The sequence below is a fragment of the Papaver somniferum genome, chromosome 3 (assembly GCF_003573695.1).
Source record: "Papaver somniferum cultivar HN1 chromosome 3, ASM357369v1, whole genome shotgun sequence".
In the NCBI taxonomy this organism is placed as follows: Eukaryota; Viridiplantae; Streptophyta; class Magnoliopsida; order Ranunculales; family Papaveraceae; genus Papaver; species Papaver somniferum.
The window spans coordinates 132,749,535-132,821,623 of record NC_039360.1 but is presented as its reverse complement, the minus strand read 5'-3'; the positions used below and the strand labels follow the sequence as shown (position 1 = coordinate 132,821,623).

The 72,089-nt window shown below is 36.6% G+C and overlaps 2 protein-coding genes and 1 long non-coding RNA gene across 3 annotated transcripts; all 3 read left to right on the top strand.

The window, feature by feature from the left end:
- Positions 1-8,923: 8,923 nt before the first annotated feature.
- On the top strand, positions 8,924-9,570 carry LOC113359999. The gene is made up of 2 exons (XM_026603553.1): positions 8,924-9,107; positions 9,212-9,570. The coding sequence occupies exons 1-2, from the start codon at positions 8,924-8,926 to the stop codon at positions 9,568-9,570; spliced, it is 543 nt and encodes a 180-aa protein (XP_026459338.1).
- A 40,375-nt stretch (positions 9,571-49,945) lies between these two features.
- On the top strand, positions 49,946-52,237 carry LOC113361645. Its single transcript, XR_003365245.1, has 3 exons — positions 49,946-50,115; positions 50,235-50,905; positions 51,908-52,237. It is a non-coding gene; the product is annotated as an uncharacterized LOC113361645 (long non-coding RNA).
- A 2,756-nt stretch (positions 52,238-54,993) lies between these two features.
- LOC113357415 (probable protein phosphatase 2C 5) lies at positions 54,994-58,948 on the top strand. The gene is made up of 8 exons (XM_026600794.1): positions 54,994-55,361; positions 55,474-55,759; positions 55,889-56,060; positions 56,139-56,356; positions 56,515-56,622; positions 56,733-56,858; positions 56,944-57,179; positions 58,377-58,948. Exons 2-8 carry the CDS (start codon positions 55,538-55,540, stop codon positions 58,600-58,602), a joined length of 1,308 nt encoding a protein of 435 aa, XP_026456579.1. The 5' UTR covers positions 54,994-55,361; positions 55,474-55,537; the 3' UTR covers positions 58,603-58,948.
- The last annotated feature ends 13,141 nt before the right edge of the window (positions 58,949-72,089 follow it).

The window sequence follows — 72,089 nt, the reverse complement described above, 5'->3', positions numbered from 1 at the left end:
AATCTGATTCCTAACATAACAAATGAACAATCGGGTTATTTAAGTTCTCATGTAATCTGATTCTAACAACAAAAAAAACATACATAATCGATGGGCAATTCTTTGAACAAGAATCGGTTTACTCGAGATACATATAAAGTCCGATTATGGCTAAGCAGTTATAAATTAAAGTCTACACAAACGGTTTTTGTGGGCACATATATAATTTGATTCTAACGTAAAAAGGTTACAGAAAAAACGGTTATCCCTACCGTAACGGAATCGGGTTATGTGGTTATTAACATCTACCGATTCCGGTTCAAATTTCTCGAACCAGAAAATATATACAACAAAATCGTTGTTTGTGACCAAGAACATTAACCGTTTCTAAACAAAATCGGTTTATAGCAACATTAACATAATCCGATTCTGTGAAACCCGAAAAATTATGATTTCAAAATTTTCGATTTCTAAGCGATTGCATGTTACTAAAACCTAGTTTAGAGGATTGGGTTGATAGAAAAGTACCTGATTCGACCTATTTCCTCCTCTTGTGCGATCAAAGATGCTTCATTTTCCTCAACCGTTTTCTTCTTTTTGTTTCGAATCGCTTCAACAATTCCAGGATTATCATCACTAGCAAATTTCCTGTTAGTATGATGCTTCACTCTTGTTTGTTTCGGCATTTTATAGAAGAAAAAAAATGATTAATCGTTTTTGGATCGTCGATAATCGACGAGTTTTGGTTTCAAAAAAACAGGGAGAAGAAGAATTGGTTTATAGAAGAGATGAAAATGAATCTGATTTTAGTTTTAGATTTTAGTATTAAGAGGTGATGGGGGTAAATTATACTATTAAGATTTTTCAGAGGGTAAATTGGTAGTTTCAACAAATTTAGACATCCTTCATCTGTTTGGTATATGAAGTAATCCATAGGCCCCAAATAATCACAATAGGCCCCAAATTAGCCAGGTTATTAGAAAGAAAAAATTAAAGATTGTACTATTTCCATACATTTTATTGAAAAACAAAAGATTTATATAGGAGATATCATTTGTACGATACCGATACAAACAAATCTACACTCTCAATTCTCACAATCTAAAACTTCTACTTGTTAACTAAGAATTTTGGAATTCTTCGTGGTTATACGAACAATTCCTTAAATTTTTAAGTTTTCAAAACTATTCAATCTTTTAGCTTTTGGCAATTTTATGCTTCAGAAGAGTCTTATTCTCTATGAATGGATCTTCATCTCAACCCTAACCCAAACTACTCATCTACGGATATGGATATGATCAATAAATTTGCAAATCTACTTATCCAAGATAACCCATCCAAAACCATCCGTATTGATTCACACTTACCAAAACTGTCTGGTTCTCATGATAATTTCCCCAAGAACATTCCAAATTTCTTGGGTCGTAGAATTATTACACAAAACATGGAAAACATTCAGTCAGAAATTCTTTGTTTCTGAATTCACTGAAGAAACCTTCCTTGTCGGGTTCGAATCTCATGTTGAATCTGAATTTATCGTGGAATCTTCTCCATGGGTAGTTCGTGATGATTTGTTGGCATTGGAAAGATGTCTACGAAACAAACTCCCTCATGAATATCTTTTTGATAATGTGGAATTCTGGGCACAACTTCAGGGTCTTCTTGTAAAATACTTTAATAAAATCTTCATTCAACAACTTTTAGCGTTTATGGGTAGCCATAGAACTATTACATCCAAAGAATCAAGAAACTGGGGGAAGTTTGCTAGAGTTCGGCTTCCTGTGAATATTAAGAAACCTCTACGGGATTCAATATCATTCCCTATATCTGCAAACCAAGATATTACGGCTGAAATACATTATAAAAGACTACCAAGGTTTTGTTACTTCTGTGGTATTCTCGGTCATTTAATGAAAATTTGTCCTAAATGAAAAAGCGGGGGTGCAACAACCTCACTCAATATTACGATTAGCAATCTGTATGGACAAACTCCAATATGCTTTCAATAGAATCAACTAGACTCAATCTTAATAAAGTATATCAAAGAGTTATATCTCTCTTTCTGGATTCAATTCTTTCTCAAGCAAATAGAAATCTGCGAGTCTAATTGAATACAAGAGAAAACACTTGAACGGTACCAAAGACCAATGTTCAAGGATCAATCAATTTCCAATCAACAACCAAAGGTTGGATTTCACAATTGATCGATACAACGCAGAACCTGTGATATTTCAATTATATAACAAAATATAATACGGAATAAAAATAACACAAAAACCAGAATTTTGTTAAAGAGGAAACCGCAATTGCAGAAAAACCCCGGGACCTAGTCCAGATTGAACACCACACTGTATTAAGACGCTACAGACACTAGCCTACTACAAACTAACTTCGGTCTGGATTGTAGTTTGACCCCAATCAATCTCACACTGATTCAAGGTACAGTTGCGCTCCTTGCGTCTCTGATACCAGCAGGATACTACGCACTTGATTCACTTAGCTAATCTCATCCACAACTAAGAGTTGCTACGACCCAAAGTCGAAGACTTTAATAAACAAATCTGTATCACACAGAAAAGTCTACAGGAATAGATAAATCTGTCTCCCACAGAAATACCTACGAGTTTTGTTCCATCTTTTGATAAATCAAGGTGAACAGGAACCAATTGATAACCCTGACTTATATTCCCGAAGAACAACCTAGTATTATCAATCACCTTACAATAATCTTAATCGACGCGGCGAAAGAAGATATTGTGGAATCACAAACGATGAGACGAAGATGTTTGTGACTACTTTTATATCTTTCCTATCGGAGATATAAATCTCAAGACAATCGTTACGATTTTACTCAAAACGATAGAATCAGCAAGATCAGATCACACAACTACAAGAAAGTAGTATCGGTCTGGCTTCACAATCCCAATGAAGTCTTTAAGTCGTTAACCTGGTTTTCAAGAAGAAACCTAAGGTTAAAGGAGAATGGACTCTAGCTAATACAACTAGTATCACACGGAAGGTGTGGGGATTAGGTTTCCCAGTTCCTAGAGTTCTCCCTTATATAGTCTTTCAAATCAGGGTTTGGAATCAATGTTAGCTTAGTAACAAAGCATTCAATATTCACCATTAGATGAAAACCTGATTGGATTCAAGCTAATATCTTTCAACCGTTGGATCGAAAACTTAGCTTGTTATACACAAATGAAATGAACGATTTTAGGTTTATGTAACCGTACCCAAACATGTACATTTGTTGGTTCAACAATAATTAACCAAATGGTTAGCCATATGAGCACTTTCATATCAACCATATTCTTCTGCACTATAACTAGTTCAAATGACTCAAATGAACTAGTTAAAGTGTTGTTCAATTGCAAGGAAATCTTATGTAACTACATAAGATATAATCGAAGCAAAAACGATTTGATTCACTCGAATCAGTTCATGAACTTTATAGCCACGGTTTGCATTTTGCATTCCTTAGTTAACATAAATAATTTCACAAACAATCGTCTTTAGATATAACCAACTTAAGTTCGCAGACTTAGTTCGCGGACTTAAGTTCTCGGAAGGAGTTCTCAAACTCCAGCAGATTTTCTCGGGGTCGAGAACTTCCGCCAGTTCGCGGACTGGATTCGCGGACTGAGTTTACAATTCTTGTTTCGGTTCTCTTGATCAACAAAGTTCGCAAACTTCGGTTCAAGAAAAAAGGGACTTATACATATATGTGTTGCCACACAATGCTTATATCCAACATCGGTTATATAATCTAAACTCTCATTTCAATTATTGAAACATTCTTAGAGGACGTTATTATATAGTTGTTATTCACAAACTATTTTTCGTAAAAGTAAGCAATTTTCAAAGTGATTGAAACGCATCATGACTTTCGTCACTAGGTAAAGATGAACTTGGTGATGCAGTTTTTACAAGTGGTAAGTAGAAGGTTAGATTCTCGGATTTTTGAAAAGGTGGGTTTTAAGATTATAAGACAAAATACTCAAAAAATAATTAATTTATGTTAACCAAGGAGAGATAAGTCCAGAGCTTTGGATTCCACTACTAACGATGGTTGTAAAATTAACAATTTATTATCTCAAACAATTACTCATAAAATACTCAAAACCATATTGAACCCAACCTCAGGTTTTGGAAGATGAAACGTTTAAAATTAATTATGCGACTCTCATCGTTACATAAAAATATAATCTCCTTCACTTATAAAAGATCGGTAGAAACTACCCAAACAATTAAAATGAAGCATTCATAGAAGAGAGATTATCAGTCATGAATAACACAAATAATTGAGTAATTATTGTCTAAGAAATAAAAATATTAATAGTACATATCAAAAATAGCTTCCTCCAAAACCCTAGAAAATAATTTAACTACTCATGTGAAGAAAATTGGGAGAAATCTCATTAATCATTGTATTAAAAATAATAGAAAGTGCTTACAAGGATTTTCAGTGCTAAAGACCTCCAGTAACCAAAGCAGTACAGTTACCAAAAGTTTATTACAAGTGGAACTGTATACGACAAATATTTCTTGTTGTTGAATATGGACTGCTTTCTGCGACTGTCTCTGAGGGTATATTGTGCTTCGTTCTTCCTCTTCAATGGGAGCAGCAGAGAGGTTTGGTAACTCTCGATTCTCTGCTCCTTAGTCTCCCCTAACTCTCCATCCCCTTCTACAGATCCCCTACAACCTTTATATACTCGACATACTCCCGAAATCCTTCGTAATAACTTCAAAAATTCTTCTTTCCTCACACAGAGAAATACGACAATAATCTCCCCTGCACGCTTCTGTCGGTGTCCAATTCTTTCCAAACAAGCTTCTACACGTCTCAGCATGTTTCTTACACAACATGGATTTAGTTAAACTCTTCACAATACACGCATCTTCCATAAATCAGGGCAGCAAATCCCGAGTATATCTTTTTCATTGTTTCTTCGTGTGTAATCCAAGTTTTTCGATTCCAACTTATATACCAGCCCTGTTTTGACTTAACAGGCCTAAAGCACGCCAAACTCGAGACTGAATCACTCTCAATCCTGCCCAAGTTTCTTACAGAACTTCCCGGAGCCAAATAAACCCGAGAATGATGTTTTCTCAGATGGTGATTATCCAACCCATTCTAAACGAATTTGATACCGTTACCAGCCCTGTCTGGCCATTACGAACAAACCCAATTAATTTGAACGATCGAGTCTCCTTCTAACAACTCCAAATCTTGAACCCTAACTTTTCCGGTGACTGCAACAATTTGTTGTTGATTATCCATCCAAAGTTAACTAATTCCGAAGCTCATATCATTCTTGTCTTGATGAATCAATCCTTCCCCATGAATTCCAGCAATTTAATCTTCGTAAAACACCTTCAACAATTGAACCCTAAATCTGCTTGTGGAAGCCAATTTTTCCCGTCAAAAACGATTTTCAAAAGGTTGAAGATGAGGTCCCCCCTTATCCAACAGCGGTGTCCCTTTAGAAATTAGGGTGCCCCTTAGCAATTAGGATGTCCCTTAGCAAATTTCTGGGGTTACTTTAGCAAATTCCTTGGGTGTTTTTAACAAGTTTCCTGGGGAGTTTTTAACACATTCTGAGGGTGCCTCCGACGCATTTCTGGGGTGCCTTTAGTACATATCTCCGGAAGTTTAAATGCCAGTTTTAGAGGCAATTTCTTCACAAAAGCTTATTTCTCCAAAAACACCTACAAAAACATAAAATAATCAAATAAGTACAAAATCGGGTACTAATAATGTATAAAAGTGAGACAAATCAGACACATAAATGTGTCTATCACTTGGCCAAAGAAAAATCTTACCAACACATATTTCGAGAAATAGATAGGCGAGATAAACTCGGCTCGAAATAGCAAATGTGTATAATCAAAGTCTCTATAGCAAAACGACTTTTGTCTCAAAATAGGAGATAGAATAGATAGACTTTTGAGTGATAGATAAGTTCAAGTCTCCACATACCTTTTAGTCGATGAAGTTCCACCAGTTCCTTGAATAGTTCTTCGTCTTGTATGATGATTGCCATGGAGTTCTTGAGATCAACTACACTTTCTATCCTAGTCCGAGATTTATCTATAGTAGACTAGAAATCAAGACTTATAGTTTGGATCACTAACATTGACAAACATGCTTGAGATAGCAACGCATGCGAGTTCGACCGAGCAATGCTCTAACACTAAAGTTCATCAATACAAGGACAAAATTCATAGCCAGTTTCCTCCTGAAGTACATCAAAAATCTTATGATCTAATTGTTCCAAAATATCAGAAGACAATTAATGCTAGTTCAAAGAGTCATTGTACTGATATGGATGAATCTGAATATTCAATCTGTGAACATGAAGATTTCTTTGATTTCCGTGAATACTGGGGAAATAAATTCAACAGAGGTTTCAAATACGATGATGAGTCATCAAGCCACATCATCTTTTGGTCTAAATGGTTCGACGTCAGTGGCCAATCCATTCACAGTCAGTTCTGTTAACTTGCAGAGATGGTTATCTTCTGATAATTTTTATCTAGGAAAAACTGCTTCTTCAGTTAACCATCCAAATTTCCCTGAGGGTAATTCTATTCAATTGTCAGATAATGGTTTACCAATAATTGCTAAAAGTGGTGGTTATAATACTCAAATAACTGCTACAATTCCATCTCTACAACGCTTGAACTCTGAGTTTGCGAAAGGTAAATCCGTGGCTTAAAATAATCAAAATTCTGCTACTCATTTAAGTATAACAGAGTACAATCTTTACAAGTATCAGAATCATTCCAGTTTGTTACAAAGAAATCAAAAACTTCTCCAACGTCAGTGTCCAATAAATCTGTCAATGAGAATCTTCATCAACTTCTATCCAGGGCAAACAACAAATCACAGGATAGTAACTGTGGACGGATTTTATGGAATCCCAGACAATCAAGCACGACTACTAGGAGGCGTGAATGGAAATCGATGGCTAGAAGCTCTGGCTCTACCATTGTTTCTTCCACCAAATATCCAAGAGGCACTAAACGAATGCATAATGGATTATGTATCAATACTGGAAATGCACAATCAGAGATGGTTTCAAGAATCGAGGAGGATTCAGATGATGAGTGGGAGGTGGCGGCTAGCCCTAATAGGCCGCACGGTCCATGTTAGTCTTTGCTTGGAATTATTGGGGGTTAGGGAATGACCCAACAGTTCAAACTCTCAAATATTTCCTGAGAAGCTCAAAACCCAACATTGTATTTTTTTCAGAAACAAAATTATCAGAATCATCTTCTATTTCTCTACTTCATAGACTTGGTTACTAAAAGCATTGTACTGTTCCATTAATAGGTCGTAGTGGTGGTTCATTACTTCTGAGGCAACATGATATCGAAGCTGAAGTTATTTCTTTTTCTAAGAACTTAATTCATCTTCAAATACAACCTACATGACCTTACCCTTTGTGAAATATCTTTTGTGTTTATGGTCCTCCGAATAGAGTGGATAGAGCTCAATTTTGGCAGAGCTTGTCTATTTATTCGCAACATGTAACAGGTCCGAAATGTTACATAGGTGATTTTAATGCTTTGTCTTCTACTAGGGAAAAACATGGAGGGGATCAGTCTTTAAACAATACAATCTCTCAGTTCAATGGTTTTATACACTCAAACCATCTAATGGATCTAGGATATTCTGGACCAGCTTACACTTGGAGCAATGGCAGGCAATTTCAAGATCTTATCAGGCAAATATTAGATAGGGTTATAGCTTCTCCAGATTGGTGTTTTCTTTTTGAAAACTATGGTGTTGTGCATATGCCAAGGATATCTAGTGATCATTCTCCGATACTTCTGAATATCTCCAGAATTGTGCAAAGAAAACCTCCATCATACAGATTTGAGGCTTATTGGTGTTCACATCCAGATTTCCTTAAAGTTGTTTTGGAATCTTGGAATATTAATCTTTCGGATGACCTTTTACACAGGCTTAACTCTTTAGGTACCTATCTGAAGAGTTGGATCAAGGAAAAAATTGGTTGTATAAAGAATAATCTAAGAACGTTAAAAAAAGAGTTTACTACATCTTTAGAATTTATCCCCTACAAGGTTAACTTTGAAAAGGGAAAAACGTGTTTCGGATCAACTGAACGAGTATATTCTTATGGATGCTACTTATTGGGAGCAGAGAATGAAGCAAGTATGATTCAAAACTGGAGATAAGAATACTAAACAATTCCATCTGTCGTGCAACAGAGACGTAAGAAGAATAATATCACTAGTATTCTTAGTTCTTCTCATAATTGCCTCACAAATCCTACTGATATAGTAGATGAATTAGTTTCTTTCTTCAAACATCTTTTTCAAGAGGATATAACCATCAGTGCTCCATCTAATCTTCAAGACTCTTCATTTAGTTTGGATACGTCTACAAGTACTTCAATCTCGAATGTACCGTCTAATGAAGAGATTTGGAATGTTTTTCGTATAATGAATTCTCATGGTTCTCCGGGTCCAGACAGCTATCCAACAGTGTTCTACAAGAAATATTGGTCAATTGTAGGTGAAGATACAACAAAATATATTTAGCAGATCTTTACCACTGGAGTCATCCCAAGTAAGTTAAATCATACTCACATCATCCTTATCCCTAAAGTCAAAAATCCAACAACAACAGTGGATTTTCGACCCATATCTTTGTGCAATGTGTTGTATAAATTTGTAGCCAAAATCTTGGCAACAAGACTGAGTCCTTTCTTGGGTTTATTTATATCTTGGTCACAAAATGCATTTGTTAAGAATAGACAAATAACAGATAATGTTGTTATAACCAAGGAAATATTCCATTCCATTTAACAAATCTAAATCTAAACAAGGTTTTTTTCCTCTTAAATTGGATATGTCTAAGGCTTATGACAGGGTTTCTTGGTCTTTTCTGAGTTTTATGTTGCACCAAATGGGAATTCACGATCATTCTCATACTTTGATTATGCATTATGTTACTTCTTCAACTTTCTCTATTCTCTTAAATGAAGCTCCATATGGGAACTTTCAAAGTGGTAGGGGTTTACGTCAAGGATGTCCTATGTCCCCTGCTTTGTTCATTATTTGTTCACAAGGTTTATCTCTCTTAATGGAAAGTTTGAAACTACAAGTCTCTACAGTGGGTATCAATTAAATACTTCTGCTACAATCATTAGCCATTTAACGTTGCTGATGATTTGTTCTTTTTTTGGAAACTCAGAGGAAAATGTGCATCAACTTAAATGTATTTTAGATACATACTCATCTTTCTCTGGACAAGCTATTAACTTTTTGAAGTCTTCGATTCACTTTAACAGAGGTTGTATTGCTTATTACAGAGGGAAAACTATCCAAACCTTAGGGGTCAAGGAAATGCAAAAAGACGAGAAGTACTTGGGAACATATCCATTGATATCAGATAGAAATATTGATACTTTTGAGCCTTTGAATTCGAATTTTAATACAAAACTTGTAGGTTGGGGAAGTTTCTTTGTAAATCAAGTTGGTAGAACGGTTTTATCAAAAAGTGTTCTTTCAACAATTCCAGTTTATTCAATGAGTAGCCGCATTCTTCCCTAAGGTGTTACTAATCAAATGTCTAAAAACCAAAGGGCTTTTTGGTGGGGACATGAAGTTCATACAAGAAAACAACATTTCTTCAGATGGGAAAAAGCAATGAAAGCTAAGGAAGATGGTGGTTTAGGCATAACAAACATGGAACTGGTTAATCTATCCCTAGTGGTAAAATTGGTTGGGTACATTATTTATATGTCCTTACTTTTGAATTCCAATAAATACATCCTTATACAACAATAAATATGTCCATACTTTTTAATAACCTTATCCATTTAAAATTAGATTACCTTAATACCCTCACCCATATAATATTTTTCTTTATTTCAAAATGGAACAAATTTCTTCCTCTACCACTTCACCACCACCATTAGCACCACCACCACCAACATTCAACTACCATTCCACCACCACCGTTCAATAACCACCACCTACCAACCGCCACCACCACTAATATTCCACCACCACTCCTTCACCACCACCATTACACTACCAACAGTCCACCACCACCACTAGTCCGTCACCGCCACCACCACTAGTCCGCCGCCTCCGCCACCACCAACGCCGTCAGCGCCGCCGCCGCCGCCGCCACCACTGGTTAAGATATTTTTGTATCAACAACAGTAGTTGATCCAAATAAAACATAACCAACAATAGAAGTTGATCCAATTTAGGGGATCAACAACGATAGTTGATCAAAAAAAAAAAAGGATCAACAGTAGAAGTTGATCCATGTAAATAGAGTGAACTTGGCGTGAGTCGAACACGCATCATCTGACATGGAGTCAGTCATGCTACCATTGCACCACAAGTTCAACATTGAAAGGAATTTACATGATTTAAACTACAAAACATGATTTAAACTACAAGCATAATTATACTTATCCAAGAAAATATTGTCAAAAATAGGAGTTGAAAGGATCAACAACAATAGTTGATCCCACAAAAAATTGGGTCAACAACAGGAGTTGATCCCATATATGGATCAACAACCATAGTTGATCCCTTAAAAAATTGGGCCAACAACAGGAGTTGATCCCATAAAATGGTTCAACAACAACAATTAATCCCATAAAAACATAAACACCATTCAAAGCAACATTTATCACTGCCCTAACATCCACCACCACTGCCGCAAAACACAAACAACCACCACTACAACTATACCTTCCACCACCATCAAAAACATCCAACACAAATACAAGTATAATACTTTCATTACCACCAACCTAAAAAAAGACGTCAACATCAGTAGTTAATCCCATTTAGGGGATCAACAACAGTAATTGATCCAATACAAATTGGGTCAACAATAGGAGTTGATCCAATAAACGGGATCAACAACAGTAGTTGATCCAATAAAAACTGAAGTAAGTAGGTTACTGAAAAGATAATTGCTATACCTAGAACACCATCAACATATTGAACTCGATCTCAAACACAGATTCAAACCTCCATTAAAATAGCACCAATAGTTCCCATCACCAACTGTGACCCAAATCAAACAGAAACTTCATCTTCTTTGCTAATCTAACTTGATCTCAATCTTAATTTCATTTTAGGAACTCTAATTTCACATTCCGTTCTTCAATCTCTCAGTTTAGATTTCACAACAGCAGAACATATTAACCTTAATAGATCTGTTGGTAGCGGTTGCGGAGGTAACGTAGGTGATGGTGCTGGTTTTGGTGGAGGAACTCTAAATGATGATGATTCTTTGATAATCTAACTCAGTCACAATCTTAATTTCATCTTAGGAACCCTAATTTCACCTTTCGTTCTTCAATCTCTCAGTTTAAATTTAACATCAGCAGAACATATTGACCTTAATAGATCTATTGATAGCGGTGGCGGAGGTAACAGAGGTGGTGGTGCTGGTTGTGGTGGAGGCGATCAAGATGGTGGTGGTGATGGCAACGATGAAGATGGTGGTGGCGACGGAGATGAAGATGGTGATGGCGACGAGATGAAGATGAAGATGATGTGTTCGTGTTTTGCTGAGAAGTAAAGAAGGAAGGGTGTGGAATTGAGTATATAATACATAAAAGGTTAAAAATGGAAACCATAAAAATAACTTTTTTTGATAAAATTTCAATTATGCCACTAGGACAGTTATAAAGTTTGTTAGGGATATTTGTGAAGTCCCATCAAAAGGAGGGACAATAGTTCAATTTCCACAAATTGGTTTGGAGATTCTTGACAAATCAACATTCCTCATGGGCTAGATTATTTCATACAAAGTATCTGCGTAATACTTCCTCAAAAAAAATATACATTATGCACTCGGGTGCATCTATGCCAAAACCTATATTTCTATCAGAACATACGTTATGCACTCGGGTGCATTTTGTGTATTTCTTGGTTAAATCTAGGTTTATCCTAGAAATCACCTGCAAAAATATTATACGCAACCAAAAACAATAATTCATGATCTCAACCAATAAATCCACCACCATTAACATCACATTCACTGTCAAAACACCCCTAAAATTACTAGTTGCAATGCATTTAAATGAGTTTTAGGATATCAATAATGTGCATAAACAAACTGTATAGTTGTGGTTCTTATACATTCAGTTGTTGTAGCACTAGCAATGGGAATCTCAAATTAAATCTATGCAGTCCGATTTACAACCTCGACATTACTAATTTTTCACGAATCCTGTCTTTGCTGTTATAGGCATTCAATTTTACTACTACTTGTTCCCCAATCACAGTAGCTCATAATCACTTCCCTTAATTTCATCTCCTCGCTGTCACCACCACCACCTTCCTCCTCCACCATTACCAAACAACAAACTCCGTTATTATTATTTTTTTTGAATTAAATCGGTATGAATTAAAATCAAAAATTGTTCCCGAAATCAATTCATTCCAATTTCAATTTTAATCCGTTCCGATTTAGTTTTTTTTTCAATTTCAAGATCAGAAACATCATTGATCTGATATAGACTTAGAAAAAAAAAACTCAACTTTACCCAATAGGCATCATAACAAAAAAGAAAGTTTAAAAAATCAAACAAAACAAACCCATACATCACCTTTATAGGTTAATTTAACTTGTACTCTGATCCTTTAGTGATATTTCGCCATTGATAGATTCATAGATGAGGAAAGTAAAAACAACTGTTGGACGTAATGAAACTGTAGAAGAATAAGGATTGTTCGGCGAAGAGACGATACACATGGTATTTTAGTAAATGGGATAAATAAGTTATAAAAGATGGTTGAAATATCCAATATGGATAAAATAAAAGTATCTTGGATATTAGACAACGGAAATGATAGGTGTCAGCAACACACATAAAATGGTGGGACCAAAAACCAACCACCTATAGTTCTTCAGTGGGCTCCAGGGGTGTGTGTACCGGTATTTTTCGGGAGGAAATCCTCGGTACGTGTAACATCATCCTATTAGACAATTGTCAATACTTTACATGTCGTATGGACCCAAATTTAAGGGTTAATTAACCAAAAAAACTGGTTGGCGAATGTGCAACCTTTTTTGCTACTACATAACTGGAGCATAATTTTGAGCTTCTGCTAAATTAAGTTCACGAAGCTGTGTTCATAGCACAGACTGATGCATTGAAGTGCTAGCCAAGTCCTTCAAACTTAACTGAAGTTCGTAGCTTCCATGGATTCGCGCCATTTTATAGGCATTTTATCAGAGACCTTAGTACTATAATGGCTCCCATTATAAATTGTATGAAAGTTGGTTGTTTCTTATGGACTAAAGAGGCCCAAAAAAACTTCCAAGACATAAAGGAAATGCCCATGAAAACTACAATATTGTCATTGCCGAACTTCACAAAGCTTTTCGAAGCACACATTGATGCTTCTAAAATTGGAATAAAAGTTATACTCGGTCAACAAGGAAGGCACGTGGCATATTTCAGCGACAATTTGGATGGCACAAAGCTAAGGTACATCACATACGAGATTGATTTCTATGTGGTGGTTCAGACTCTCAAACACTGGCGGCACACTACCGTATCCACAGTGAGTTTGTTCTTTATACTGACCATGATGTGTCGAAACATATTAGACAACAAGACTTAGTACGGACAGCAATTCTAAGTGGTCCAACTACTTACAAGAGTTTACTTTCATACTCAATCGTAAGTCGATAGTCCAAAATCGAGTCGCAGATGCTTTAAGTCGGCATATGTCGCTTCTTACAACCGTCGGTGCTCATGTACTCGACTTTGAGGCCTTAAGGGAATCATTAGTTGAGGACTCGCAAGTTTGTCAAATTATTACGGCGGTGTAATCTAGGGAGCGTATTGATTTTATTCTCCGTGGTGGTTTCTATTTAAAGGGAATCGTTTGTGTATTCCAGATGGTAGTTTGCGTTATAAGATCGTCAAGGAACTGCATAATAAAGGGAATTTTGGTCGGGATAAGACATTACTTCTTGTCGCAAGCTCCTATTTCTGGACAGATAAGCAAAGAATTTGATAGGTTTATTTGTTGTTGTCATATTTGTCAAGTTTCCAAGGGAGTTGCGACCAATGCAGGTTTGTACATGCCATTACCAGTCCCTAAAACACCTTGGACTAGTATTAGCATGTACTTTGTCTTGGTTTACCTAGAACTCAGAGAGGGATGAACTCAATATTTGTCGTGGTGGATAGGTTACATCGATTGCCATCTTCTATCGTGTCAGATAGGGATACACGGTTCTTGAGTCATTTTGGCAAAGCTTTTGGAAGATGTTGAAGACTACTCGGAACTTCAATACACCGTAACACCCACATACTAATGGGCATACAAAAGTTGTTAATCAATCATTAGGTAATCTCCTGTGAAGTCTGGTGAACTTTCGAGTCTTTTTTAGCATCGATGTTTTATTCTCAAGTGTTTGGAGTTTTAGATTTCTTTGTATCTTAGATATGGTTTATCTTCTTGTCTTTTACTTAACTTTCGAGTTTTAGGGTTCTATTTAAGTTTTTATTAAATGTTATTAGAGGGAAATTGATTAATAAGAAGAAAATTAGAAAACTCACAGAAATTTTATTTTAGTTTTTGTTTCAATCCTTTAACCCTGTATCAGGTTCTCGTCAAACATAATATTCCTGCCGTTTCAAAATAATAGGCAGGTTTTTGTGTGTAAACCTACCTATTATTTTGAAAATGTTGGAGTAACAATTAGAGAAGGAGAAGAACTTCTTATTGATAAAGAGGCATACTATATTACATACAAATAATGTTCTTTATATACATGTAAGGGAAAACCTAGTCATCTAATGGACCGCACATCCATGGGCCATAGGCCCTATAACACTCCTCCTTGTGCGGTTCAACAATGGAACTCCAGATGTAGTGCTTCACATATAGTGCTTCGAATGTAGTTATTCAAATGTCATTTTCTCCTTGATGTGCCGAAATCAATTGCCTTACTAAAACTTTGACAAGGAAAAACCCAGTGGGATAAAACCTTGGTAAATCTCTTCACATGTAGTACTTCACATGTTGTCTCGTACTTTACGTGTAGTTCATCACATGCAATACGATCTTCAAAGATCGACGAGTATAAGTTAATTACCTCGTTAAACTTCGTCCGGAAACCCCCGAGGGACAAAACCTGAACTAAAGAAAATGAGTACAATATTAAGCAAACTTAGAATATAGTTGGACTCGAATATGTTGCCTCATTAAAACCTTGACAAGGAAAACCCAGTGGGATAAAACCTTGACGAAGGGAAAATAGTACAACGTGACAGATGCAAGTAAAGGTGATCCGTTGCAGATGATCACTTTGCTCCGTTGAAGTTGACTAGTTGCTACATAACTCTTAAGGCAGAAAATTCTCTTGGGAAAGACAATATCCTTAGTTAGGAAATTACTTACGGTGTTTGTTGTTGTCTCATTAAAAACCTTGCTGAGCAACAAAACCCTGTGGGAAAAAGTAATCTCAGTGAAGGAAAAGAGTTCAACACATCATTAGATGCTCCCCTGATGTCAGACAATTTTCATTAGTCTAATGCAGTCAAAAGGAGTTTATCACACTTTACTTTGGTGACTTGGATGTTTATAGAACCATGTTGTTGATTATGGAAGTTACGTTGCTTAACGGACTATTGTGTTTCATTTCTTTGATTCAGATATTTTCAATAATATCAACGTGATCTTTATGTCTTCAACGTTCAACATACTTGATGATTTTAGGATTGTCTCGCCAAAAACTTTGTCGAGTAACAAAACTCTTTGGGAAAAACTATTCTCGATCGAAGGGAAAAAGAGTACAACACAGTTTCAATTTCGAAGTAAATTATGTCGACATCATACCCTTGGATCCTCCCCCTGATGTCGGCACCTTCCCCTGATTAGTTTCAGAGTTGTTCCAGACTGTTCCTTTAGTCATGTACTTTTCAAAACTGAATATCGGTAATGACCTAGAAAATAGTCTACCGGATCTCCCACTGATTACTTTCGTTGGAAAAGAGATTATTGTTCCTTTATAATCAACAACCTTTGGATTTCACTTTCGTTTAGCATTTTTTATGTCTTTGTATGGATAAAACAAATTTATGTCAATGGTTACTTTTAAGCACATGATTATATTCACTATACCATTCCAATGACGTTGCGTTGGCGCTGAGCTATATCTAGCTAACAAGTTCATTGAGGATGTAACATTTGGTCGAGTACATTATGCTAAGTACAATAATGTGTCTATTATACTTAGATAAGGAAAGTTCATCTCCTGACCCAACTTCGTCATCTTCCTTTAGTCGAATTGGTCATTTATGTACATTTGAAACTCGACTAATCATGGGAGTGTTAGCAGCATGCACGTCCTTGTTAAATTTCCTGACAATGGACATATGCAAACTGGTGGAATAATATACCACAAACTCGGTCTTCTAGTTTAGAACATAGATAAGATCGAGATTTCCCAGGATTTTCATCTCAAATTTATATTTTAAATAGCTTGTAAGATCTCTTATTCCATGAAGAGTACTTATCATGTCCATACCGTCGACATAGATAGTTATAGTTCTGAATCATGAACTTATTTAATACGCATGATATCAAACCTTACTTTTTTATCCCTTCCCAATCAAATAGTCACTTAGACGGGTATACCACATCCGCCTGATTGTTTAAATCAATAAGTGAGTGTTCCTAGTGTAAATGCAAACACACTCCGTGGCTTAGTGATAGACGCATTTATGTGTCTAATTTGTCCTCAATGTTTCGTATTGTTAGTACTCGATTTCGTACTTATTATGGTGTTTTGTGTGTTTGTAGGTATTTTTTGGAAATAAACACTGTTGGAAAATTCGGCTCGAAAAGTTGCTCGGAGCACCCCCGGAGGATATTTGCTATACGAACCCCCACTTTATCTATCTGTCACCCACGGCTATGTGTAGCCCATTTGTCCACAACACCCATATTTGTACACAAGACCCACTTGCTGAAGGCACCCCAGGACCGGATAGGGGCAACCCTTCTTCTTCATTTCAAATTCATTTTTTTGGCGCGAAGAAGAGTTTACTCCTGGCAGTTTTCTCGATCGGATTTTGGATGGGTTATATGTAGACTAAATCGCTGAAACTTCATGGGTGGACGTGATATATCCTAAAAGGCTTGGTATGGGCCTTTGGTTCGATCCAATTTGGCTGGATATTTCGCGAGAAGAAAACCGGCAGCACGTTATTAATGGAGTTATTCACGACATTTGCATGAGTTGGAGAGAGTTCGAACATGCTAGGAAGATTATAACAACCATTTGGACCGTGACAGAGATAAATAAGGAGATTTTGCAGTTGTATAACGCGTGCAGGATTAGAAAAGGGAAAGAATATTTTTCCGTGTCTGGCAGAGTTATTGAGAATTATCCTGGAGTTATTACAACGATTCTTAGGCCCTGTGGAGTATAAAAAGAGTGTTTGGGGGTAAGAAAAGGGGGATGGAGAGTTAGGGGATAGAATAGAGCACCACAGAGTCGAAAAATCAAGCTGCAGAGAAATCTGCAGCAGCAGCAGAAAAATACTGAAGAACACGAAGAACAGACTGATAAAGACAGTCATTAATAACTGTCGTTCATGCTACAATGACAGCGACACAAGCAAGGCATACTTATTTGCTATAGAGTTTGCGACACAGAATCGTGGGTCTTAGAGCAACAGTGACAGTGACACATCCTCTGTATCGTTCTTTGGTTTGTAACAAATATGATTGTTACAAACCCGATTTTGAATTATTTCTCCCTTTTCATCATTTGTAAACACCCTTTGAGCAATAATAATGATTTTTGAGCGTGTTTCCAACAACATGATGAGCTAAACCCTATCACTGGGACAACGGAGGAAGCAACTTTTCATGATTGTGGTAAATGAATTAATTCTTTTATTGACTTTTTGCATAGATTTAATTGCTTTATGATTCTATTAATTATTTGTTATTTTGTTAGATGCCGCATGCTTAGTTCTAAATACTTTAGATGCGTCATGCTTTTAACTTACAAATAATATTTTACGAAATCTATTTTTGGCAAAGAACTAGAGTCACAACTTCTTTTGTTTGAGCTATATTGTCTAGAGTTAATGACTGAACCATAACAATATGAAAAGTAGTGGAATCCCGCGTCTCAGCGTCTCTTCATCTTGTGACAAATTGTGTATATATATTTTTCCTTATTTTCTTTATTAAGTCTTAAAACAAATTCTCAACAAATCTGAGTGAACGAATTATCTTACTACAACATCATTGAAAAATACGATCAATTTTTGGCATATACAACTGGCATATACAAGGGGACCAGTGGTCGATAACTTAACTCTAGGTCAACACAACTTGCATATACAAGGGCACCAGTGGTCGACTTTATTGAATTTATTCCGGTTGGTCTGATGGTCTGGTCTTAATTTTTTTATTTTCTTTTTTTTTGGTATCTCAATCACCCTATTTCACCCTAGCAAAGGTAACAACTTGAATCGTGTGCCCCACTAAATCACTTAAAAAATAAAAACAGAAGGATTAGGATTCAACGAGATATGGCGAAACTACCATGTTTTTTTTTTAATTCTAACACCTGAGCTTTGTGCTTTTATGAATAGACTCTTTAGATGTTTCCATCTAATCAGATTGGTTCCTCAACTCCTACAACCAAGATGTTTACATCCACTTAGATAGGTTAGTGCTATCCTTAATAGGCATAAATTTCTAGGCTCTGAAGTTTATTTATACTGCAACTAAAAAGTTTCTCCCATACCCCCAAACTTAAATCTAACATTGTCCTCAATGTTCTAAAGATAAAATTAAAAGCATGAACAAGGAGAAACTGTTACCACTTGAAGCAAAAGAGTTAAGGAAAGATATTACCGTGTTGCATGAGCATGGGTTACCTCCCAAGAAGTGTTAAGTTTAAAGTCTTCAGCCAGACATTGGAAGAATTAGTCACCTCGTAGAATCATATAGCAGTAGCCGGAATAATTGTGGGTCATCTGGATCAAAAAGGATTACCCACAAGAAGAGGAAATTGCAACAGACCAAGAAGATACCGAACATACCCTTGCTTAAGACAACTACATCTAGTTGTGGTTCAGGTTCAGGCTCTATAAAAGGGTCTAAATAAAAGGTTTTCATCGGTTGGATTTCCTCAACGCTAAAATCCGGTTCAGACATTAGAGTCTGGAAAAACTCAACTAAGAACTTAGAAGCACATAACAACAACCTGAATAATTGGGGATCCTCTAAGTCAATTAGATTTGACTCACACAGGTGACCACAATTAAAGAGGTGGTCTTCCTTAAGAAAATGTGTCGACCTTAATATCCTAAAGTAATTAGGTATAGTCTCAAAACTTAATAACCGACACATCTGAAAATCATATGTTCCCACAATTGTTTGAAAAGTTTTTGGTGGGAAAACAAAGTCAATCTTGGTATCATAGCCTGGGTTAACCACATCAAACAGAGGATGTGTTTCTAACAACTGAGCTTCTTTCTGGACATTATTAGGTTCGGGAAAACGTGTATGGAGATAATCTTGTAAGATGGTTGAGGCACAAATGTCAAGTCCTACACGAGGGAACTTTCAAAGAGTTAAAGGTAAAGCACAGGGAGAATGATTTCTAGATCATCGGAATCCTGAAAATGGTCAATTGATTCTTCTAAGTCTGGTTCATCCTCGCTCATCTCTACGAGTTTATGGTCTTCTAAGATTAGTGTTTCTAAATCGCTAGACTCTAAAACATTATTCTCAGGGTAAACACTTTCCTCTAAACCATCATCATAATCATATAAAGGATTACCAGCGAAAGTTTCTAGTAAAGGCTCATTAACTAAGGTGTTAATCATAGTTACTTCCTCCGATTCACTGATAGGCACATCAAATAATAGATTATCCAACATACTGCAGGCTAAAGGATCATGAACTACATCGTCTAAAACAAGGGTATCTCTAGTCAAATCCTCGTCCTTTTGAATAGGTGAATAATTATTAAAATTATTTGGATTTGAACTAGAAATAATATTATCATTGTAAAGATCAATTGGAGTAACCATTTCCTGATCACTATTCCTACATAAGTATGATTCTCCATCAACACTATCCTCATCATAATAAAATGAAAGAGATCGAACCTCATCTAAAATAGTGTCTCCAATTCTATCCTCGTCATCTTGATTAGGTGAATAGTAACTATCCTCATTTTCAAGGGTAAAACTGGGAACACTGTGTTGGAAATTCATATAATTTCGAGTAATTCTTTCTTTCGTCTCAGCTATCCGCTTGAGGTGGTCTTCTAAAGAAGGTTCACTCATTATTGTAGTTCTTTCGTCTATAATTATATTATTCATCTCAGCTAACTTACGCGTCGACTCAGCTAACTTCCTGAGGGACTCTTCTAAAAGAGGAATAGGAATAAAGGGATCATAAAAATGACTACTTTTCAATAGTTTGATTGTATCCTCTAGAGACGAAGAACTAGTACTATAATCTTCTTGCTCGTAAGACTGATGCACGTGTGGATAGTAATTGGGCTCACCAGGGTATGATCCATATCCTTCCAAAGGTTGGCGTTCCCAACCATTATTCACACTATAGTAAGAGTAATGTCCATATTGTTCAGTTGGATAATCATATTCATTGTGATGGCTATTATAATACCAGTTTGACATCCTAACTGCAAGGGAATTCTACACAAGCACAAACAAGGCTGACTCGACCACAACAAACCTATTTTATCTAGCAAACAAAAAGCATGATGGCTCCCTTAGATTGTTTCTAGACCAGCTTCTAATCCTTCGAAAGGGAATTCGTTACAATTTGAGCAAACCCCTCTGGAATCAATCCAAGTAAAAGTAAGTTGAATTGAGGCGAGGGAAGCTCAGTGGAGCTTTGATACCCAAGGCCTCACCGGAATTACAAGGCGGCGCAGTCACGCATTCAACTCACAGAAACCATCATGAACTTTGAAGTATGCTTAAAAGAGTAACCAATATTTTTCGAATGACTTTCCTATTAAGCTCGTTACCCTATCGGTCTCGTTCTAGTCAGTATTTTAAGCTTAGGTTCACGTAGGTTACGTGTTCCTAAGGCGGGCAAGAAGGAAATGGTGATGAAATACGAGTCCTTATCTTGATTTGTCTAGGCCTTGCCCTTTACTAGAAAATTAAATCCGATTTCAGGTCCTCAACATATAGGCATACAAAATCATCCAGTAAACCCGCTGACAGGGGATTCGCGGGTGTTTAGAATTCTTACCTCCCGTTCCAGACGGGGGATGAACCGTTGAAGTCGACTCGGGTCACAACTCCAATGTCGTGTACGAACCCGAGGGGCCGAGACGATATCGTAATCGTCATCCTTTCTCTGCACACAGTTTATATTTAAAACTACCCTTCCGTAGGGTTTAAAAAAAAAGTCCCAAAGTTCAATGTCCGAAAATGAAAAAAATGTCCAAAAATAAAAGATTACAAAAATAAAAACCTTAATTAGAGTTTCTAAAAAAATAAAAATAAAATAGAATATCTATATACAAAAATTTTCTTCCTCACTCCTTTTGGATTCCTCCTTATTTTTTTCTTTGGCTTCGCTTTTGTTTTCAGCACTTTCTCCCATTTTCTTTAGCTCAGTTCCAAATCTGAAAGCAAACAAGAAATACCAAAAGGCGTAAAAAGGAACAAATAAAAAAAAACTAAAAACAAATTTATAAACAAATCCGCGTCGGCGGCGCCAAAAATTGATCGTATTTTTCAATGATGTTGTATTAAGATGATTCGTTCACTCAGATTTGTTGAGAATTTGTTTTAAGACTTAATAAAGAAAATAAGGAAAAATATATATACACAATTTGTCACAAGATGAAGAGATGCTGAGACGCGGGATTCCACTACTTTTCATATTGTTATGGTTCAGTCATTAACTCTAGACAATATAGCTCAAACAAAAGAAGTTGTGACTCTAGTTCTTTGCCAAAAATAGATTTCGTAAAATATTATTTGTAAGTTAAAAGCATGACGCATCTAAAGTATTTAGAACTAAGCATGTGGCATCTAACAAAATAACAAATAGTTAATAGAAATCATAAAGCAATTAAATCTATGCAAAAAGTCAATAAAAGAATTAATTCATTTACCACAATCATGAAAAGTTTCTTCCTCCGTTGTCCCAGTGATAGGGTTTAGCTCATCATGTTGTTGGAAACACGCTCAAAAATCATTATTATTGCTCAAAGGGTGTTTACAAACGATGAAAAGCGAGAAATAATTCAAAACCGGGTTTGTAACAATCATATTTGTTACAAACCAAAGAACGATACAGAGGATGTGTCACTGTTACTGTTGCTCTAAGACCCACGATTCTGTGTCGCAAACTCTGTAGCAAATAAGTCTTCCTTGCTTGTGTCGCTGTCACTGTAGCATGAACGACAGTTTTTAATGACTGTCTTTATCAGTCTGTTCTTCGTGTTCTTCAGTATTTTTCTGCTGCAGATTTCTCTGCAGCTTGATTTTTCGACTCTGTGGTGCTCTATTCTATCCCCTAACTCTCCGTACCCCTTTTCTTACCCCCGAACACTCTTTTTATACTCCAAAGGGCCTAAGAATCGCTGTAATAACTCCAGGATAATTCTCAATAACTCTGCCAGATAAGGGAAAATATTCTTTCCCTTTTCTAATCATGTACGCGTTATACAACTGCAAAATCTCCTTATTTATCTCTATCATGGTCCAAATGGTTGTTATAATCTTCCTAGCATGTGCGAACTCTCTCCAACTCATGCAAATCCCGTGAATAACTCCATTAATAACGTGTTGCCGGTTTTCTTCTCGCGGAATATCCAGCCAAATTAGATTGAACCAAAGGCCCATACCAAGCCTTCGAGGCTATATCACTTCCACCCATGAAGTTTCAGCGATTTAGTCTACCTCTAACCCATCCAAAATCCGATCGAGAAAACTGCCAGGAGTGAACTCTTCTTCCCGCCAAAAAAATGAATTTGAAATGAAGAAGAAGGGTTGCTGATGAGTGCCAAATAATGTATATATTTACCCCTTTTTGTTGGCATTTTAACTCATCTTTTGTGCATTAATTCTACATTTTATCCCATATTCTGTATTTTCATTGTTTTCAAGAATAAATATTTTTATTAATTAATTTTGCATTTTTAGGTAATAAATAAAGTTTGGATGAATCGCGGAGCGAAAAGAGCAGAAAAGTAGTGAAAAGCCGGGAGAAATCACGCAAGGAAGCCGCGAAGAATGGTGCGCACAACCTCATTTTCTATAACCAAAACCTCCTCCATCTTCAGCCGTCGGATTGGATCCATCTCATCATCCGATGGTCGCTCCTTCATCGCGCATCAAAATCTGAAGCTCCTGCAAAACACCATAGTGCCTAAATTCCAAGCCTTCAGATTAGATCATATTTAGATCCTACGGTCGCTTCTCTGCCTGTTCATCAAATATCGATACTTCCGGTTAACACTACAACACCTAACCTCGATCTTCACCGTTGATTTTGTTGTATCAAAGCATCCGACGGTCGCTACCAGACTCTTCAGGGATCACCGTCCGATTCACCTACCAGCTTCGCATCCAGTGACTCAGATTCGCCAACATCGAAATTTGATATCCCGCCTCACACACTAGCAACCTATACCTATACCCTAAACTCGACCCATTCTTCTCCTCTTTCTTTCTTCTTCTTCCCCACTCCTCTGCAGAAACCACCGTACACCACCACCTTCTCCACCTCTGTCACCACCTGCTCCGCCACCAACTCTCTGTCACCACGTCCATCAAAGTAACCAATACCATCAGTTTCCCTTCTCCTTAGCCACCTATTTTCTCAATTTCTGCACGTTCTCTATCAGAAACCCTAGCGTGCAAAATTGGTAAATTAGGTCGAAAGTGAGGAGTAATTGAAGACATGGAGAGGTAGAGGAGGACAAATAGAAGGATGGGTCGACGTGATGGAGCTGTTATTTCAAGGAATTAGGTGAGTTTCACCAAACCCTAGTTCTACTGTTTTGGGGGAAAATTGGGGGAAAACCCTAAATGTGTCTGTGGGTATAAATAGAGAATGGGTGTGGTGTAGAAAGGTATGCTTGGAATAGCCAGCATCCAGGACTTTCATGTCCTGTTAATGTTTTTTCTCTTTTCAATTTTGTGCTGTTTCATGCACTGTTCATGTTCTGTTAAGGTTTAATTTCAGTTGTTTTACTCTTAATATCCTGTTTTGTTCCTTGTGATGTTTGTTCCTTCATTTCAGTTGTGATGTTTGTTCTGTTAAGGTTTAATTTCAGTTGTGATGTTTGTTCCTTGTGATGTCTGTTCCTTCATTGTTCATTTGTTGTTTCAATTCACTGTCAAGAAGTGATGGAATGTTAGGTTAGAGCTTTGAAGCACTGAATTGATTGAGTAATGGAAGAAATCAGTGCTCATAGAAAGCTGATTATCTTGCCATTCCATTTTTGTATGCTTAGAATGCATTGTGTTGATTGAGCATTGGGAGAAATTAGTGCTCATAGCAAGCTAATTCTCTTCCCATTCTATTTGTATGCCTGTATTCTTCCCTTGGCCTTGCATTGTCACCATTTCAGTTTCACCATCTCCCCTGCCCTTGGCTTAGGCCTTGGTTCACTTGCACTATTCTCTGATTGTTGTTTAGTTCTTTGCTGTTTAGTTTTTAGTCTGTTTAATCTTTGCTGTTTTTGCCATTCTTTTGTTCTCTGGTTTGCTTCCATCTTTGGCCATTGGCCACTGTTTTTCTTCCTCCTCCCTACCCTGCTACTCAGTGCTTTGACCACTGCCTTGCAAACTGCTGTGCACTTGCCTCTGCCCTGCAGTGCTGCTGCTGCTTCCATTTTTGCCTTGTGCTGTGCACTGCTTCCCCTACTGCTGCATTGCACTGTTTTCTTCCCCTGCACTGCACTGTGCACTTGCAGTGCTGCTGCTTTCCTTCCTCTTTGCTGCATTGCTTGTTCTGCTGCTTTCATTCCTCTTTGCAGTGCTGCTGCTGTGCAAGGCAGCAATTCTTGTTCTCCTTGTTCCTGCTGCATTCACTGCCTTGTGCTTCTGCTCCACTGCTGCTGCCTGTTCCCTGTCTGCTGATGCTCCAAAGCTCATAAGTTACAAAGCCCAAGTTCAATTCAGTGAAACCAAAGGCTAAAAGCCCAGGTTTAATCCCAAGGCCCATCCAACTGAGCCCAAAGCTCAGCTCATTCCAAAAAGCTAAGGCCCAAATCACTGTGAAAGCCCAGTGCCTTCAAGGCTAATTTCAGTTCACTGAGCCCAAGCCTAAGTTTAAGGCCAAAGCCCATTTACACTTCAAAGACCAACTGAGCCCAAGCTCAGTTCATTTCATTGTTAAAAACAAACCCATTAGACCCAATTTACTCAAAGGAGAATCAAAGCCCAACAATAGCAATTTAGGAACCCAATTAGCTAGAAACAACAAAACACTCCCGATCTCTGTGGATCGACCCGTACTTGCACGAGCTACAACTGACGACCGTGCACTTGCGGTATTACTGTAGGCCCGCGTTTCATTGCGCTTAATTTTTATACACGTTCCCGGGCCCACCAAGTTTTTGGCGCCGTTGCCGGGGATTGGTGCTGTGTTTTTCTTGTGTTTTTTTAGTTATTTTTGCATTTCACTGCATAGCATCTGCATCTGCATCTGCTTCACTTCATTTGCTGTTGGACCTGCTGTTCTAAACCTGTTTTCCTCTGCTGGGACGCCACCAAGGAAAAGAACCAAAACCCAACTGGGTTTTTGCAACAATATCAGAGCAGCTGGGCTGTGCTTAAAAGGTAACCCATTTAAGAGAACCCGAATTGTGGGCTTCCAATTTTTTAATTGTGGGCATGTAATATTAAAGCCAATTTTTGGGCTTCTCTATTTTCTGTTGGGTTTGTAATAATTTATTTGTGGGCTTGTATTTATTTTGTGTGGGCTTGTTTAAATTCTTCCATTGGACTTGTATTTTGGACTCTGGGTTTAAACCCAGCTGAGCTTATAACCGAATGTGGGCTTGCTTCCACTCAAGAGTAGACCTCGAAACCAAAGTTTTAAAACAAACGTCGGGCCTTAACCAACTGGGCCAAATTCAACTTTCAAAGTTAAAACTTAGTGTTTCGTGAACCGCAGCCTTCCTTCCATTCCATTAGAGGACAAACAGTGGGCTTGCTCCCATTCAAAAACCAAATTTTATTTTTTTTAAAAAAAAAAAAAAAAAAAAAAAAAAAAAAAAACCAAAAATTTCCTTTGCTCCCATTCAAAAACCAAATTTTATTTTCTTTTTCTAAAAAAAAAAAAAAAAAAAAGTTTTATTTTTCTCCCATTTAAGTCCAATTTTAGTGTTTTGAAACTTTCCTGTCTCTACACTTTTCTTTTGGGTGATCCTCAACTCTTTAGACTTTTGGTGTATGGTGATTTTTTTGTATATAATCCAGTAGATAAAATTTCTTAAAAACCCTTTTGTTCCTTTTGTATATATTTTGCTAATCCAATATGATCTCGGCTGAAATATGTTGGATTTTTGCCTTGAATAACGGAGTTTTAATTCTGCTTTCGCCGAAATCGGGTATTCTCTCTCCTTTTACTCTACTCAGCATGTCCCTTTCCATATGTTGCATTTTAATTCTTTCATATTTGAAACATTGAGGACAATGTTTAGTTTAGGTTTGGGGGTATAGAGTAGATACCATGAATTTGCCATAATTGAAACGAACTCCTTCTTCTTTTTGAAAAAATTGAAAAATTCCAAAAAAATTGAAAAATCAAATTCAAAAAAAATTAAAAAATTGAAAAAAATCATAAAAATGGAGCTCATTTACCTTGAAATGTTGACTCTTGTGCAAATATGTAATTATTAGGAGTCTTAGTCTAGATATTTAGGCACCCTGATTCTAGCACAATTCACATAGTGATAAGAAATTTGCACGCGCACGATCTACCAATACATGTATGGCCTCGATCTTCAAGGTGTTTGATAAGAAGTTACGATTGCCAATCACTTTAGAATACTAAACGAAACTTGACTAGCTTGTTCTTTGGTTGGTTGGGATAGAAGGTGGAGGTTACATTAAGAAAGACAACCATCGAATTTAACTGGGTGCATCAAAAAGGGCTACCTCTTGCAAAGTGTCATGTAATCTTTTGTTTCTTTTTGTTATGTATCAAAGGTGTTTCTTTGTTTTTAAAAAAAAAAAAGAAAAAAAAAAAAAAAAAAAAAAAAAAAAAAAAAAAAAAAGAGAAAAAAAAAAATCATCAAGTATTTATCAATTCCATTCTCTCTTGTTCCAAAAATAAAAAGAGAATAGTCAATGTAAATAAGAGTCATGTAAATAGTCATTTTGTTGTTTTATTGTAATAAGCAAGGAGGGTGTATGTCATTGATGTACAACGCGAGTAATTGTGAAATACCTCCAACTCATTCACAATTCTCGTAAAGTCCGGACAGCTAGCTAGATTTCGACCTCAGTTCTTAGCCTGAGAAACTATCTCTTGGTGATTAGTAGTCATAACTTCAGATCTTTCTTTACACATGTGTAGATACACTTTACATTCTTATCACATGTCTTTTTTTGTTATCAGTGCTAGGATTGTGCCTTTGATAGCTAGATTGACATCTCCATTTTGCTGTGAGCTTAAACTGTTTTGCACATGTCACATTTGATGGAATCTGAGCTTATATTTTGACCTAGAACTTTGTAGGTACGTTCTAAGCAAACCTTCACGAGACTTCAACTCGTCCACTAGGGACACTTAGTGGTTTAAAAGGCTTAGTGCATACGCTAAATGCATTCGAGAGACCAGCGACAGTGGTATAGTTAGGATTTCCTTAGTTTTGTTTTACTTGAGGACAAGTAAAATTCAGGTTTGGGGGTATTTGATGAGTGCCAAATAATGTATATATTTACCCCTTTTTGTTGGCATTTTAACTCATCTTTTGTGCATTAATTCTACATTTTATCCCATATTCTGTATTTTCATTGTTTTCAAGAATAAATATTTTTATTAATTAATTTTGCATTTTTAGGTAATAAATAAAGTTTGGATGAATCGCGGAGCGAAAAGAGCAGAAAAGTAGTGAAAAGCCGGGAGAAATCACGCAAGGAAGCCGCGAAGAATGGTGCGCACAACCTCATTTTCTATAACCAAAACCGCCTCCATCTTCAGCCGTCGGATTGGATCCATCTCATCATCCGATGGTCGCTCCTTCATCGCGCATCAAAATCTGAAGCTCCTGCAAAACACCATAGTGCCTAAATTCCAAGCCTTCAGATTAGATCATATTTAGATCCTACGGCCGCTTCTCTGCCTGTTCATCAAATATCGATACTTCCGGTTAACACTACAACACCTAACCTCGATCTTCACCGTTGATTTTGTTGTATCAAAGCATCCGACGGTCGCTACCAGACTCTTCAGGGATCACCGTCCGATTCACCTACCAGCTTCGCATCCAGTGACTCAGATTCGCCAACATCGAAATTTGATATCCCGCCTCACACACTAGCAACCTATACCTATACCCTAAACTCGACCCATTCTTCTCCTCTTTCTTTCTTCTTCTTCCCCACTCCTCTGCAGAAACCACCGTACACCACCACCTTCTCCACCTCTGTCACCACCTGCTCCGCCACCAATTCTCTGTCACCACGTCCATCAAAGTAACCAATACCATCAGTTTCCCTTCTCCTTAGCCACCTATTTTCTCAATTTCTGCACGTTCTCTATCAGAAACCCTAGCGTGCAAAATTGGTAAATTAGGTCGAAAGTGAGGAGTAATTGAAGACATGGAGAGGTAGAGGAGGATAAATAGAAGGATGGGTCGACGTGATGGAGCTGTTATTTCAAGGAATTAGGTGAGTTTCACCAAACCCTAGTTCTACTGTTTTGGGGGAAAATTGGGGGAAAACCCTAAATGTGTCTGTGGGTATAAATAGAGAATGGGTGTGGTGTAGAAAGGTATGCTTGGAATAGCCAGCATCCAGGACTTTCATGCCCTGTTAATGTTTTTTCTCTTTTCAATTTTGTGCTGTTTCATGCACTGTTCATGTTCTGTTAAGGTTTAATTTCAGTTGTTTTACTCTTAATATCCTGTTTTGTTCCTTGTGATGTTTGTTCCTTCATTTCAGTTGTGATGTTTGTTCTGTTAAGGTTTAATTTCAGTTGTGATGTTTGTTCCTTGTGATGTCTGTTCCTTCATTGTTCATTTGTTGTTTCAATTCACTGTCAAGAAGTGATGGAATGTTAGGTTAGAGCTTTGAAGCACTGAATTGATTGAGTAATGGAAGAAATCAGTGCTCATAGCAAGCTGATTATCTTGCCATTCCATTTTTGTATGCTTAGAATGCATTGTGTTGATTGAGCATTGGGAGAAATTAGTGCTCATAGCAAGCTAATTCTCTTCCCATTCTATTTGTATGCCTGTATTCTTCCCTTGGCCTTGCATTGTCACCATTTCAGTTTCACCATCTCCCCTGCCCTTGGCTTAGGCCTTGGTTCACTTGCACTATTCTCTGATTGTTGTTTAGTTCTTTGCTGTTTAGTTTTTAGTCTGTTTAATCTTTGCTGTTTTTGCCATTCTTTTGTTCTCTGGTTTGCTTCCATCTTTGGCCATTGGCCACTGTTTTTCTTCCTCCTCCCTACCCTGCTACTCAGTGCTTTGACCACTGCCTTGCAAACTGCTGTGCACTTGCCTCTGCCCTGCAGTGCTGCTGCTGCTTCCATTTTTGCCTTGTGCTGTGCACTGCTTCCCCTACTGCTGCATTGCACTGTTTTCTTCCCCTGCACTGCACTGTGCACTTGCAGTGCTGCTGCTTTCCTTCCTCTTTGCTGCATTGCTTGTTCTGCTGCTTTCATTCCTCTTTGCAGTGCTGCTGCTGTCAGACAATTCGTTGTTCTCCTTGTTCCGCGCATTCACGCCTTGTGCCTCTGCTCCCTGCTGCTGCCTGTTCCCTGTCTGCTGATGCTCCAACTCATAAGTTACAAAGCCCAAGTTCAATTCAGTGAAACCAAAGGCTAAAAGCCAGGTTTAATCCCAAGGCCCATCCAACTGAGCCCAAAGCTCAGCTCATTCCAAAAAGCTAAGGCCCAAATCACTGTGAAAGCCCAGTGCCTTCAAGGCTATTTCAGTTCACTGAGCCCAAGCTAAGTTTAAGGCCAAAGCCCATTTACACTTCAAAGACCAACTGAGCCCAAGCTCAGTTCATTTCATTGTTAAAAACAAACCCATTAGACCCAATTTACTCAAAGGAGAATCAAAGCCCAACAATAGCAATTTAGGAACCCAATTAGCTAGAAACAACAAAACACTCCCGATCTCTGTGGATCGACCCGTACTTGCACGAGCTACAACTGACGACCGTGCACTTGCGGTATTACTGTAGGCCCGCGTTTCATTGCGCTTAATTTTTATACACGTTCCCGGGCCCACCAGTTGCCCCCTATCCGGTCCTGGTGTGCCTTCAGCAAGGGGGTGATGTGGACAAATATGGGTGTTGTGGACAAATGGGCTACACATAGCCATGGGTGACAGATAGATAAAGTGGGGGTCCGTATAGCAAATGTCCTCCGGGGTGCTCCGAGCAACTTTTCGAGCCGAATTTTCCAACAATGTTTATTTTTCCAAAAAATAACTACAAACACATAAAACACCATATTAAGTACGAAATCGAGTACTAACAATACGAAACGTTGAGGACAAATTAGACACATAAATGCGTCTATCACTTAGAGTCATTCGACTTGGGAAGCAAAAGGCCATCATGCACTTTTTCAAATATCTTTGAGTCTAAATCTCCAGAGATATAACCACATCTACTATGTTTCAAGTTCTTTTGAAACTACCAAGCAAACTAATTAACTGAACATTATGATGTTCTTTTCCGATCCAGGGGTTTGCGAGAAACCAACCTCGTGCCACAAGGTGATTCTTTAAGCTTTAAGACCTCATTCTTTATAACCACATATGTCCCACAGGATTTACACTAGGTTGGTTAGTACTACCACACCAAATACCCGTATATTTGTCAAAGAACTAAGTTCTACCTGGATTGCGTAGGCCAAATATGCTATTTATTTGAAATTAATCAAAACAAAGCATGGTTCGATCTCATTGTGCTCTACTTCTGGAGCAACTATTTATGGATTATATCATCATTGTGCACGCATGATCTTTCCATTGACTCATATGCATTCTCATGATCCGTCAGGATTTAATTGTTCTCTAGAATCATTTAAAACTTCGGAGCATCCTCTAGTTTGAGTCATGAACATATTCAGAGACAATCTTATGAGATGATTTCTGATGACATAAATAAGTTGTGCCTTATTCACCTACTTCCTTTCTAGGTGAGGATTGATCGAACCAAGTGGTCTCTTCAACTTCCTTTATAGAGCCACGGCCCTCCACTGAGTGTAGTTGCAACACCTTAGTCTATGGTGTATATCCTGTATTGAGGATTTGTAACTTTGCAGGTAGGTTTTCAGCTGGTATGTGTGATCTCATCACTTTAGCAACATCAGTGTACATCCTGAAAATCGAATATTCTTTATCACTTCACATTTACATTTGTGGAGTACAACAATTAATATGAGACACAGTGGGAACACACCACGACAATTCCTGTCGTTCCCTTAGAAAATATTTTTTCTTATCTCCCCCTAACGACGGGAAGACTGTCTCATTAAGGTGATAACCCGAAAATCTAGCGGTAAGAGATCTCATGCCAAAGGTTTTAAAATGTGGACAATTGTTGAGAGTAAATATCCAACAAAATTACTTAATCATTTTCGTGACCCATCATAGTACGAAGTGGACTCGTAATGGCACATATATAGTGTAACCAAAAATGCGTAAGAACACAAATGTCAGGCTTATAATCAGTTACCAACTGGTACGGAAAAATGGTTGACTAATTGTGGGTTCTAAAACGAATAAGTGAATATGCGTATAATATTGCATATCCCCCAAGCATTTGTAGGAAGGTTGTTACGCATAACCTATCCTTAGACACCATATATAACCTATGATGGTAGCCTCTGCAAGATCTTGGGGTATAAGATGCTCTACAATGATCCTATTAAACATGCAATATTCATCAAGTCCTTTTGATATAAAATATCTAGCAATAACAAGGTTGGTGAGACCTTAAATTGTATAATATGTGCTAGAATTGTTTCAAGAACGCATAATTTCTTATGAACAATAATTAATTCAACACTTCGAATTATCCACCAGAGCCATAAATCACTTGAATGGACCACATCCTGTATGGATATGTCCACAAATATGGGTTGTTTACCATTTGCATCTTAGGATGGTCTCAATCCTTTTTACTAAAGAATGACTTTGTAAAATAAGTTACATGCTTTATTACTTTAAAAGCATAATGGGAGGGGAGGTGGTGTTTCTAATACTTTAGAAAGAGTTGATTGTGAGAGATGTCTTTTGCATTTTTCCAATCTTTGTGATTCCCATTTTCTTGTTAAATCAAATAAAAGGATGTCCATTTGAGTTCTTTCAAAACAAAACATCATATCACAACCAAAGTGTCTTTATGGTTATGTCAAAACCTGAGTGAGTCAATTCCCAACATTACATTGTCAATTATCCAAGTATTAGTGATTTACAGTTCACTAGACTACTTGACTCATTATTTTCTCTAAAATGTGATTCCTTTCACATTCATTGGAGGTAATTTGTAGATGCATTCTCATTCTCACGGTTAGTATTCATTCAATAACCGTTTACACAGACTTCGTAGAAACTTAACAAAGTGTGACTAGCTCTTGGTTCTTATAGAGCTTATGTAACTTTTAATCTTTATACTAATTATGCAACAAAGATTAAGCATTTTTTTCGTTCGGCTATTATCTATAATGATCCAATCATCGCATGGTATTACATAAGGAAACAATTCAACAAGCAGTTTAATATCCTTAAGAGCTTCGTGTAATAAGTGGTGTGGCCTTATTACGTAACAAAATAAAATTTATCTCATTTACTTTAGAGTGTTCCAAATCATGAGTATGATATACTTTTCATCATAATGTTCGAATGATCCTTTTAACTGAAGTACTTATGAGTATATCTCAAGTGCTTTAGAGTATTTTAGTCTCATGGAAATGATATACTTTTCATTTCATAAGTACAAACTATGAATTTAGTTCTTCGCATAAAAAAGTACTTTATTTTAACTAAAAAAATGTTTACTAAACTAACATACAACCAATAGTCCAGGATCAAATCATACAAAATTCATTTGAATAAAGATAATTAATAAAAACTTATCAAAATGTAAGTGCATTAATTGGGCAAGTTTCTTATTGTCACTGAAGTTGACTAGCGGGGGTATAGCCTTCTTTTAACATATAGTGAGTTTGTTGTCATTTAAACTCTCTATATATCTTGTAGTTGGTTGCTATTAGATGATAACTGCATTCTATCGCTTGTACCATACTCGGTAAATATTTATACCAAGCGTCCAACTTTCATTCCAATGAGTCAGAATTACGTCTCTGTCTCATGCTCAGTAAATACATTTAGTTTGTATTGTTACTACTTCAGACAATATTACAAGTGTTTTAAATTCCAATGAACACTCAAATTTTCGGTTCATGAATGTTTCAAAAACTTCCTTCAGAGCATTCCATCGTCTGAAATCAATATGTCGCCTTAAAACGTAGAAGTTATGCCTTCATCTTTTGAACAATGCATCGCCATTGGTTGAAGGTTTTCATGATGGAAGTAAATACCTTGTAGATACAATTGACTTCTGTATCAGAGTCTCTTTAATGGCGCTCAAGTACTTCTGAGTCCAAAAGGTCAAATTTTATTCGAGTTGGTTTAATCAAAACCCAGTCAACGGATTAGTCAATACTTGGTCCATTGGGTTGACTATATCATGGTTAACAAAAGTCCACATATATGTTCCATTATATATGAAGTGCTCAGGCCCATTCATAATAGGGGAACTTAATAAAATGCCCATGAGGGGAAATGTAATTAAGAAAATGCCCACGTTTTTTTGAAATTTAAGAAAATGCCCATGATTTGACCTTTTTCGTCCCGTTTTTTCAAAAAAACGGCTAACGGACGTTACATGTCATGTGGCACAAAATCGGCTATGTCAAATGACATTCTAGCCCCTGAATCAGTTGGGTTGGTCCAAGTTCAGTTTTGAATCGTCACCGAGTTACGACGTGAGTCAGTGCCAGGATGTGAGTCAGCGTCCGACTCAGACAAAACTCAAATCACTGTTCATCTTCTTCCCCAATTTTTGTTAATGAAACCCTAACATTCAACAACAGTTATTATGAAAAATGGAATCACAACAACGAAAACTAAATAATATTGATTAAAAATGAAATCTCTAGAGGGGAAAAAATCTCACATTAATAAAAAATGGATCAGCTCAAGATAAACCACGAAAATTAATTAAACCCAACATAATACAAATTGCATAGTTCACAAATTAAACAGATTCCCAGTTCATCCTTAGATTCCCAATTTACAAAATCCAAATCATTAGATGAATTCGTGGAGGTGTTGTAGTACCCAATTTAAAAAATCTTCAATTCTCCGAAAATACACACCAATATTCCTTAAACTCATTCAATACAAACAAATTCATCTCATTTGACGAGGATGTGGATCAATCACTGACTACTTGATTCGCCATCTCATTTAGAAGCATGTTCTTCTTTTTTCTTCCCTGACTTCTCATGGATCCACAAGATTCCATTTACTATTCCATCAACACGACCATTCTCACCTAATTTTGTTATACGTGAGCTAATTCACTCATTAACAGCTCATATCTGCCTCACAATACCGCCAATAACAATCATGGACACCATCTTCATCATTCCATAACTATACAACACCGAATCACCGATTCATTTCTTTTAATCTCTTCACCAATTCCTCCATCTTGAAATCATAATCAAACCCCTCTTCTATTTTCGTTTTCACTTCAGTACAAACCAAACTTCTAACCCTTAATTACTTCCCAACTTCTTCTCCATGATTTCTCCTATTCACTTTCAACTAATTCTTGGCAGCATCAATCAACATCTACCGTTATAAGATTCAATCACATTTTAGAGACCTTTTCTTTCTTTTCCTTCATTGATTGATCTCTGCCGCTGCAACTGGTGGTTGTTTATCACCACTTTTTCAGAGGAGTAAGAGAGACGGAGAAAAACGAATAGAGAAATGATGAAAGAAAAAAAATCAAAACCTTAACCCTGTTTTATTTATCTTCTAAACACGTGTTGATCTTGAGCTGTCGGTTTAAACACGTGTAATAATCTGGTGCAGTTAATTTCAGTCGTTGATTAATTTGGATCGTGGACGGTAAAAGATTGTTTTAACATTTATGGAGTAATCTTTAGCCGTTCATTGAGTTGATGGGTAAATTTGTAATTGCGCCCACCTTTTTCTCACCTCGTGTGATGATAAATTGACAAAGTAAACGAGATTTTAACAAAATGGTGGGACCGGACGGAAATCGTAACAATATGAGCATTTTATTAAATTTGAAAAAAAAACGTGGGTATTTTCTTAATTACATTTCCCTTCATGGGCATTTTCTTCATTTTTCCTTGATAATAACCTTGAAACTATTAACATATGAGCCCAAAACATATTGTTAACCCTAAAATTGGAAATTTCATCATCAAACTTTAGTGATCAGAAAATAATTGTAAACATATCCGATGATTATGAAATTTTTACAGTTACTTTATAATAATGTTTCAACAATCATAATGAAATTTCAACTAAATCCAATGGTTAGATAAAAAGTTATCCATCACGACGTATGACTGTTCTAGTTAGCGTTTATGTGGACACAGTTGGAAATATCACGTACTTTTGAGTATTTACATGGTTGGATCTTTATTAAATTTTTACAGTAACTCACCAAGGACAATATACAAAACATACCAAAAATATAGCATAATCCAGTGGTTGCAATTCTCAAAGCTTAGGTTTTTAGACGCTGTTAAAATTAGGGTTTTTCTGAACGTACACAGTTTTATTAAACGCAGGTTTTGGAGATTGCATCATATTCTGATTGGATTGAAATTTTAACGAAGTAAGTAATGACCGATTGGATTGAACATATTAAAATTTCATGAAAATCTAACGGTGAAATATTTATGTTTTATAATCATACGTTTGTGGAACCCTAATATCTATCTTACAAAAACAAATGGTTTTTGCAAAATCCGATGGTTATGAATGGGTTCTTTAGTGCCATCCACGGCCATCATTTGCTCTCAAAGTTGAGAATTTTCAGAGAGAAATCGCGGTTAAGAATCAACCCATGTTTAACGCCCTATCCAACCATCCAGATTCACGCATGCATGGTTTTCAATAATATTCTCCCCATCAGTTAGAATACAAAAAGAAAAACGATTTTCTTTAAAGACACAACCAGTAATAACTTCAAATGTTACTTCAACAACATCCCTTTCAAATGTTCCACTACATAAACCCTAGACGAGGTCATCATCTTGCACAATTTCAGTCGCATACTACACTATCAGCTAATGGCCGGTTATTTTTTATTCGATTCTTTCAGTAATAACTTGATTTGATTTTGGTTTTAACAAGGGAAAATTGGGCTAAGGCCCAACCCATGGATAACCCATAACATGAGGCCCCTAGTTAAAAGAGTTTTATTACTAGGCCCTGAATTAAAAATAAATTTTAATTCGGTTGAAATGACCAAAATAACCTTCACTATATAAGTATCTAACCTAGGTTTTCTATCAAACCGACACATTCATTTCATTCCAAGAGAGAGAAACTGAATCTCACCTGAGAAAACTGTTGGTCGAAAACCTTCAAAGAAGTGCAGAGAAATTTGTTTCAGAGAATTTTTTTTGCAGATCGAAGAAACGAAAAACTAAAACAGGTAGATTTCGGTCAAATCTTCTTCTTCATGTTTAATCTTTTCTTCTTCTTCTTCGTGTTTAACATGTTTTTCAATCTGTTTTTGGAACTGTTTTCGATCTGTTTTTCGATCTGTTTAATCTCAGTAAATTTGATCAATTTTGCGATCTGTATTTGATCTGTTTTTGATATGTTTAATCTCATTAAATTTGACCTGTTTTCGAACTGTATTTGATGTGTTAAATCTCAGTGTATTCGTTGTTTTTTGAAGACGAAGAAAGAAGAAGAAGACGAACTAAGGTTTTGAATCTGTTTTCAAAACCCTAGAAACAATAAGTTGAACTGAGGTTTTGAATCTGATTTAATTACTACATCAACTGTAAGTTGATTGATGTTTTGATTTCATTTATCTCTTGATTTTGTGATTATTTTTGAAAATTAGTGTTTCGCAATTTAGGTTTCATGATTTGAAATCAAATTGATTTGTATTCTTACAATTTGCACTGTAGATTCATATTCAGGAGATAATCAAACTAATTTACATTCAAAATGCCGATAGGAAGAAGGAATCAACCTGAACAAGATGCTGCAATAACGGGTATTATGATTCTTTCCCTTTAAGATGCCATTTACTGTTGCGGTGTATGTTTTGTGATGATAAAATGTAAGTAAAAACATTCAAAATGATATAGCATATGTAACTTTAGAAATAGAGCATGTGAAACTTTAAGTTAAACATTCAAAATCTAACCACTGACTGTATTGTGGTTTGTATATTGAGTGTGTAAATTGGAGTTACACATACAAATGAGCCTATATAACTGTAAGTTACACATTCAAGATGTCACCAATGACTTGCAAAGTGGCTGTGTAACTATAAGTTACACATTTAGAATCTCATGTTTGTAATGCATATGCATGTATAACTATAAGTTACCCATTGAAAATCTAACCACTAACTTGCCAAGTGACTGTGTAACTAGAAGTTACACATGCATAATAACATCACTGATTTGCCAATTGCCTATGTAACTAGAAAGTTACACATGCAAAATATAACCTATGACTGTATTGTGTTTGTAAATCATAGTTACACATCAAAAAATGACGCCTGTAAACCTTCATATGCATGTGTAAGTTAAGGTTACACAACACAGAATAAAATGATTCAGTTTGTGTACTTGGAAAATACACATCGTGTGTAACATGATTTTCATTTTTCAGTTAAAAATGAGTGTATTTGATAAGTACAAAACATACTGACTCATGCTATTTTTGTGTGTGATGTGTACAGGAAACCTAAGGCAGTCGTTGAATGCAGCAAAGGATTTAGTAAAGGTGATAAAACCTATAGGACTGACTGATAGGGCTCAGAGATATCTTAGGAGAGCTGCTTACGGTGAACTCGTAATGATGTATTACGATGACTATGATACAGCTGTACCGAGTACAACAAGACAGATAAATACCAACAAACACGACGTCTTGAAGCTTTTGAACTGCTTTGACATGGATTGTGAGACACCGTGTTCATTCAAGTTTGGTGATGATAAGATTATAGAGTCTACACCGGCAAAGCTGGCTGGTATATTTTTCATGCAGAGGATTGGAAGCAGAAAGGGTCAGAAGCTGTTGAAGTACTATTGTCCTAGTGATTTGACTGACAATGTTTTATACAACAAATTCTTTACTGATATCAAATCTACAAAGCATCAGACGACAGTGACTAAGACAAACATTTTAGAGAAGATAAAACAACTTATGGCAAAAAGGAGCAAAAGTGGGAAAAGAAAGAAAGTTGATGAGAAGGATCTAGTTTGCCTGATAGGTCTTTATCTTTGCTGTGTATTGTTTTTTGGCGACAAAAATGCCAATGGAGTGAACGAGAAATATCTTAGTATCGTTGAAACTTATGATACGGTGCTCAAGGTGTCGTGGCCTGATTTAGTACACGAGCACTTGTTTGAAGAAATTCATATTAATCTTGGTTGTTTGTCAAATGTGAAGGCTTGTGTGCAATACCTACTGGTAAAAAGCTTGTGTGTAGTTTCTTATTCCAGCAGTTTTAGTGTTACGTGATGGATATTTTTGTTCAATCAACTAATTAAAATTTATATGTTGCAGTTATTGTTTGTTGAACACACGCCAGCAGGATTAATTCCAAAAGTTGAGAACTACGAAGAAGATATCCCGAGGATTGGGAGGTGGGATATATACCAGATTTCTGATTACATTTGGAGAACAAACATGACACAGTTTTCGGTAAGAGTTATATGTCAGTTGGTTTAGGTTTTGTAAATTTATGGTAATGTAATTTAGATAAAACTTTGATGTAATCAAAATTGTCATGTGTAGCTATAAGTTACACATTTAAATGTGCTTGTGTAACTTATAGTTACACATGCAAAAGATAACACAAGTGAATGCATTTTATATGTGTAACTATAGGTTACACATTTTATATGTGTAACTATAAAATGTGCTTATTTAACTATAAGTTACATATATAAAATGTGCTTATGTAACTTTAAGTTACACATACAACTGAAAATTTGTATATTTAGAATGTTCAACTGTTTTTGCTATCTCTTTTTAACCTCTCCATCTGGTAATTGCAGCCAACTCCTAGCTTTGTGGCTGAGTTTTCACAGATTGAGAAGCAGCTAGGTATATCAACAGTGGTACCCAGCAAGGACGACCTGCAAAGTTGGCTGAAAGCGCAAACCATTGAGAATGTCCATCTGAAAGAGCAAATGCAAGCAAAGCAAGCAATGTTTAAAGCAGTGTATGCAATTGCCAGAGAAGGGATATCAGAAGGGGACCTTTCAGGAACAACAGAATTCAAGATTCACAATTTTAGGTGCCAAATTATACAAGCAATGGGTATTGATCCTTACAAAGTGACCCAGGAAGAGTTTATGCAACATGAAGATGATGGACACGGAGGTACTGAGCATGAAGAAGAAGAGTTACAGTTAGTTGAGACTGAGCAACAAGGATATGGAAGTACTGAGCATGAAGAAGAAGAGACCGAGAAAGAGACTGAGCAAGAGAAGAGAAAGATGACGCGGAAACTTCCTTCCATGAAGAATGTAAGTAGTTGTTCATTTTTAATATGCTTCTTTAACTTGATAGAGGTACCCAATTAATTGACACTAAGGTCTTTGAACCTTTTTAATTTCATATTTTAGTTGTTCATTTTTAATATGCTTATTTAACTTGATTAGACTTAATAAATGTTGAGTAAACTAATCATATGAATGTGTAATCCCTAGTTACACATGCTATATGCATGTGTAACTTCTGGTTACACTAGTTAGATGCATGTGTAACTCCATGTTACACTAGGTATCCACGCCATATTCATGTGTAACATGAAGTTACACATGTTAGTTATCCAAACCAGTCGATTACACATGATATATATTTTTCTTGAAATTTTATTAAAAAAATTTAAAATCATCATCATCATCCTAATTCTCATTTCAATCCTTGTGCAGTTCCATGTATGAGCCTTGCAGCCGGAAATACACCAATAATTCTGCAAGCTCAAACTGTTGCAGAGGGGCGCAAGGCTCCTCCAAAGAAGAAGCCTACTGGTAAGAAAAAGCGCACTACTGCAGATGTTGTTGATGAGGCGCAGAAGAAAGCTGATGAAGAGACGCATGCTGCTGATGAGGTACGAAAGAAAGATGCAGAAGGTGGTGGTATGGTTGAGCAGCATGAGAAAGCCGCAAGAGATGATGCAGATGTCATTGAAGAGACACCTGCAACTATTGGTGACGGTTTGGTTCCGACTGCTCCAACTCAGCCAACACCTGAAACTTTTGAGGACAGTTTTGCTTCGACACAGTTTGAGGACTCCATGGTGATAACTGCTACAACACAGCAAACACAGCCTGACAATGCTCAGACCTACAGCTTGGTGCAGCTAGAAGATAACCCTACTGATATGACGGATGTTCAAGTGAGTGAAATGCTAGATGAGATTGTCGGCGACATTAACAAAAGTGAACATGAACCTGCAGTGATGGAGAATGCAGAACCTAGCTCAAGTGGTAATCACTCTTCCTTCTGTAACTGCTATTCCGTTTTATTTTTCCTTTATGTTTTGTTTGTAATGGAAGTGTAACTTCAAGTTACACATTGTAAAAGACATGTGTAGCTTGAGGTTACATACAGTACATTATTATTCTGGCTTGAGGTTATCTTCTTAAGTTACATACATGTGCTGATTTTTTAAATTCTGCATATATTTGTTTGCGCAGCTACAACACAGGATAACTTTTTTAGCCTTGGAATAGATAAAACTCCAAGACCTGTAGGAGAGTTACTGAAGGAAGCTGTGAATACAATAAGAGAAAACCAACCAGCATTCATGCAACAACGTGTGCTGAGGAATAGAGAAATTCCAACACAAGATCTGAAGCAGTATAAAAAGAAGCCAAAGAAGATTAAGAAGACTGTCAATGAAGAAAGAATGGCCGCAGTTCCAGAAGTGGAAAAATAAATAATGGACCCCGTACCAGAAGTAGTAGAAGAAAGAATGGATGAGGTTGCTGAAGAAGATGACGGGACAATGAGAAAGGATGTGAAAGGTTCATAAGTTATCGAAAGGATGGAAGGCGAGAACAAGGAGAAAGTGTTTGAATATTTCAATATTCATCCGAAAATGTAAGTAGCTTGACTCCAAGTAGGATTGATTCTGTTATTGATTGTTGTGTTTTACTACTTGATTCTGTTATGTTGATTAATAGTTTACTTCTTTGTAAAATGCAGAGACATTACTTGGATTGAACGCAACGAAGATGGTAGCCACCTGTTTTATATATCTGGAGAACTAATGCTACAGCTTACCAAGAAAGAATCCTAATTGGAGTCAGAATTCATCGACTTCTACATTAGCAGATTGAGGACAAAGATGAACACTAACAGCAAGTATGACAAAGCGATATTCCTGTCGCCAAAAGCATACGTAAGTACTTCGATATATTTAAAATATAATTGCATTTATAATGTGTAGTGTGTGTTGTAAGATTATGATAACATACTCTAGAGTCTTTTTATGTCGGACAACAGTTATAATGTGTAATCTAGGGTTACAAATGCAGTCATAATGTGTAATCTGAAGTTACACAACCATTTATAATGTGTAATCTGAAGTTACACATCCTTATTTTTCCAGTGTAAAACCCAAGGCCCTATGTGTAACTTCTGTTTACATAATCACTTGTTCATTTGTAACTTTTGATTAAAATGTGAGTTTGACATTCCAAATGGTTTTTGCAGGTATCTTACTTGAACGATTACGGAGAATACAAGAGATTTTGGATTCCAAAGCTTGCGAAGGAGTATGTCAAGTACAAGAACGATGCAGTCAGACTTTTCGCCCCAATGTGCAACAACAACACACACTACACACTGTTGGAGTATGAATTGAAGAGCTTTAATCCTTGGTCCTACATGAACTCATCAAGCGTTAAGGAACTCAGGGGTGAACACCTTCTTCAAGCCAAGAAATATGCATTTTCAATTACTACAGAACTGAGACTCTTGTGTCCTTATGCTCTTGGGATGAATGAAAATGCCAAGAATCTCCCTTCGCCCCCAGAAGGTTCAATTCCTGACTGTCTTCCATGTGTATGCACTTACATGAAGATCAGGATGAAGAATACACCACTTGACAAAAAAATTAAGCTCAAGTATGATGCTATGGTGGACTGACAAGCTGAACCGCATGAGAGGAAGCATGCTATACAAGATTATTTCGGATCCATCCAGAGATATGTAAAACAGTCATTAGGATTAGAAAAAATTCTATACTCGTAAATATGTTGTTAGCCACAAGCAGATGTTGGACTTGGAAAATATGTTGTTAGAAACTTTTAAATTTCATCAGTTAGTAGATTTTAGCAGTTCTTGGTTTTGAAAATATTTTTGGATTGAGATTCTTTGAATTAAAAACTTTTATCTTGTTAGAACTTCTACTGTTGTGTGTACAGGTTTCAGAAAGTATGCAACAGGTTAAGTAACTACACATCTTAACTTGATACAGAAGGTGTAACCAGAGTTTACATATGCATTTATCATGTGTAACCTAATGTTACACATGCATTCACAGCAGTGTAACTTCTGGTTACACATCCATATATTTGAGTGTAAACTGAAGTTACACAAGCCATTGATCGGACTTACCCAATAGATAAAAATAAAATAAAGTTACACTAGCATTTATCATGTGTAAGCTAATGTTACACATGCATTCACAGCAGTGTAACTTCTGGTTACACATCCATATTTGAGTGTAAACTAAAGTTACACAAGCATTTGACCACTAATCAGACGTACATAAATAAATCAAAAATAGAGTAAAATGCATTTCAACTGTGAACTGACAAAATATAAAATCTGAATAAAAGATCCTTGCACATAATCAACGTTGCAGAAAAATAAAAACCTTTGGGTCATGAGAACCGAAATGAAGAAAACTAAAAAACATATAATCCAAGACAAATAAGAATCCACACATTAAATCATTACTTGCAGAAATGAACTTTGGTAGGCTAAAGCTAGTGGGGTGTGAACTTCCGAGGATTCCTGCAACCTGCCTTGTTGTGACCTGTTTCCTTGCAATTGCTGCAACGAACTTTCCTCTTCACCTTCTTCTCACCTTTACTTATAATCCTTTTCCCTGGTGGTCTACCTGGTTGCTTCTTCACGGTAGGCGGGTTGACGGTGTCGCCTGGATGATATTCAACAGGCCTGTTGTAGTTGGGAATCGGCTGGATGGCATGCATATAAGTCTTCCTAAAATAGTCGCTTGTAAAATACGGTGAAATGAAATCAATAGCCTCACGTTTAATCTTGCGTATGGATGCAAGAGCATGAGCACAAGGAAAACCATATACGCGCCACCTGGAAGAAAACAAAAATAATCAAAAAATCAGTTAGTTGCACATACAAATCATAAAACACTCAAAATTATCTAGTTACAGGTGCATATACAGGATGTGTATCTTTAAGTTACACTTGCAAAATAGATGTGTAACTACTATTTAGACATGCATATATCTAATGTAACTGGAAGATACACATTCTAAAAAAAAATGAACATACAGAGAGAAGAAAAAGCATAAGAAACCAAACCTTTGACATGTGCAAGTCTGGTGTTCGAGGTCCACCATGTGAGACCTTTCGCTAAAAACTTCAAACACGGTAGGACTAGCAACCAATACTTCCCAAGACAAACCTTCATCATGAAGAGCCACAAGCTTTTCTTCATACTCAGGGGTTAACGGAGTCATCATATTAGCACCAATTTCACGACGCTCCGCCATCAAACACATTATTTTCCTCCTAATCTGAAAAGCAGAAAAAAAACTCATGAATACATAAAGTGACAAAACATGAAATAAAAAGACAACAAAACAGCAAAACACACACTGATGTAGTTTTTAAGTGGTAGTAAAAGTTCGTTCAACTCGGACTTTTAAAGACTCGATTATAGACTTAATACTAAAATAACACTAAAATAAAGAAAATATATTCACAAGATTGTCACGATAACGAGAGATACTAGGACTTCGGATTCCACCAATTCTCATGTTCATGTGGTTCAACTAATTATTCTAGACATTTATAGCTCCAAAGTTAACTTTTTATAGACTCTTCTTCTTTGCCAAGGTGGATTTTTAAAATATTAATTGTAAATCACAAGCATAACGCATCAAAAGTATTAAGACTAAGCATACGTTATCAAACGAAATCACAACTAATTAGTGAAAATCATAAAACAATTAAATCAAGTGCAAAAATTCATACAAGAAATAAGTAAAATTTCCACATGCATGAAAAATAGCTTCCTCCTTTGTCCCAGTATTGGAGTTTAGCTCCTCATGTCGAAAACACACCCAAAAGATAGAAATATGGCTCAAAAGGTGTTTTTATTGAAAAATAATATAGTGCAGCGAGTTTGTAACAGAGATAGTTGTTACAAATCCCATTGTTACAATTGGGTTGCTGTTACAAAGAAAAGATGACTGTCTTTATAAAGTGTGATATATTGTTGGTGTTCTTCTTCCATGCAGCACCTTGATACTCCTCTGCAACTCCGGCTTTGTAACCTCCGTTTCTTACCCCAAACTCTCGACGCCCCTCTGTGACCTCCTCGCAACATATTTATACATAACATGCCGATTAAAACTCGTTTAATCTTCACTCGAAAGTCACGGACTTTTCCTGCCTTTTCTGCTCTCTTTCCATTTTTTACGATTCTAACACGGGTATCTTCCCTGTTTTGATTAAAACTCTTTTAAGTAAATATAGGAGATGATCCTAGACGTCCATATACTCTCTTAATAGTTCACGTATCTTCCCAAGTTATCAGCAGACCCTAAAATGTTTCCACCTCCTCTGTTTTATCGAAAACCAATCAATACCCTTCCCTTTTCGATTCTGATGTATATACCCCTCCTGTTTTGTCGTAACAGGTTGTTACTACTCCAAATCAACGAAGAAACCCGACATAAACTTGCCCTAGTCTCGCCTGAAATTCCCATGAAAGTCCATGGGCCTGTTTTGCATCATCTCGATGATCCAGCCAATTCTGATCGATGAGAAGACATATACCATCCCTGTTTAGCCCAAACAGGCCCGTTAAAAGTAATTCTGGTGATTGAATCTCCCTGGAACACGTTTAATAATCGAACCCTAATTCTGTACGTGAAGAACAATTTTCCCGCCAAAAACCATAAAACTTGATTCATCTCTTGCCGATTATCCAGCCAATTCTGGGCGAAACTAAGACCATTACCAGCCCTGTTTAGTCTTTAGGAATAAACCCATTTGATTTCAGCCATTGAATCTCCCTAGAACAGCTTCAATTCTTCAACCCTAATTTGGTGCCTATTTTCCCTCCAAAATTCAAAATTCAAATGAAGAAGATGACCTTCCCCTTATCTATTTGAGGGGTCCGAATAGCAAGTGTCCTCCGGGGGTGCCCCACGCAACTTTTCGAGCCGATTTTTCCAAAAATGTTTATTGGCCAAAAATACCTACACACACACTAAAACACCATAATAAGTACAAAAATGAGCACTTTCAATATATAGAATCGAGACAAATTAGACACAAAAATGTGTCTATCACACACACACTCAATTAGCCTGATGAAGAAGAGCATATGCAGGCATCTTCTTGTGAACCAGAACCCAGCTATTGACTGATTCTGCTAGAGTACTAGATGTTCGTCCATACCGACAACCTTTGAAATAGGCATTCACATATGCTTCAGGTGGGATTGTCTCGATGTAATTAGACACCCAATCGCAGTTCAAGTCTCTAATCTTATGTACGGCTTTCGCATGGTTTTCAGGTGAGACTGCGTATGTCGCCTCTCGGAAATGGTCCATCACAAGCGAGTACCTAGGATCTGTTGCATTGATGGGCATATTTTTCGTCAAATGATAGTAGCAGAAGCTGTGGAACCCATCTGGATAAACAAGTGGAACACCCTGCAAGAGTCCTTCATGGCGATCTGAAAGGAAGGTGATTGGCCTCCCATCACCAACAACTTCAGTCAAATTCCTTAAAAACCACTCCCAGTTGTTGATCGTCTCAGAATCGACTAGTGCAAAAGCAAGGGGGAAAAATCCTACAAAAAAAATTGTGCAGAATCGAAAGAATAATAAGTTTCACACAAACAGAAAACAATGTGTAAATACAAGTTACACATGCTAAAACAAATATGTAACCTAAGGTTACATATTCCATTTTCTTAGTTACACACCGAGTAAAGTAATGTGTAACTGAGAGTTACACATGTGTAACTCTCAGTTATTTGTCAACTGAAGTTGTTCAAAAAAAAAATACCTTTACCACCATTGATCCCAGTAGCTGCCATCAAGCAACCTTTGAATGTACCAGTAAGGAAAGTAGTATCCAAGTATACCATTGGACGACAAAACCGGTACCCCCTGATGCATGCAGCAATTGCGATGAAAATCCGTTGGAACTGTTTATTTCCACGTTCAAACTTTATCACACTACCAGGGTTGGTTTCCCTTATAGCATCAATATACCATACCAAGTGCGAGTAGGACTTGACATCGTCGCCATAAATCGTCTCATAAACCTTTTCCCTAGCATTATATGCCTGATAGTACTCCGTGTTAATCCCATAGTTGTTCTGGAAATCAGCAACAATTTGCTTGGGCTTCTTGTGAGGATTTTTACGAACTTCTTCCTTAATCAAACTAGACGAGAAGCTGGTGGAGTAAGTTTGGTTTAAGTTGCGCCCACCAGCACCAAAAATGTGCTCATGGTTATAAGACGTGACCTGAAGAGGTTCATACAAAATATAAACAATTCAACCAAAACACAATATGGTGCAAAAAACATCATGTGTAAAACAAAGTTACACATACTGTAACAAAATATATACTAAGCATTAGATGACAGAACACGAAAAACCTACCTGAAACATTTCGTTCCTTTCATCGATAGAAGCTGCATGGAATTTCCAGCCGCATTTTTCATATGCACAGTTAGCTGTAAACCTAGAACGCTCATTGTGAGTTACAATCATTTGGAAACCAGTGCGAAGACGATACTTGGTGAAAGCAACCCTGACTTGCGTAACTCCTTCAACAAACACATGACCAATTTCACCAAGAACCTTGGCCCAACCATCCGATAACAAAGGTTTCGCAGGCTTGCTTTTATCTTCCAAATACATTGCAACAGTAAGATTGTTTCTGGACGAAGACGTACTACTAGACCCATTAGAAATAGAAGAATCTGCCCTAAAGCTGGAGGAAGAGGCCACACGAGGAACATTTTGCAAGAAAATATCAACACTGGTCTTATGTTTACTATTTGTGATGGATATAAGAGCTTGCAATGAAAAATCACAGTCAAGCGGAAAATCTTTCCCACTTTCTCGGAAGAAGAAAGTAATACCAAATGGAGTAAACTGCTTCCATTCCCTGCAAACTTGTTCCTTAAACTCTTCAAGTTTGATATCAGTATTAACACGCAGGGTAATAAAATCTGAAGAGTAGCGAACAACATCAATGCAACTAAAAGCAGCGCAACTAACAGGATCCATGACAACCTGAAAAATATCAAACACACAATAACAATATCAAAATTTTAAAACGAACGCAATTCACTCGGGGGCGTTTCCCTCTCGTGAGAAGTATATTCTATGCGGCAAGCTAAATATGAGTAAAAGATACAGATGATACAACTATTTACACATAAACCTGTTACAGGACATATATATGTAACTTCAACTTACACATGCTTAAAATACAACAGGATATACATGTGTAAGCTAAAATTACACATTCTACAACTAAAAAACATCTTCTTCTTCCTCACACATGCTTAAAATACAAACAGGATATATATGTGTAAACTAAAATTACACATGCTGCAACTAAAAAACATCTGCACCTTCCTTACACATGCTTAAAAATACAACATGATATGTATGTGTAACCTAAAGTTACACATACTATAACAAAAAAACAGCATGTCTAACAAATCAAATTGAAGTTGTTCTACTGAAACAAAATTGTTTCTTCATACTCCTCTCAGTATCAACAAAAATTAACAGATCGGACATGCAAGAAGAACAAATAATTCAATTTTTTTTTGAAAACAGATCTGAAATCAAAAACAAAATAAAACTCTTACCTAGATTGATTGTTTTCTTACTTCTGAAACAATGTTCTTACTATTCCTCTTCTCGGTATCAACTAAACCTGTGTAAGCATCAACAAAAACATACTCAGTATCAAAACCAAATAAAAAAAGTGAAAAAACTAGATCGCAATTCCCTTGTAACAATCAAAATCAATTGAATTGAAAACTAGATCGAAATCACAATTCGTACCTACGTTGATTTCTCTATTCCAAACTGTCTTCTTCTTCTTCTCAGACTCAATAAAATCGAAACAAAACAAAAATCCAAAAATCATTAGATGATAGAAATCAAACAATCAATCAGAAAAAGTAATGAATCAAACCTATTCGATACAAACAGAAGATAAAATTGATACAAACCTATTTGTTGTTCTTCAATGCATCGTCTCAAACTCGTCAGATCTGAAATCCACTGAATAACATCAATAAATTGAGAAAAAGCAACAATGAATCCTTGTTCTTCGTCTCCTCTTCAACACAGCAACAGACTAACGAACTCTTGTTCTTCAATGCAACAATTTCGTGTGAAGAAAAAACCTAATTCTGTTTCTGAAGAAAAAATCAACGAGAGCAGAGAGAATAGAGAGCTGAAAACTAATTTGATTTGATTTTCTGTTTCTGTTACCGTATAAAACAGCTTTAAATACTGGAGGGTAATTATGGTATTTTCACAATAATACTGGAGGGTAATTATGGAAAATTCAAAACCAGGCCCCATAAAAAAAAGTTCTGGACCTAGAAATATCAAAAATGGAAAGTGTGGAGTTGATAGTGGAGGATCCATTTAGTGGGGCTTGTATATGTTGAACCCATATAGTAGGGGTTCTAGTATTTTTCACTTTTAACAAAGATTATTATTGTTCTATTGTAGGTTTCCATTTTTGTATTCAGAAAATCATCAGAGTTCCAAACATCTTAGGTAATTCAACTGTCTTATGTAATTCAATTGTATTTTTAAATTTGGATTGTTGTATTCAATTGATTTTTTTTGGGGTTTCTGGACTTTGATGATTCCTGTCTAGGAATTCTGTAAATGAGTGATTGCTACAAAATTAGGTACTAAATCAACATCTCTTTTTTTTATGCATATTAGATTGATCTGCCCCGCATCTTGGTAATACATGTTTCAAATTATAATGTTGGATGCCAAAAGGGAATTACCCAGGCAAGGAAACCTCATAAGCAATCATCAAATGGAAGCGGCATTTACCAAAATGGCCGAAATTTCATGTTTTATGATTCTAACATCCTGACTATTTGTTTCCAATTTTGTGCAGCCCATACTATTTCATTGTTTTCAAATGGGTTCCCCCTTCCCTGATTGTCAACAACCCTTCCAAGCCAAGTATTTTGTACTTGGTGGTGCTGCCGCTGCTGCTGCTATTGGTGCTACTGCTGATTATTGGTGGTCGATGTCTATGGAAATTTCATATGGTTTAATTCCTGAGGTTCTCAATATTAACAGGGTAAAAACTAGGCATATAATTGTATTTAATCCTAAAATAACAGTTTCATGTTCTTTGAAATCCTACATTACATTCCTTCTGAAATTAATCATGCACAATATTGCGATGGTTCGTTGCAGGTAATATTATTCCATTTTTTTTGAGGAGAAGGAGATCATAGATTATATGCAATCATCACTTTGGTGAGTAAAATTTTTAGTGGGCATTTTATATGACAAGCCAGTTGTGGCTCACTCAGTTTGTCTGAAAAGTGGTGCAGGTAAACCATATATCTACAAGTATTGATCTTTTGACTCATTCTAATTATTGGCATTAAGATCATGTCTCACAAGTAGAGGAATGTGTATCTGTGATGAAACAGGTAACCAAACTCAGCCATGTATCTATTTCCAAAGGCTATGTCCCCTATCAGTGAAAGTAAAACTAGAAATCCTCATCCCATGTATGCTACTATGTTTTATACGACTAAACCCATTTACCAATTTGCATACTTTTCTTTTTATGGTAAACAGAAATACAGTTTGATCTCAATATATTTGTTATTCTACTATTTTTCTGTCTTAATTTCATGGTTTCTTCTAATTGGTATTTATACCTTTCTCAAGACTACCCAGCCGCTTCTATCTTAATTGGAATATGTACCATTCTTATTTGTTATAGTAATATTCTTAAATTTGTATTTGATTTTCGCTTGGATTCCCTTGAAACTCACAGTACAATGGTTTGGGATGATGGAGATGGCTGACATCTATACTAAATCGACACTCGGAATTAAGCGTTGAAGGACTAAGTAAGTTACACATTGTATTTCAAGCATATTTCTTCACACTGCACTTTTGATCGTGTCTCAAATTCCTTCCAAATGTAGTTCAAAAATGGTCCATTGAGGACCATCGTATACTTTAGCTTTAATAGTTGTCAAATTTAACCACATCCATAGGTGCAACATTTAGTCATTGCTTAGGATATTTACTTTAAGTACCACATTTGTTGTAAAAGTGACTGCTTGGACACGTCTGCGTTAAGCACCAATGGATGGCATAACTGTAGCGTGTCCAACTGATCGAGTGGGAAAGTTGTATATTTGATTCATGATAGGTTCACTCCCCCGTAATTCTTTGAATTTCTGACCAGTTCTTAATCTTTATTGATAACATGCCTAGCTAATCTACATTCCCTAAGCGCCACTTGGTTCATTTCTTAGTTAGAACTTCTTTGAAAACTACCTAACCTACTAATCACTATGATGCTTATTCAAAAGTTAACCACCAATACAAACACACTTATACCCTTTTGATCATTTAAGTGATTTTATGTTGTAAATAGCAAGAATTCTTAACAGTTAAATGATAACTTGGTAAAAAAAAAGAGCGTTGTATGGTTATTTATATTTTAAGAAGCTTATGTGATGTGATTTATCCGGATAACAAACCATGACTATTTAGTCATTCAAAATCTAATTTGGGTTCACTGTGACATGCTCAATAAATATTCTCACATTTTTCTTTTTTTATCGAGTGCACTACTTGAAGTTCATTCATTCTTATTAACTAACTTAATTCAATTGCGAATAGTACGTACTACGTATAGAGGTGTTCGAAGTCCAACGGTAATATCATATGATTTGCATACTTTGAAGTCCAGAAGTTCACTTTGCACCGCCACTTTTACACATTTATAAAGATGAATTGTTTCGGTCGACTTCGAGTTCAGGAACCCTTGCTTCTTAAGTGTTTATAAGTGGAATAGGTTTCCACATAAAATAATTGGAGTACTTTGGATTTGTCCGCAGGTTACCAGTAGGGAAAACTGAAAATGCAACAAACCACTACCAGATATGCTCAAACATCGTAAAATTATAATGTTGTCTTATTTTATCTCTTATGGTTGCAAAACTTGATTGTATGACATCCCTGCTATGAGTGATGGCGAGACTGTTAATGTTGATATCTTTACCATTTGAGATCACTTTCTTTGCTCAAAAGAGGCAACATTAATTGTATTGCCAGCAATCATATTAGAAATGTTGTGTAAGATGAGGTATTATGGGCAAACAACAACCAGTGGGATGTGCAGGCTCCCCATCGTATCATCATCCAGCATGGGAAATTGAAAAGCAGCAAGCCACTACCAGGTATACTCCAACATTTTTACTGTCTGAAACATTGCAAAATTATAATGCAGGGTTATTGTATATTTGTACGTCTCTGTGGTCACTAAATTTGATTGCTGAAAATGAGGCGTCGATTACCAAAACCATGATATAAATTTTTGACTATGTTGGCAGGAGTTCAATCTTGCAGTTGTCGGTCTTTAATATGTAGTAGTTAGTTTCAGATGGTAGTGTTACAAAAAATGTGGAGATGATAGTAAAATGCATGACAGCATTCAATGTTAAGCCTTGTGTTTAAATGATCGTTGCCATTGTACGTTTAATATTTGTGCTGAGTCTGCAATATCAATAAACTGCAAAACCTATTGGACAAATGATAATTTGAGAGGTCGGGAAAAGAAGCTGAAGCAGAGGTGAGTGTTACACAACCTAACATGGATCGTATAGGTGATTTGGATTATCCCATTGATAATATTAATAGTATCAGGTGTTCTGACCACCGTATTGGTAAACATAATTAGACATTGTCTTCAAAAAATACGTTGCAACAAAATAATTGTTTCACAGTTGTCCCTGTTAGTCTTTGTATAACCATTAGAAAATCCAATCTAATTCTGGCACTAGGGTTTGGGTGTTTGTACCCCAAACTTTAACTTACCTTGAAATCACTATTTTGAGAAAAAACTTATTGGTACGAGGTTTTCATATGTAGTAACCAAAAACATTAAATTTCTATCACTTTACTTTTTGCTGCAAGGATTATTATCCGCACTAACCTTGACTATTTGATTGAAGTTTTTCAATAACTGTGGGACCAGTTATAATTGATTAGTTTACCATCTAATCATATATGTTCAAGTTGATTTTCATATACTTTTTCCTTCAAATTCGTTTAATCTCCACTTTTTGATGGAGATCAATGTCTTGAACACTAAAAACGATAGTAAAGTGATGCATAAATGAATGTATGTAACTAAGACTTCAATGTTAGTTTTCCTAAGATGACTTACTTTCCACTTTTACAAATCATGATTGCATCAGGAGTTTCTATTTCATTTTTGACGTGAAAATTCAACCATGAAGCAGCTTGCAGGACTTCTTTAGGGCTTGGAAGTTGAAATTTCCTGTGAAGCAGACGAAATCCAGGTTGGTCAGAGTCCAAGTTCGAGGATTTGGCGACTACTCTATTTGCTTTGCGCAGTATGATACTCTCGACTATCACCTTTATATATAGATAAGATAGGCTATGCAGTCTTCTTACCATGAAGGTATGAAGTACAATTGCATTTTCCATCATGTTACCAAGAGACCTTGACAGTTATAAGTGGTAGTACTGAGGTTGTGTGCGTTTTTTTTTTTTGGCTTTGATGATTTCCTAGGCAATTGGAAGTATATTTTGGTTCCTCATTTATGCTATTACAGTCTATAATTTCAGGGAGAATTTTTCAGATGGAAGAGTGTTGTTTGTACAAACCGTCATATCAAATCACCGTCAACCTTTAAAGCACACTCATTTCTTTCCATCCACATGGTGATTAAAGCAGACATGTTTCCGCCAGACCAAGATTGCCAACATTTCATTCTTGAGGTAATAAGACATATGTACAGGAGACACTTCGAAAGTTTACCTAGAACCTGTAATGCTGCCGTAACATTTCTCCTCTAACACAAGTGACTTCAGTAGTTGTTCTTTTCTTTGGATAATTGAAGATTTTGGGGCAAAGTGATTGTAGTTCGTCTTAAAAAGTTAAAGATTTTATACTTATATGTGTCCCAAAGTTTAAATGGTAATTGACGAATAGTCGTCGTCGGACTTATATGTGTATTCTTAATTGTAATGTTGTTATTAATACATAAATTTGAATGTGTAAATTTTGTAATTTATGTGTTCGTATGAGTATGAGTATTATCCAATTGTAGCCAGAGTCAAGTAAACTGAAAATAAGTTAAATATCTTGAACACCAACCAAACAAAACTTTGAATAGTCACCACAATTCGGAGTAACAATCCAAAGCGGCCCAGATCATGCACTAGTATACTACGAAAATAGATTTTCTTTGTTCAAAAGAAATACCTGGTAACGCATCCATGATGATAAACAAATAGGATCAGAACCATGCTAATCTTCAAGGAATAATCCATAACCAATCTTAAACGAAGAAAAAAAAATCGGCATTGGTTGGTAGAGTCGTGCATGATAACGTATTGGAGTAACAATTAGAGAAGGAAAATAATTTCTTATTGATAAAAAGGCATACTATATTACATACACATAATGTTCTTTATATAATGTAAGGGAAAACCTAGTCATCTAATGGACCGCACATCCATAGGCCCTATAACATAAACGAGATAGTATATTTTTTTAGTTAACTGCGTTGCCTGCATATACAGCACACAACATTTTCTTGTCTTGTGTTTATTTTTCCTTCTAAACAGTTTCAAGGACTTTCATCTCGTCGCACTCGATATGGACCTTCTGGAGCTGCAGTTGGCAAGTCCATTTGGTTGCCAGTGAAGCTGCTGGCAAGTCCATTTGGTTGCCAGTGAAGCTGCCCTCCCTATCGGATCTTCCGCATTGACCTCTCCGCTGGATTATATTGCCTACTGTTGTTGTGGCCAATGCCCCCAGGAGAGTGCAGGGTTATTTTGGTCACTACGAAAAGCGAGTAAACTCACACGTCAAAATCAGACAGCTGCTCTCTATCATTTTCTTTCTCTCTTTTTATTCTAAAATAAATAATCCACTTTTCTATTTCTTTCCTTTTTCTCTCCCCGCGTTTTTTCCATTTTCACTCACTTTTTCAGTAGAAATTTGCAGGAGGGAGAGAAAAAAAGATCGTGAGTCGTGACCCTCTCTCTCTCTCTCTCTCTCTCTCTCTCTCTCTCTGTTTCTATGTGGTGTGGTTGACAGCTATCTAGGGTTTTCTTCTTCTCTCACAGGTCGTTGAAAAAACCCCAAAACTAACCAATTATTTTCCCCTTCAAGGAATCAAATTTGAAGTTGTTCAATCAACTCCAGATTATCAATCAACATACTTTGATTTTGAAGAAATTAATGTCTGGGTTTTGATTCTCGACAAGATCATTACCCCAAGGAACTTAATTTTGTCATTTTCTACTCATTTCAAGGTTAGGGTTTTCTTCAACTCATCTGATACTTAATTAACTGTAAACTAATTAAAACTGTGTTTTTTGAATGCGATTGTGATAGATTTGTATTTTGAATGGGTTATGATTACAGATCTGAAGAAAGGGTTCTAAAAGAGAAAATGTGGTTGTTGTTCAAGTATAATAGATAGATTAGAATGAGCAAATCATCGGAAGTTATTACTACAACAGATATGAGATCTCCTTTAGTTCCTCTTGCTACTTTGATAGGACGTGAATTAAGAGGTGATAAAGTTGGTAAACCTTCAATTAGATGTGGACAGGCTGGTCTGGCTAAGAAAGGTGAAGATTATTTTTTGATTAAACCAGATTGTCAAAGGATCCCTGGGAACCCATCCACTTCTTTTTCCGTCTATGCGGTATACTACTACTTTTTGGCCTTCATTCTTGTTTTTGTTTTTCTTGTTATTGAAATGCTTACTTTTGATCAAATAGAAATGGGCTTTCATGAATTTTGATTTATGTAAGTAAATTTTGTGTGTGGTTAGATCTTTGATGGGCATAATGGAATATCTGCTGCTATATTTGTGAAAGAAAATTTGTTAAACCACGTTATGAGTGCGATACCTCAAGAATTGGGTAGAGAAGAGTGGCTTAAAGCACTTCCTCGGGCACTAGTTGCTGGTTTTGTCAAGTCTGATATGGAATTTCAGCGGAAAGGTAATTAGTAGTTACATCAACCTTTTGTGGTTCTCATGTATTTTAGTTTCCGGGTTCTAATATTGGGTGTGATTGAAGGAGAAACTTCTGGAACAACGGTTACTTTTGTTGTAATTGATGGATGGACTGTGACGGCCGCATGTGTTGGGGATTCTAGATGTGTATTGGATACACAAGGGGGCGTGGTTTCAGATTTGACTGTTGATCATCGATTGGAAGAGAATGTTGAAGAGAGGGAGCGCGTTACAGCCAGTGGGGGTGAAGTTGGTAGGCTTAATGTGTTTGGAGGTACCGAGGTGAGGGAAAAGTGACCCGGGTGATTTCACTTTACACTTATTTATCTAGCTTGAAGATTCTTGATTGCTTTTTTTCTGGCATTAGAGATAAACATGTTCGAAGGTTACGCAGTATGTTGTATCTTCTGCTAATCGTTGCTGATTTACCATATTCACAGGTTGGACCACTCCGTTGCTGGCCTGGTGGATTATGCCTTTCAAGGTCGATTGGTGATATGGACGTGGGAGAATATATTGTCCCAATACCGCATGTTAAGCAAGTGAAGGTGAGTGCCATGGCTTAAGCCTAGACATCTATTTTTATTGTTAATTAACCAATTAGCCTTTTTTTCTTATTCACGTGATCTAGTTCTCAAGTCATCGTCTGTATGTGCAGCTATCGAAAGCTGGAGGACGATTAATAATTGCATCAGATGGTATTTGGGATGCTTTGTCGTCTGAGATGGCTGCACAGTCTTGCCGGGGTTTACCTGCAGAGCTTGCCGCAAAGATGGTTGTGAAGGTGAAATCTAACTTCAGGGTGAATATATGTTTCCTATTGTCAATCTTCCCTTCCTCTTGACTGTTTGTTTTCTTGGTGGTTCCAGGAAGCTCTGAGGTCAAGGGGACTGAAAGATGACACCACATGCCTAGTTGTTGACATCATTCCTCCACCTGAAAATTCTGTTGCACCCCCAAAACCTAAAAAGAAGCCAAATGTGATTAGTTCCATTATATTTGGGAAGAAATCTCAGAATTCCATCAATAAACCGACGAATAAGCTCTCTGCTGTTGGAGTTGTTGAGGAGCTTTTTGAGGAGGGTTCTGCGATGCTCTCAGAAAGGTATGTTTATCGTTCTTAATGATAAAAATTTATAATGCGGTTTGTCTTTCGTGGGTGTGAAGAATATATACATGGAAGTTTTTTCTAGTATATGTCTCTTTTAATAAATTTATTGCATCTAGTTAGTCTTTAATATGGTTACAAGGAAGAACAAAATTTTCCACTATTTTCTCTTCAATTTGCGGTAGTGGAGTTACAAAGATTTTGTTGAATATGGATACATTTCAAGTATTGATATTTGCAACATCTCTGAGTATTTCTAGTAGGTTTTGAGATGAATTTGACTGTGCTTGGTTCTGAACCACTTTGAACTTGCGGGTCTCTGTGGCTTGAACTTTTCTGTAGTGGAAGCTTTCTGGGAGCTTGGTAGTCTTTTCTAGTTTTGGAAAAGATGTATAGATTTTCCGTCAGAGAGCATCTAAAAAGTATTTATGCCCGGAGGATCTGAAAATGCAGCTAGCTTGAGTATGAATGCAAAGGAACTGTGAAACCCTCTAAGTTAACGCTGTTTGAGCAAGAAACTTGCGACGTTTTTTAATTAACTATCTAACAGCAGAATTGTAAGATAAACCTCTCTCCGATTATGTGAAAGATGAAAAGGAAAGGGTGTCTTTTCTCAAGGGGATAATGCAAATAAACTTTGTTGACAAGACTAGAACTTAACGAAAACAGTGAAGCTCCATAATGAAATGCTACACTGGTTGCTGAAGGAATTTGATCCTTAGCAAATTTTTGCAAAAGATTGTAAGATGAATAGTAGACCTCAGATATTTGTATCTTTCCGGGTTTCCACTTCTGTAGGTGTTTTCAGGTGCACCGTATTTCTAGTGAACAACCATTTTTGCTTTATGTTTTCTTTACACCGGGTTCATGATTTGTTCAGTGACATGGATAAGTTTTCACTAATTCATATTCTTCTTGTCTTTCAAGTTTTAGTTATACGCTTTTCCTCGAGAAGGGTAGCAGATTAAAGAAACTGTTCCTATCTTCTTTTAGTAAACTGAACTTTGTGAAGCACATTTTTTTATTTGCTTCTATCTGCTGTATATGCTACAAGTGCTTGACTTAGAGGCTTGGAGCTTCAAATGTTAATGGTCGAACTATATATTTCATGCTTTCTGTAACTGCAAAAGATGAATGCTAATTATTTACATTCCTTTCGGCTACCAAGTAACATTACCTTTCCGGAAACTGCAGGTTGGGCAAGGATTTCCCCTGGAAGTCAAACTCTGGCTTATTAAGGTGTGCGGTGTGTCAAGTGGATCAAACCCCTAGTGAGGGTATTACTGTGAATTCTGGACCATTTTTTTCTGCCGCATCTAGCCCTTGGGAAGGCCCGTTTCTATGCACAAACTGCCGGAAGAAAAAGGACGCCATGGAAGGGAAACGACCAAGTCAATCTACTGCTGTGATGACCACTTAGCAAAATTTCTGATAAATAATATATTCATTTCATCTATTTTTTCCCTCCGGCAGTGTGAGCAAGTTTGTTTTCATTTCCGGGTGCTAATTGATGCGTGTAAGAAGAAAAGGAAGAGGTTGTGTTGATAGACTAGTTTTTTTTTCCTTTTTGGTGGGGGGGTCTGTGAAGTTTGCTTTAGTCCGTTTTTTCGGTGTTCTACCTATCAAAGAAAGAAGAAAAGAGACCAAAAACTCTGTCTCTAATGTATTTGTTGATCTTTGGATTGCTAACAGCTTGAATTTGTAAGTAACATTAATGACACATTGATGATATCCTTAGTGTAGAATACCTCTTTTTCTTGATTTCATTTGGGCCTATGGTTCGTCCACACCTATTGTGGAAGGTAAGTTGTCATTTGGAAATTGTTTTTGATTTTTCTTCCCTAGTTCTCCTTTCGTTGTTGAATATACATGTATGAGGTTTAGCATAAGCCTTCCGAAGAGTTTTTTCTATCTGTTATCCATCGACTTTTTTTCTCTCTTCTTTTTCCTGAACTCATCGTATAACCCATAGACTCCACATGGAAAGATATTTTTTTAGATTAAAACGAGGTTCCAGATTCCACATGTGGTCACCAGAAAATTTTGCACTCAAGATGACAATTGACATCAAACACCAAGAATTGATGATCCAATTGTCCTGCTGTGATTTTCATCAGAGGTACTGGATTATTCCACAGGAGCAACTCTGGGTTCGATCCTCACAAGGGGTTCCTTCTCGATCTTGGGTTCTCCTTCCTGCATGGTTCTGGGAAAAATCTTGGGGTTTGCTCACTCGAACTCAATTCGCCTGCGTAATTTCCAGTCAAAATACCTCTCCATCTTCCTTTTGTCTTCAGCAGCATCTGAGCTTTCATCACTGGAATTCACTTCTTCAATGGGATACTCAAAGCCTGCATCAGAACCTCCTTCAGAATCACTTTCTGTGGCGCTACCATGTCTTGGACCTCTCTGATGTCTCTTAGCCCTCTCTTCACCTTTCCTGTCAGACCTTGCAAAGTGATGTGGTAACCACAGAGCAAATAGTGCATCAATCCTCTCCTAATCTCTTTTCTTTCTCTCCTCTTCTTCCCTCAACCGCTGAGCCTCAGCACTTGCACGATGATTTATTTCACCTTGAACCTCATCTCTCAATCGCATCAATTCTTCCATTGGGAGTGAAAGAGCTTGAGTTTTTGCTAACTGGTATTGATCGTAATATGAAGCAACGTCCGGAATTGGATTACTGGAACTCGCCATATCTAGAACTTCTATATCTAAATTTTTCCTTTTCTGGAAATTTTGTTAATGGCTATGCTAATCTCCTCCAAAACACCCCTTTTAAAGGCAAAATTTTGATCATTAACTTCCATTTATGGCTATTGGTAATCAGTCTCGTCGCTTGGTTACTCACTCCCCTTCAAAGCCATGCGTACTCCATCCAACTTCCTCATCATAATTACCCTACAAATCCCTATTTTCAACACCTAACCTCTTCATTACCCATAAATTCCCATGTAACCGCCTTCAAGAAGGTGCATTGGTAGGTCATCTAATTCTCACAAAGTATTTTGAGGTATTATTAAAATTTTGTGTTTTATGCAGACTAGAAGAATGCAGCATCAGTTGAGAGGAATCATTGCGGATTGGGGCATGTCTGCCAGATGGGTTACTAGCACTAAAACCAAATCTACGTCACCTATCGAACCACAACAATCCCTTCTAATCCACCAACTACAACATTACTTTTCCCTCCACTCCCATATTTACTCCCCTTTCTACATCTCTACTACCACTATTACGTTTGGCAGTTTATACTACTATACCCACGTCTATCAAACAAAAGACAACCTCATTAAATATCCAACAACCTCATGCTACGTCAAGCCATACCACCCTCCTCTACCCCAGGAAATCCAGCATGTATTATTGGTTTGTCCTTACTTGAATTTATTTTCATAATACTCACGTGAATATCTCAAATCTGATGGGGCCCATAAAGCAAGGATACGAAAGTGACATCCCATATGACGAACCTCTCCCCCAAAACTATCTTTGCAGTACAACAACAACTACCTTACACCAAATTTCTCCTGAAATCTTTCCAGTTAATAGTCAACAGTCTTCTCATTCCCCTTTTAAGGTTCAAATACATAAAAAAATAAACCCCTCTTGCCTTCGCTTCATTCATATTGTCTGTGATCAATATCAGTACAGTACCAACAAGAGATTTCTTTCTCTACAACTGTAGTTTATATTAGTTACATGGAACACTGATCTAAATCAAACCAAATTCATATATATCCATTTCTCTTACCTAATGGAAATCCCAAACTCAACAGAGAACACTCAAAACTTGGACCAAGATATTCAAACCCTTTCTGCTCAAATGGCTGAGACATTAACCTTACCATCCACCCTTGCCAAACCAGTTTTCATTGATAAGAAAGTTGTTCAAGCGGAATCTGATAGTAACTGGAAATGGTGTATGGTGGGATACTTATGCTGTGAAACACTAGTTCCTACATCCTCAATCAGGTTCTACATATGCAATAATTGGCCTTTAGCTCAACCTCCTACTATCACCACATTCAGTGGTTTGCGTAACAAAGTTCTCATTCGTTTCTTAGATGAAGATGATTTTAACAGAATCAAGTCTCAGAGACCATGGTTTTTTTGTGGTTATCTAATGGTGTTAAAAGTGGTTCCAACTGAAGTATGGACAACAAATCATCAACTCCATTTTGATGAAGAAATAATGTGGTTTATTTTATGCAACATTGCAAATGAGCGTACATAATTTGAAGATCTCCAGAAACTTACTTTCAAAATGGGTGAATATATTGAAGCTCAAGATCCGTTTGGCAAACACCCTCTAAAGAAGAATGTTAAGGTGTGTCTCAGGATTCCAGTACAGAAAGCTTTACCAGTGGGCATTCCTCTCTTTACTAGTGGTAGAACTCAACTATTTCTAATTGAATGTAGATACATTAAGGTTCCAAGATATTTCTGCACTTCATGCCGTGTTCTCGACCATAAAGATCAGAATACCCAGCTCGGAAACTAAAGAAGAAAAAAATCAAAGAAATTGCAGCCTCTAGCAGCAAGTATGTTCTCCCTGTTTTCTCAAGACTAATGATGCCTTCTCCAATGGTAACCAAGCAAATAGATTCATCCTCCACTGCTATGAAGGATACCATCATGCAACAAGCTGAAGCTGTACCAGAAACTCCAATTGATTCTCCTGCTATCAAAATATGCAATAAAGGAAAAGCTAAGGATATTGAACAGATAATGGAGAATACTACTCAAAAGGGTTTGTCAAACACTTTTCAGATGGGTCCATTTGTAAACAGATCCACAACTCTGAAGATTTTCGATGTAGGTCCTGTTCAACATCAATCGACTCAATTGGAGAACGACCTTCCAATTATTTTCAAACAAGTTACCACTCAAAATTTTACTGTTGAAGCTTCTATTTCTGGTTCCGAGCCAACTCCTAGTGGACCGATTCGCACTACCAATTCATCAAGAAGATTCAAGAATGTTGCAGTCCCAAATACCAACCCGATGGTCACTAGAGGAGCTCTAAATTATACTGAACATGATGCTCTAGATAATCTTAAAAGGAAGATTAACCCCAGAGCTGATTTGAGGAAACGTACAAGAGCTAACTCTAGTCTGGATAGTATTGGGGTTATTCCTGAAGAAAATGCCACTAATGATCCTGATTATGCTCAACTGTCCCCTCCGATTACTGAATTGGGGGATTTACCTACTATTGATCTCTCTACCTGTTCTTTCAACACCCAACCAGTGATTAACTCTTACGGTAGCTATAATGTACCTGCTGATAACTCCCCAAGCAACAATGGTGTCCGCAATAATTCTCTTTTCAATGCTTCTACTTCTAGTCTCGATTCATCCCAAAATACTTCTCAAAGTGGTGATGATACCAGTGCCTCTCTTGGTGGTGGATCTGAATCTACCACTCAGGTAAACCATCCTCACCCAACCCCTTTAATTGATATTGCAAATACTATTATAAACCATTCCCATGTCAATAATATCAATCTGATTTCCTGGAACATTAGAGGTTTTGGAAAAAAAAATCTGCTAACAAAGAACTTAGTCTACTTTGAAAGAATGTCAACCCTGATATCATTTTTCTCTCTGAAACTAAAATGAACAAAGATATGGCTGCTAGAAAGTTAAGAAATATGGGATTCCCTTGTACTTTTAACATCCCTAGTGTTGGTATAAGTGGTGGTCTTTCTCTTGCTTGGAAGAAGGAAATTCATCTCAACATTTTTTCATCCAGTATGAGGAGTATCTATGTTACATCTACTGACATCATCCATACTAAGACCTGCCATATTTATTTCATGTATGGTGAACCCAATAGTATTTTAAGACAATCCTTTTGGAACAACAGTGTCAACAGACTAATGCTCCCTTAGATGAACCTGTTTTCTTTATAGGAGATTTTAATGCTCTATTGGGAACTGAAGATAAAAATGGTGGCCTAGAAGTTGATGATCCTGATTTTGAAAATTCTAGAAATTTCTGTTCTGTCTTTAATCTGCATGATCCTGGCTTCTCTGGACCTAGGTTTACTTGGTCCAACATGCAACAAGGTCCTGATTTAATTCTTGAAAGACTAGATAGATGTCTTATAAACCAAACTGCTGAAGATCTTTGTCCTAAACTTTGTGTCAAAAATATTCCCAAGGACTTCTCTGATCATTGCAAAATGCATATAGGTTTTAATTATGAGGATATCTGTATGCCTAGACCTTTTCACTTTATGGCTATGTGGATAGAGTATCCTACCTGCGGAGATATTATTGCCAATTCTTGGTTTGTCAATGTGGTAGGCTCCCCTGCCTACAAGCTCAAAGCTAAACTGTTAAGTGCTAATAAAGGTCTTAGAGATTGGAATAAGTCTTCTTTTGGTAATATTCAAACCAATATATCTGCCATTAGGAAAGATTTAGCTGATCTCCAACTCTCTAACCCAACTGATACCAGTAATACTTCAGACTCAAAGCTAGACTTGAGTACCTTTACAAATTAGAAGAGTTATATTAGAAAGATAAATATAGGAAGGTTTGGCTCTTGGAAGGTGACATAAATTCACCCTATTTCCATAAAGTAACTCTCTTTAGAAGAAAAATAAATTCCATTAGCTGGATTAAGAACTCCTTGAATATTATTCTAACTGATAGAGATAGTAGGAAATTCTTACATGGATTATTTCAAAAGCCTTTATTTCTCCCATCCTCAGCAATTTCAGGATGAAATTCTTGCTGACCTTCCAGTTAAATTTTCTGATGAGGATAACACATTCTTAAATATGCTTCTTACAACAGAGAAAATTAAGAATGATGTGTTCCAAATGGGGGGAAAAAAGACCTCTGGTCCTGATGGCTTTACATGCCTTTTTTTTATCAAAAGCACCGGGGCATTGTGGGAGATGTTGTCATTGATATGACACAAACCTGCTTTAGAACAACAAATATTTCTAAGTTATTTAACCATACCAATATTTCTCTTATCCCCAAAGTCCCTCTTGCTGAGCTGGTCACTCAATACAGACCTATAGGGCTCTGTAACTTCATTTATAAAATTCTTTCAAAAACTCTGGCCAATAGACTTAAACCCTTTATGAACAACATTATTTCCCAAAATCAAAGTGCCTTTATTCCTAAGATGAGTATTTCTGACAATATTCTGCTAGCCAATGAGGCCATGTATGCTGTCAATCATAATGATAAAGTTGAAGGCATAGCTGCCATCAAACTTGATATGTCTAAGGCTTATGACAAGATGGAATGGGATTTTATAGAAAATGTTTTAACTAAAATGGGTTTGTATAACCACTGGGTTAAACTCATAAATCAGCGTGTTTCTACTGTGTTTTATTCAGTCCTTCTTAATGGTATCCCTACTGGTTTTTTCCAACCTGAAAGAGGTCTAAGACAGGGAGATCCTCTTTCTCCCTATCTTTACATCATTTTCTCTCAAGCTCTATCTTGTTACATTGATAATCTTCAAAAGAAGGGTATTTTAGAAGGTATCAAAGTCTGTAAAGATGCCCCTGAAATGACTCATCTTTTATTTGCTGATGACTCTCTCCTGTTTTCTAAAGCTACTTCCCAAAATTTTGAAGTCATAAAAGACTATCTTCAAAGTATTTCCTGGTCTCTGGGCAAGAAATAAATTTTGAAAAGTCTGGTATTTCGTTTAGTAGAAGATTCCTGAACATAGAAGAGCTTTTTTGGCCAATATTTTAGATATTTAGAGCAGGGATTTAGGAGAAAAATATCTTGGCACTCCTACTGTGTTCCAAGCATCTAAAATCCAGACCCACATGGGTATTCTCCAATCTGTTGATGCCAGGATCTCTATCTGGCTTCATAAGCTCTTATCCCAGGATGCTAGAACTACCCTTATCAAACACATTGGCCAAGCTATCCCTCTTCTTCAAATGAGAGCCTTTCTTATTCCTAAGCATCTTTGTAAACAAATGGACTCTCACCTCTACAAATTTTGGTGGGGTGAAACCTTAGATCCAAAAGATAGAAAGTTGCATCTGCTTGGCTGGGACATCCTATGCTCTCACAAAGAAGAAGGTGGCTTAGGCTTTAGAAAAGCTGAATTAAATAATTTGGCTATGCTTGCTAGGAATGCCTGGAGAATCCTGGAAAATCCTAACTGCTTACTTTCTATTTTCCTTAAGGCTAGATACTTTCCTAGAACTGATTTCTTGAATACCAAGTGCACTGGCAAGTGCTCTTGGACTTGGAAGTGTCTGCATGACATAAGGAACTAATCAAACCTTTCATTTCTTGGATTGTTGGGGATGGTCAATTTATTGACCCATGGCGTGACAAATGAATACCTACTCTGGGTTCTGCCACACCCAACCCTCTTGTTCCCCCTGATCCCAGTATTAAAGTTGCTTATTTTATTGATTCCCGAACTAGAAGTTGGGATGTGTCTAGACTTACCACCCATTTTGATAATACTTCTGTCCAGAATATTATCACCATTCCCTTAAGCCAGCTTTGCACTCCTGATAGGAGGGCTTGGAATCTTTCAAAGAATGGCAAGTTTTCTTCTAAATCTGCCTACCTGGGACTCAGAGGACCTAGCCCTTCCCCTTGTAAAAATATTTGGAAGCTTATCTGGAAAGTTAGAGTTCCTTACATAATTCAAGTTTTTTTGTGGAGAGCAGCAAGAAATGCTCTACCCTCCAGAACTATCCTTCACACTAGAATGCCTATGCATAGTGTGGCTGTCCTAGGTGTTCTGATCCTCAGGAAACTATTATGCATGCTCTGATCACTTGTCCCTTTGATAGCAGAGTCTACTTCATCTCTGATTTCAACATAAACACTCAATTTTTTCAAAACAAGTCTTTTATTGATTGACTTCTTTTCTAGTTAATTGATCCTCAATCTAAACTCTTTGAGGATAACCAAAGTCTCTTTGTGGCTATCTTATGATCTCTTCGGACCAGTATAAATAATTTCATCTTCCAAAACATTAATGAAAATCATACTACTGTCTTAGCTAGAGCCAGAGTTATGATCCTCACTAGGAAAACTAGTTTGACTATCTCTACTATTACTTCTGTCAGTATTTGTGATAAATGGATGCCCCCTCTTTTGGCTGGATTAAATGCAATACTGATGGTGCCTTTGATGATATTTCTGGAGCATCTGGTGCAGGGTATGTGATGCGAGATTTTTCAAGAAAGCAACCTTTTGTGCATCCTTAGTCTTTGAAGTACATTCCGTTGAAGAAGCTGAAGCAAGAGCCATCTGGGAAGTACTGAAGAAAGCTTTGGAGTAACAGTTAACTCACATCATCATATAAAGTGATGCAAAATCTCTTATCGACCAATTTTCAGCTGGGAATTTTGATGGGGATTCGCGTACGGATGCTATCTTTAAAGACATTCACTTCTTTTCTTCTAAGTTAATTGCTTGTATTTTTAGTTTCCAACCTCGTTATTGTAACTCTGTAGCTCATGAGCTCGCTCTATGGGAAAAGACAAACAATTCTACCATGTACTGGTCTACCCCTCCTGTTTGGCTTCTACCAACAGTTGAGGAGGACCATTAACCTTTTTGTCCATATGTTGCATGGGGACAAGGTGATGAAAGAAAGTAGTTCCACAATTGCTTTCATTGTTGTATACGGCAAAATGAAAATCCTAAAATCTTGGGCTGATGTGCCGCTGCCCAAGAGGTCCTTCTCAAGCTCTCTATAGATGACAAAGCTCCCCTTTTCTTTTTACTCGATGGTTTCTCTAGTAGATCAATAAGAGGAACGATAATAAACACTAGTGAAGGAGGAGCAGTAACGACAACATGCGGTTGGACTGAAATGGGTCTAACTTTTCGTTTTTCTCAAGGTTCTTGCGTTATCTTGCCAGATTTTGCAGAGTTGGTATGACCTTGCGTGTTTTTTTTTTTTTTTTTTTTTTTTTTTTTTTTTTTTTTTTTTTTTTTTTTTATATACCTATTATAGGGGTCCAAGTTTTTGGTTTTGAGAGATCCTACAGATTCAAGTGCGCTAAATATGGATAAGGGTATATTTCATCCATAATAATAAAAAATTAAAAATTCTTAAATAATTAACCTAAAATTAAAAATTAAACCTAAACATAATCCTCCTTTTTTTCTCCATCGTTCCTTTTTCTTTTTCTTCCTTTTTCTTTTGTTGTTCTTCAACGACGCAAGAAATTACTTCAGTTACGCAATTACTTCATCGATTCTTCATAAGTAATTACTTCAATTAGGTAAGACTCGAAAACCCACCATTTTTTGTTGCTTTTGATCGCATAAATAGGTTAGATTTGATCAAATCAGGGATTTTGAAATAGTTTCAGAATTAGTTACGGTTGGGAAATATTGGTTTTCACAACCGTAAAACAATCATAGGTCGGGAAAATATGAACTCCCAAGTAGGAAAAATATGAATTCCCAACCGTATTTTAACTTGGATTTTTTTACGGTTGGGAGTTCCAACTGTATATGGTAGTTACAGTTGGGAAAATATTAACTCCCAACGTATTTTAATCTGAGATTTTTTACGGTTGGGGCTCCCAACCGTATATGGAAGTTACGGTTGGTAGAAATGAATATTCCCAATCGGATGTTAGATTTTTTTTAAAAAAGGTTTTGATTTTGATTTTCAAACCCTAACTATAAATTAGTATAACTTAACTACTAATCATACATAATTTAGTTAATCTAATTATTAGCACTAACTAATGGAGGATATTACCATTAACAAAATTAATAGGTTAAGGGGTTATATTGATTACTATTTCATGAGTTTCTACTTTGTCATCTTGTGAGCCCCTAAAAACCAAAAGTTAGAGCCCCTATAATATTTCTTTTTATGACACAAAAAGAGAAATTCAAAATTGTCAAAAAAAAGCTATATCAGTTCTTGTTGGCTAGATTTTGAGTTGAATTGTTGCCCGCTCTTTTTTCATGGTTGATAGTACAATTAAGAACACTGGATAGGAGATGCTTTATTTATGTTACAATCCCCTGATTCTCCAAATTTACATACAAGGTTGCACCTTTTATAGATTTAGCTACATATAGACAATATGACTCAAACACCACATTACATATATTAAGAGTCTTGGCCCATAGGATAGCTTTTTTAACCTCCAAGCATTCTGCATGTTCTGCGTCTAATCCTCCGTAGGAGTATCTACTTTTGATGCCTTAGCATGTACCTATATAATCTCTGATTATGAAACCAATTCCAAAAAACTTTATGTAAATTATTAAAAGAGGCATCAATGTTAATCTTGAGTTGATCAGTATGTGGGGGATTCTATCTGTCTTGGATGCAAGAAGAAGTACTGAAAGAATGTTGTTTATTTTTAGAGCAACACTGAAGACAATTAGTCAGGCAGTTAATGTTTTTCACATTTCTTTAGGTTGTTAGGACTTTTTTTCTGAGATACTTTTGTGCATCTATTCTTCTAAACGTAATAAGTGGTTTTCATGACAGTAATAACCCATAGATTCCATGTGTCTTCATCCATGTTAGAAGTGTCCGCAAACCAACTTTTGATCCAGGAAGCAATTATAGTATGGATAACTTGAATATTATAGATATTTATATTCATTTCTAACCATGCTGAATATCAATTTATTATGAGATTTTTTAGGGTTTCTGTATCGGAACTACAACGTGGGCATAGGGTGTTAATCTCCTGCTTGTAGTGACTCAGTTTAACCATAGCGGAGACACCTACAAAAGAAAAGTTTTACTCTGTGAGGAGTATTGGTTTTCCGGATTTTTTTTTCTTCCAAGTTTCCTTTTGGATAGTTTGTCTCTGTTGATGTCTATGGTAAGATTTAGAGGTTAATGCATTATAAGTTGATCTAATTGAGAAGATTCCCCTTTTGTTTGGCTACCAAATAATAGTTTCTTGGCTATGTTGAACCAGGCATTTTTTAAGGATGAGATCATCTATATAATCTGAAAAAAGAGTCAAGACAAGATGAGCACTCCATCTTCTAGGATTTTCAAGCATGATATCGCAAACATAAAAAATTCTTGCTAGTTCAGTGTAGTCACTTCTTGGAATTAGTGGATGTCTAGACCCTTAACCCATTTATCATACCACACTAGAGTTTTTGTACTACATCTAACATCCCATCTGTGAAACTTTCTAATATTCTCCGTACCTTTGTTCTATTCCTTTCCATATACATGATGAGTTAGAATGTTCACTTTGAAGATGTATAAAGTCACAACCAGGTGAGTATTTAGGCTTTATAATTTCAACCCAAAGTTGGTCAAATTCAGTGAAAATCCTCCAAGCTAACTTAGTTATTAGAGACATATTGTATTGATCCAAATTTCTAAAAGCTAGACCTCCATCTTCCTTAGAATTGCTCAGAGAATCCCAAGCTATGAAGTTAATTCCCCTGTTGTTTTTATACCCCCACCAAAATTTCCTATGAATTGTATCTAACTGTTTAAGAGTATTTTTTGATAACTTGAAGTTACTCATGTAGTGAGATGGGATGGAGTTTAGCACAAATTTGATCATAGTAGTTCTTGCATATTGGTTAAGAAGTTTATATTTCCAACCATTGAGTCTATTTTCAAAGGCATCATTGATAGAGTTGAAAGAAGTGATTTACCAATCAGAATAGGTAGACCCAGATATTTATCAGAAGTGCATAATTTTTTTACCCCTAATCTTATTACTATACCTAATTTTTCTTTATGCGACATTTTCCCAGTGATGAATGCTGCCGACTTGGAAAAATTTATCATCTGGCCTGAGAGATCACCAAAATCCTTAAGTAAATTAAGAACATTGGTGATACTATTCTGTTAAGCTTGGAAGAAGAGTAAACAATCATCTGCGAAAAGTAAATGAGTAACTAAAGAATTCTCTTTTACTAGAATTTATTTAATAAGAAGTTTTTCTTCAGCAATGAATAATGTTCTCGATAGGTACTCCATAGCAATGATGAAAAGAGAGGGGGATAAAAGATCCCCTTGTCGTAGTCCTCTTGTAGGAGTATACCTCTTACAATAATTTTCGTTCAGTATAATTGATATTGTTGTGGTTGAGATGCACTGATGAATTAGTTCTCTCTATTCTAAGCAGAAACCTAAGGATTGAAGTATTTTGTATAGAAAGTTTCATTCTAACCGGTCAAATGCCTTAGAAATATCAAGTTCAAGAGCAATGTTCCCTGCTTTATTTTATATCTTTTCATTGAATGTATTAATTCATTAGTTCTTATAATGTTATCATTAATATATCTTTTAGGAACATAGGCTGTCTGAGTTGGAAAAATGATTTTTTCCATGAATAACTTCATCCTATTTACCAGTAATTTGGAGATAACTTTATATATGTTTTTACATGACCCAAAATGCGTGTAATAATTTCAAGGAACTTGGGACTCAACTCCATCTCAATACCTCATACCACCCACAAAAAGATGGTCAAACCGAGAGGAGCAATGCCTGTTTAGAGCAATATTTGAGGTGTATGACAAACCACCGTCCCAAGTAATGTACCAACTGGATATCGCTGACAGAGTGGTGGCTTAATTCACACAATCCTCAAGATGTCCCCATTCCAAGCACTGTATGGCTACCAACCATCACATTTGGAATTTTCCTTACATGTGACTACTTCTGTTACAGCAGTACATGACTATCTGAAAGCTAGAGATCACATGCTACAATTACTTAAAGAATACCTATCAACAACTCAAGACAGAATGAAGCATTTTTCTAACCTGAAATAGACTGACAGGACATTTTATTGTTGGAGACTTAGTCCTTTTGAAGCTACAACCATACTGGAAATCCTATGTTTCATTAAGAAATAACTTGAAGCTTTCATCCAAATACTTTGACCCATTTGAAGTCTTGCAGAAAATTGTCAATGTGACATATAGGTTGAAACTACCTATGGGTTCGTGTATACACCTTGTGTTCCATGTATCACAACTTAAGAAAAAAATTAATTCACAGGCGCTTACAACTAACCCCCCCCCCCCCCCCCCCCCCCCCCCCCCACTAGTGGACACAACAAGCAAGTTCATTGTAGCACCCCTTGCTGTGTTGGACACCGTAGTTACTTTACAGGATGATTAACCAATTACTCAAGTTCTCATTCAGTGGTCAGGTGTTTACCTATAATATACCTCATTGAAGTACCACAATCACACAAGTTCTCAGTTCCCAAATTTCATCCTTGAGGACAAGAAATTTCAACGGGAGGAGTGTCGTCATGAACATGTTGGGTGAAGTTGAATCCTTGGTTTTTATTGTTTTGCTTATTATCATGTCATGTCCTGTCCTTTTTTTTTTGCTCAATCAATGTAAATTTTATTTATCTATGGTCAATACAAAAGAAAAACAAAAAACCATTGAAGGTTATTTCACAATAATGAAACTACTAACAGAATCTATAGTAAGTTTGAGATGGGGATTCTAGTTTAATAGAACTACAAGCTGTGTAGTGTTTTACAATGCTCATATTCAATCCACTACCTTCTTTTGCCATTTGATCAACAGAGAAGTTTATTTCTTTGTAACAACATAAAATCTATGCTTATGATGATGTCATTTATTTTATTCCATCTAGCAGTGATGAACCATGGAAAATTAATATTTTGAAAGGCAAGAATAACAACTTTTGAACGAGACTGAAAAAAATACCTCCATGTGATAATTTTGCAGAGCCCATTCACCTGCATAGATAATAACCATCAGTTCAGCAAAGTAATTAGTTGCAACACCAAGGCCACCAGCAACTGCTATCAAGAATTCACCACTTCCTCAATTTATTACTAAAAATCCATATCCAGCTAATCCTGGATTTCCTTTACTAGCACCATCACAACATATAAATATTTTAGGAAGTTCAGGGAGTGTGAAGAAACTTCTATA

Bases quoted from the DNA above. Each gene is read 5' to 3' on its own strand.
- LOC113359999 (XM_026603553.1), top strand. From the start codon at position 8,924: ATGGGAATTCACGATCATTCTCATACTTTGATTATGCATTATGTTACT. The intron at 9,108-9,211 runs GTTTGAAACTAC...TTGGAAACTCAG, and splicing joins TTTATCTCTCTTAATGGAAA to AGGAAAATGTGCATCAACTT.
- LOC113357415 (XM_026600794.1), top strand. From the start codon at position 55,538: ATGAGCAAATCATCGGAAGTTATTACTACAACAGATATGAGATCTCCT. The intron at 56,357-56,514 runs GTGAGGGAAAAG...CCATATTCACAG, and splicing joins ATGTGTTTGGAGGTACCGAG to GTTGGACCACTCCGTTGCTG. The intron at 57,180-58,376 runs GTATGTTTATCG...CGGAAACTGCAG, and splicing joins TCTGCGATGCTCTCAGAAAG to GTTGGGCAAGGATTTCCCCT.